The sequence below is a fragment of the Gymnoscopelus microlampas genome (assembly GCF_963454915.1).
Source record: "Gymnoscopelus microlampas genome assembly, chromosome: 9".
NCBI lineage: Eukaryota > Metazoa > Chordata > Actinopteri > Myctophiformes > Myctophidae > Gymnoscopelus > Gymnoscopelus microlampas.
This window is the reverse complement of record NC_139946.1, coordinates 19,395,387-19,467,475: the sequence shown is the minus strand read 5'-3', so window position 1 is coordinate 19,467,475 and position 72,089 is coordinate 19,395,387. Positions and strand designations below refer to the sequence as shown.

General features: G+C 41.3%; 4 protein-coding genes and 1 long non-coding RNA gene across 5 annotated transcripts in view; 2 read left to right on the top strand and 3 right to left on the bottom strand.

The window, feature by feature from the left end:
* Nucleotides 1-16,928: 16,928 nt before the first annotated feature.
* On the top strand, nucleotides 16,929-21,435 carry ifi44g (interferon induced protein 44g; the record flags this gene model as incomplete). Its single annotated transcript, XM_084066002.1, has 6 exons — nucleotides 16,929-17,242; nucleotides 17,832-18,027; nucleotides 18,555-18,707; nucleotides 19,496-19,667; nucleotides 20,456-20,556; nucleotides 21,206-21,435. The coding sequence occupies 6 exons, from the start codon at nucleotides 16,929-16,931 to the stop codon at nucleotides 21,407-21,409; spliced, it is 1,140 nt and encodes a 379-aa protein (XP_083922128.1). The 3' UTR covers nucleotides 21,410-21,435.
* A 2,167-nt stretch (nucleotides 21,436-23,602) lies between these two features.
* Nucleotides 23,603-25,363, bottom strand: LOC311051436 (negative elongation factor C/D-like; the record flags this gene model as incomplete). The annotated part of the gene is made up of 1 exon (XM_084066001.1): nucleotides 23,603-25,363. One exon carries the CDS (start codon nucleotides 25,361-25,363, stop codon nucleotides 23,603-23,605), a length of 1,761 nt encoding a protein of 586 aa, XP_083922127.1.
* A 15,921-nt stretch (nucleotides 25,364-41,284) lies between these two features.
* LOC311052675 lies at nucleotides 41,285-48,972 on the bottom strand. Its single transcript, XR_014601542.1, has 4 exons — nucleotides 48,847-48,972; nucleotides 47,789-47,921; nucleotides 46,907-47,045; nucleotides 41,285-43,000 (listed from the first exon to the last, which is right to left on the bottom strand). It is a non-coding gene; the product is annotated as an uncharacterized lncRNA (long non-coding RNA).
* A 7,428-nt stretch (nucleotides 48,973-56,400) lies between these two features.
* Nucleotides 56,401-62,637, top strand: LOC311052665 (uncharacterized protein). The gene is made up of 7 exons (XM_084067745.1): nucleotides 56,401-56,664; nucleotides 57,357-57,560; nucleotides 58,333-58,521; nucleotides 59,261-59,344; nucleotides 60,066-60,233; nucleotides 61,021-61,115; nucleotides 61,200-62,637. The coding sequence occupies exons 1-7, from the start codon at nucleotides 56,472-56,474 to the stop codon at nucleotides 62,289-62,291; spliced, it is 2,025 nt and encodes a 674-aa protein (XP_083923871.1). The 5' UTR covers nucleotides 56,401-56,471; the 3' UTR covers nucleotides 62,292-62,637.
* A 3,082-nt stretch (nucleotides 62,638-65,719) lies between these two features.
* Nucleotides 65,720-72,089, bottom strand: part of ifi30b (IFI30 lysosomal thiol reductase b) — a gene marked incomplete at both ends in the record, with an annotated part of 13,060 nt that continues 6,690 nt past the window's right edge. The window contains 6 exons of the mRNA XM_084066000.1: nucleotides 65,720-65,791; nucleotides 66,939-67,007; nucleotides 67,492-67,644; nucleotides 69,331-69,420; nucleotides 69,864-69,935; nucleotides 71,375-71,566. Of these exons, the coding sequence (XP_083922126.1) occupies nucleotides 65,720-65,791; nucleotides 66,939-67,007; nucleotides 67,492-67,644; nucleotides 69,331-69,420; nucleotides 69,864-69,935; nucleotides 71,375-71,566 (648 nt within the window). The remainder of the gene's footprint in view (nucleotides 65,792-66,938; nucleotides 67,008-67,491; nucleotides 67,645-69,330; nucleotides 69,421-69,863; nucleotides 69,936-71,374; nucleotides 71,567-72,089) is intronic.

The following is a 72,089-nucleotide window of genomic DNA, read 5'->3' as shown; positions in this document are numbered from 1 at the left end:
ATGGGTGAAAGTGAAACATATTATAAAGCACTTTAGAGAAAGGCACTATACATATACTGTATAAATGCACACTTTTCCAAATAATAACCTCTTCAATTCTTATTTTCCATCTCCAGAAAAGTAACGTTTTAGACACGGTTTCCACCCGACAGTGATGATATGCAGATTAAGGGAGAACTGGTTTAATTCACATTTAGTTTTTCTGTGTCAATTTGGGTTTAAGACCTTGGTTCATTACGTCCAAACATCACATCCGCAGCCAGAAACCTAGACTATCACTTTTGAGTCCGACCTCTCCCTGGAAGGTCATGTAAAGAAGGTTGCCCAGTCCTCTTTCTACCACCTTCGAAACATTGCCAAAATCAAACCCTTTCCTTCCCGCCCCAACAAAAGTTATTCACGCATTCATCTATTCACGTGTTGACTACTGCAATTCTCTTTACTCCCGTCTCCAAAAATATCCATCCATCGGCTACAATTGCTTCAAAATGTGCTTTTAGCTGGTTCCAGAAAGTTCGACCACATCACACCTACTTTGGCCTCCCTCCACTGGCTGCCTATCTCGTTTAGAATCGATTTTAAAATTCTAGGTCCGGCATTGCTCCTTACATTTCGGACCTACTTGAGCCCTATACGAGCCAACTCGCGAGCTTAGATCATCGGGCAAAGCACTGCTTACCATTCAAACAGGTCGCAAAACACTTTGGAATGCCTTGCCCCAGGAGATCAGACTTGCCGAGTCTGTGTCTCGATTTAAATCCTGAAAACCCACCTTTACAAAGCTGCTTTTAACCCCCAACCTTTGCAGTTTTGATGTATCTTTTTTTATATTTCTATTTCTTCTGTTAAGCACTTTGTGACTTTGCTCTTAAAAGGTGCAATAGAAATAAAGTGTATTATTATTATTATTAAGACTTAATAATACACTAATAAATAATGATACTTAACAGCAGTGTCGTGATTCTCAGCTGTGCATTTGATGCTCCACTAACGGGACATTTTACCCATAATTCATCTGACCCCTGGAGGGGGTCACCACCAATAACTCTGCCACTATGACTCTGCAATCCGATTTTATGTATTCATTTTTACTGATTTATGAATGCATATTCATCTTTATGACTGTCCATTATTCATTGTTTATATTCTTATGCTTGTTTTTCTCCAGCAAACCCAATTCCTACCCTAACTCTTAATGTCCGTAGTAGAAGACGGTTTGAAGTTCGGTGTGAGAGGTTTCTGCCCGACAGTGACGCTATGCAGAATAAAGCTGTGTTTGTGGGAGAAATACTTCTGTCGATGACGTACAGGAGTGAAAAACGTCCAACTATCAAACCTGTTAGAGCTTTGTGAGGCGAGTCAGAACCCGCTGTGTCTCCTTCAAACAGAGAAATAAAACCCCTCCACAACAACAACAAGACTTGGACACAGACAGACGCAACAAAATGACGTCAATCCCACCACTCACTGCTCATACAAATCAACAAACTTAAACATTAGTTTCCTAAGACTACCTGTCTTTCACACCTCATTATTAAATGTAATCCCAGCAGGTACATGTAAAGGCTGTAGCAGGAAAACCACAATGTCTGGGACAGGTAGTGTGTGTAGTGCAGCGTGCTGGACAAGTATAGAGCCATTGAGTAGAGATTGGGTGCGGATATGGAGTGTTTTTGAGGTTTTTCTGGTCATGGTGGTGGTGTGTGAAACATCTGTCTAAAGGCGTAGCAGCTCTCCCCACTGTCCCAGAGCCTTCATGCTGCCATTAAACATGAACAGGACTCGGTGGCAGAAGGGGAAGCTCACAAAAATTGACTGTACTCTTTGCGCTCTACTTATGATCAAAATTTCACTATTTTAAAATGTTTTTTCAAAATAGCAAAACAATGGCAAAAAGGTTAAGGCATAGGGGGTAAGGCAGCGAGCAAGATATGGCCCCATTTACCTTGTTGTTTGTTGACTAGGGTTCATGCTTAGTCTGCTGAATCTGATCTCACACTTGTAAGCAGGGCTGGACAGGGACAAGAATTCGGCCCTGGCCTTTTTGACCCGGACCGGTGCACCAAAACCAGCTGGCAGATACTCTTCTACCAATCTGCCCCGTCGAGGAACATACACAAACACTCAAGACCTTAGAAATACCACCACTTTACTGAACAATATCCCTTAATATTCTGGAGCCTTGAGTAAAATAAATGACTGAACAACCCATACACAAGTAGGCTTACACAACCCATAATATGAAAGGTACAGTACAAGGAGAGTGTGTTTACATTGTTGTCGGTTGACTGGGTTCATGCTCAGTCTGCTTACTCGAATCTCACACTAAATATTTAAATTGTTAATTGTAGATGATGTTTTGGTAAGTGACATGACGCGAGGACGTGTGTGGTAGCTGGTTTTTGTTGTTATTTAAACAGAGTAAAGCTGTGTCATTCAGAAGAATGACGTCAAAGTGACAGCAGCGTGCTTTAAGTCTGAGTGCTGCGTGTGAAACGGGTTTCAGTGCGACCACCCAAGGGTTGGGCTTCACTGTCTTGCTCAAAGGCACTTCAGCGGGGCACTTGAGCTGTGTGTTTAGACTGCAGGCATATCTGACTTGTTTTTCAAATACGATCTTTAGGGCTGACTGTCTACTGTTATTTGCACTTGTAAACAGAGTATTCCTACATTGTGGTACTGGTACTTTAAGTCATTGGTTCTCAAAGTGGGGTCCAGGACATCTGCTATTTAAAAAAAAAAAAACGAAAATGTTTGCAAACTTTGGAATAATTTGGATTTTTTTATATATAAATATTCTCTTCTGGGAGTCTCTGGCACAAAACATTTTCAGATGGGGGTCCGTGGCCAAATACATATCAATTTGGGGGTCCTCGGCACATAAGAAGTTAGAGAACCACTGTCCTACATTGTGGTATTAGTACTTTAAGTAAAACATTGGAGTACATCTGGTCCACTGGTCCTCAGTAGCAGGTATGTATGAGTTCAGCGACCACTTTTAGGAGCTGCAGAGTGACAGAGAACATATCTGTGTCCGCATCACATCCCAGCCGTGTCAGTCCTATCCACACAAATACCAGCAGACCAAATCCAGCACAGTAAACAAGGTCAGAGACCCAATTCTGCTGATGGAATCATACAGAGGGGCCGTCAGCAGGGGATGCATACTACTAAAACAATTACACAGATTATGATGAATGATATAAAATCCTTGATTATTTACATATGCTATATTACAATTGATCCTCAAAGTGGGGTCCATCCCCGGACCCCACTTTGAGGATCCCCAGTTGTTCTTGAGGGGGGTTCCAGGGGGGTCAGCAGCTACATTAGTTAATATAGCATTAAAATCAGTTTAATTAACCCTATTTTATATTTCAGCTATTTTTGAAAAAGTCTTGAATTATTATTATTTTTTTTTATTAAACACAAATCTTCTCTTCTGGGGTCCCTGGCAAGAGCCAGAGAGAGAGAGAGAGAGAGAGAGAGAGAGTAAGAGTGTCAGAGGTAACTGGGTGAGGGGGGGTGTTTGTCCAGTCGGCCTGTGTCTATTTATTGCTTTATACAAATGCTAAATATATCTGAGCGTATCTGTACAGTAGGCTATATCTACTCTGAACACCCTCCTGACCCTCTTCCCATAGATATCTGATGGCCGGACAGACGCTCAGTCATGTGTTTCTATGGAAAACAAACAGCTCATATTGAACCTTTACTTATACAGTGATGGTTACCTACATTAACCGGAGTCCCCCAGGGCTCTATACTGGGCCCCCTCCTGTTTTTGCTGGTTAATTCCCAGTACAACCATCTTCTTCAACTGTTGGCCACTGAGTAGTTGAGGGTTAGCTACACTCCTTGCTCAAATGTACCTTAACAATAGTTCCTGGGTGGGAGGGGGGCGAATTAATTAATTATTTTCTCGTTGACCAGTGTCCACCTGGGCTCTGTGCTAGTTCTGCTCCTTTTTTCAAATCTCTTTGCCCAAAAAATTCTGATCTAAAAGCTCTCGAGGTGTCGCATTGCGACGTGCTATTTTTCAAACGCCTTTTTTTTTATCTATCTAGGCTACAGTATGAAGTTAGCAATTTTTGCACATTAAAAAAACATTTCAATACAATATAATCGTCTCTGTCGGATGGAAACCTCATATTTCCACAACTGTTCCAATTCAAAAATAGCAAAAGTAAGTAGCACATCCACAAGCTCAAAACGCTTCGCACCGCGTTTCGAGCTCGTGGATCTTCTACTTTGGAGTGACGCTGTTGTATGATCAAGTAGGGCGTTAATTTACAAAAAAACACAAAAAGGTTAAAATATGTAGATAAGAGGTTTCTGCCCAACAGCAACAATATTATTGTTACAATATCGAAGTGATTGGTAAAACATATTGTGATATTTGACTTTGTCTATAATACTATCGCCCAGCCCTCGTCACGCTAGAACACTGTGTGATAAATCCAACCCCCGCCGCAGAACATTTCCCAGTAAACATGACTCCTCAGACCGGCCTGATCCAGTCGGGTCCGTGCCTGGCTGCCGTCATCTCCGGCGTTCTGTCCTCTCAGCGGAGGGTTCAGCCAGGCCCCTGTGGGCTGCATGGCTGCCTGGCAGACCTTCAGACATTCATAGTAGAAATACCAGCCATGCTGCAGCTCCCATCGGGGGAGAGAGCCAGAGGGGGAGTGAGAAAGGGAGGGAGCGAGGTGTGTAAGCACGGTGGTTCTCAAACTTGTTCACGTCTAAACCCTGAGGAAGACTATATTGTCGAAACGTTGGTTTCCTGTACCCTTTAATACATTTTTGCCTGCCGTGGTCAGCACCTCATGAACACAGGTATGCGCTCCCTCCCTGAAAATATTGTGTGCCAGGGTCAGGTGCCAGGGTCAGGACCCCCCCATACAACATCTATGTTGTTAATTACATTTTTAGCAGATTTTAGCAGATCACCCTGGGGTATACCCTCACAAAAACATGCAGTAGTCCTGGTCACTATACTGCCTCCCCCTGGCCAACCGGGCGCCTAATGGAGGGGAAAGGAACTGGTTAGAATAACGTGTTCCTTAAGGCTTATTAGCGCTCATGCATTGAAGGAGGCATGTGCTCGGCTCTGAGCTCTCCCTAGGCTGGCAGAGGGAGTGTAGTGCCCAGGATTACTTAGACAATTGGCGCTGGGTGAAAAAAATGGGGTTACAAAATTAGCAGATCTGTGAGCTTGTACATTGGCTCTTTTCAAATAGCCGATGTATATAGGGTTACAGTTGTTAAACTGATATATTAACTAATTTAGCTGGAGACCCCCTGGAACCTCCCCCCAAGGACCCCTGGGGGTCCCCGGACCACTGCTGTAGGAGATGTAGGTGTAAAAGTGTGCCGTTGGTATTACAAGGGCGTGGTGGGGGTACGCTCGTCGCAGTCACATGGTCACATGGTCACATAGTCCCAATAGCTCTGCTTATAGGGACACCAACGTAGAATGGGTGCTGGCTGCATCAGAATCACTGCCGGTAAGATGGTCCTTGTAACTTCCAGAGACACTGACATGGTCAAATGTAAAGTATTCTGTCATGTGATCCTGCTGTGGACTGAGTGAGTGAGGCTTCGTTTTGGGTCGAGGTGTGCAAACCTTGTATTTTTAAATTTCTGTTTGTTTGGGTGCGTGTGTGTGTGTGTGTGTGTGTGTGTGTGTGTGTGTGTGTGTGTGTGTGTGTGTGTGTGTGTGTGTGTGTGTGTGTGTGTGTGTGTGTGTGTGTGTGACTGTGTGTATGTGTACATATAGGTTTGTGTGTACATTGGGCTTTTTTGTCTCCAGTTGTGTCACTGTCTTAAAAAAAATACGAAAAAGCGAAATAAATGTTTTTTCATCAAACAATCAACAATATTTTACTTGAGTCAAAGTACAAAAGTATTGGTATCAATATGTACTTAAAGTACCAAAAGTAGAAAGTACTCATTATGCAGAATGTCCCATTTCACAAGTTTTCGAATGTATAAAATGTATGAAAAACTTCTTGAAAATAGCAGATCTACAAGCTCACAATGCGTCGCATCGCAAACAGACCAACAAGCTAACAGATCTGCCAGCTGAAAATGCGTCACATTGTGACGCATTGTGAGCTTGTAGATCGTCTATTTTCAAATGGCTGAAATGTACATACTGTAGGGCCGAAGTGGTTAAAGTACAGTAATCGAGTAAATATACTTACTTACTTTACACCACTGTTGACAGGCCCTTTGATTGCTATCCTAGTCTCCCTTGTGGGCTCCTAAGCTGTGGTTTGACCTCTGACCCCCTCCCCCTGCCCCCTCTGTCAGGACTGCAGACTGACTGACCTTGTTTGTCCAGTCTGAAAACTTTACCTCGACCCCAACACTCCTCATTCCTTGTTATCCGTCATGATGTGCAAACTAGCATGTCGGAAAGCAGACATAAACACTATGAGGCAAGTTAAAAGGGTTTTATTCACATAAGTGAAGTGTGTGGGGGGGGGGGGGGGGGATAGGTGGCATGGAAGCAAGCCAGCTCGTGAGGACAAGGTGAGCGGAGCAGGGTATGAGTTGAAGCAACAAACAAAAAAAGTATATTGCATAAATGGATTCTACAGGACAAATCACGTAACGATCAACTGAGAAAAGTTTGGTACACCCTTTTATCAAATTGTTATAGGATTTGCCCTGTCTTATACAAGACACCTCACCACAATTTTTTTTGCAAGACTCCTGCGGTCCGTTTTGCACTGTCACCATATTATTGTCTGCATGACAACGATTGGTCCGATGAGTCACCTCACAGGCCGCCGTACGGTTAAGCAACTATACATAGTGTCTTGGTGTCAGACTGTCAACAATTACTCTCAAACTTAATGACACCCAGTCATGGCCGACAGGCTGTGTAGTGTGATATTTTGGTATTTTAGTTTTGCTCAGCAGTAACTCAATGTTTACACAAAGTGACCCGTCAGAATCCCCTAATGTCAGCCGTGTCACTTCCTGTTTGGGAACATCAAGTACAGTGGGACCACACGTGACGAGCAAGCGATTTTTACTGCATCCTAACAGCGGTGGTGGAAGTACACAGATTAAAAATGTTCTTAAGTAAATGTATCAATATCACAAGGTAGATATACTCTGTTACAAGTTTAACATTCTGAATTTTACTTTAGAGTTAGAGTACAAAAGTATTGGCATCAAAATATACTTAAAGTACCAAAAGTAAAAGTGTATACTCATTATGCAGAATGTCCCATTTCACTATTTTCTTTCTCAACATTTTCACAATTTCTTTTTTTTTTTTTTACATAACATAGGGCTTAAGTGTTTAATGTATGTTTTGTAATCATAACCTAAATGTGCAAAGTACCTAAAGCTGTCAAATAATTGTGGTGGAATAAAAAGTACAAAATTCGCTTCCGAGATGTACTGGAGTATACTGAAGCACAAAAAAAGAAGGAGGAAATAGTCAAGTAAAGAAAAAGTGCCTCAAAGTTGTACTTAATTGCAGTACATGAGTAAATGTACTTAGTTACTTTACACCACCACTGCCACATGATGAGCGCTACGTCCTGCATGCTAACAGCGACTCAGCATTTCCTAGCCCTGGCCTGTACTCACGGCCACACTCCTCCAGCTCAAGGCCTGCAGGTTTAAATACTTTTGCTGACATAGCAAAAAAAAGAGTTTGGTGGAGCCGCAAGGACACCGAGATAGATTCAGACTGCTGTGTGAAGTGTTATTATGCCTGGTTTTGTCAGGAGAATATCCTGGCGTCATGAGTTCTAGTCAAAACAGGGCTCAGATAAATCCTGAGTAATGGAAGGTGCATCTAAACTTTCAAAACTATTCAACCAGTGATGTGTTTCGGTAAACATGCAGGGTTTTTATTTCACTGTACAACTGCCTCGCTTCACATTCTCCCATTCACTGTTTGCACTTAGTTGGTCAGGAGCTAAGATTCACTATTTAAATGCTTGGCACAATGGCACAGTATTGGGATAATTCTTTTAGAGAGGGCTCTTTCAGTTAATAAAACATCAACTGATGCACAAACTTGGATACGTCATCAGTGTTGTTTCCTTGAGTCACTGGGTGTTTCGGGTCTTGCAACAGACACCCTCCTCCAGGCGACCCGACTGAGGCTGATCAGACCCCGGCCTGTGTCCAAGTGGCATGCTACTGCCCCCACTGTCTCTTGGGGGTTAGAGACAGTGCTAATTAGGGTTAGGGTTAGCCTGGCACTAGCCAGACCGACAACGTGGATCCACTTACACTTGGAACGTATGTGAGTGAATCCAGGCTATCAGTCCGGCCAATGCCAGACCAGGTTAGGTGAGATGTTGCAGCAGGTGTTGGCAACACTAGGAGGCTCTTAGGCACTGTGAGGTTGCCACCAGGCCCGGCTCCTCCTTCGTCTGACCAGAAGTGAGCATTCTTCTGTGCGTTGCGTCGTAGTTGCTGCTGGGCACAAACATCTCATTCTGCCTTGATGGATTAAACCTTGCAGGTTTTACTGCAGTCTGTAACTTTTGTTTCTTCCTCACGGAAGAAGTGGTTTGGGCCGCCAATCCTCTCCACCCTGGGTCGCCGTCTCTCCGGCCGTCCTCTGTCTCTCCAGATGTCACCGCACTCTTCGTGGTCGTCACCCAGTCTGTTCCTGGTTGTCACTGGTACTCCCACTCCCAGGGTTTTCAGTTAATAAAACATCAACTGATGCACAAACTTGGACACATCATCAGTGTTGTTTCCTGGAGTGACTGGGTGTTTCGGATCTTGCAACAGGCACCCTCCTCCAGGCGACCCGACCTCCTTGAACTACTTAAAGGAGTAGTTCACCCAAAAAATTACTTATTTTCCACACCCCATCAATTACACACCCCATGAAGACTTAAATTCATGGAGATTTGTTTGTCCTAAACCAATAATTTGATGACCGGCATTAACCAAATTGGTTAATATAGCGTCACAATCAAAAACATATTTCACTTTAAACATATTCTATACTTTGGCTATTCAAAAATAGCAGATATACAAGCTCATTCCACGTCGACTGGTTAAACCAGTTACCTCTAGATTTAAGACTAATCTGCTGCTACGAAGCTGCATGTGAGTCGCTAAAAAGTAGTGGTTCTTAAACTGTTTCATGTCAAGCACCCCAAATTGATGTGTATTTGTCAAAAATATCCTGTACATGTATATCTGCTATTTTTGAACATTTTTGAAAAATATTGAAAATGTTTGGGATATTTTTGCACTGTGAGCTTGTATATCTGCTATTTTTGAATATCCAACATATAAATGGATAAAGTGGTTAAAATGATGCTATATGAACACATTTATCTGGGGGACTTCATGGAACGCCCCAAGGACCCCTGGGGGTCCCCAGACCCCACTTTGAGAACCACTGCTATAAAGCACATAGCCTTTGGTTTCACAGCAAAGCGTGCCAGGTCCAGGGAATATCAATCAGCAACATCAATTATACAACTGTTTGATTGAAAACACACTTATTAAAGGCTACTGACAGACAAAAACTCTACATTTTGTAATTGTTGACCCGAGGAAGTATATACAGTTCATTGTTCCTGTTCATTGTACAGGAGGAGAGCATGGCCCCAGTTTGAACCCAACCTTCACTCCTGATGCTCTGCCGTAAACAACCTCAAAAGAAGCCTTTGGTGCCCTCTACTGTCAATCACGGGTAGGAGCAGTGAAGCTGCCTAACTGCAAACAGGACACTGTAATGATTCAAAGAAACTAGGATACCAGTGGTAAACGTCAAAACCTATTATCTGTATAAACATCATGCTATCAAAACTAACAGTCTTAGCATTTGAGGTCAAGCAAAAACTAATCTAAATAACAAACAAAACGCGAACAAGTTATGGGGTGGAAGAGGTGAGTTTTCAGACAGCAGTGGAAAATTGAGAGTGAGTCTGTCGTGAGTCTAACTATTTCACAGGTTCAGGAGAGAGAAGAGTCTAGGTCTAGGATGCGTGAATTGTGTTGTCCAGGGTGTTTTAGGGACGGTTCAAACAGACTTACTGTGTTAGCTGATCTAAGTGAGTGGAAATGGGTGTGGGGTTAAAGCTCTGGTTCACAAAATAGGGTCTCGGGACCACCAGGGGTCCCTTACAGGTCTGTAACTATGAGAGTGTACACTCTCAGTTAAATGAACTCTGAGGATTGTACAGTGTAGATACGCCAGGCGTCAATTCAGCAAGAGCTAAGGTATGGTAAGGTCACATGACAGCATTAATATCAAAGGCCACCAAACACTCAGGGCCCACGCTATATACTATACCAAACAAAGGCTACATTGTAACATGTCAAGAGTGCTCAAATGACTTGAGAGCATCGACTATAAACCGCCTACACAATGTGCGAATCAACTGTCATTTTCTTTGACATGCACAATTCCGTTTTCAGAACGGCATTGGCTATAGAGAGCAGAACAGAGAAATAGCCTGCCGGTCTTGAGAAGCTATCGAATATTTGACTGATTCTATACATACTGTGCAACAACAAAACACCACAGTATCACATGAACAGACCAGTTACAGACCAGACCAGTTTAACTCCAAACGCAGCAAATACAAGTTGAAGAGAATAAGCCAGCCGTACCCTAAGCCTAAATGCCTTAAAAGTGAGCATATAAACATTTGATGGCACACAGACATACACAGCAAGGAAGCAAAATAATAAGAAAGTCAAGTGCTGTCTTACCTTAAGATGAACTTTTAATGAAAACAGGCATGATGATGATTAGTCCAGTGGATAGTATTATTTTACCATAACCACAAGTAAACTGTCTGCCACCGACTTGAAAAAACATCCACTTCTGCCAATTAATAGTAATGCATTATACCTGTGCTGTTTTTGTTTTGTTTATGCTGTATGATTTGATGGTTGACTGATTGATTCAACACTGAATGCCACCTGTGAATGGGCGTGTATTATTGAGCTGATGATTTGGGTGTGTTCAATAAAGAACCTTGCTGCTGAGTGAAGCCAGCTTGAGTAGCTGTGTGTGAAGCAAGGTCACGCAGAGATCGTTGCAGTTTTACCTCTGCTAACAGGTTATGGGCCCAAAAAGTCTCCCATAGTTCGTAATTCTTTTCAGCGGCCACTTGGCTCTGCTGCTCTCCTCATGGTGCTACCTCACCAAAACACAGGTCTAGTCTAGTGTTGACCCAGTCTCAATGACCCCCTCCCCATTGATTATCTCTTGTATAGTGATTCGCACTGAGCTGGCATCGAACTCCAGTCCCCCACTCAGCATACCGACGCACAACCTACCGTGCCAATAGAGCTGAGCCCGATTGGCAAAGTTGTTGTGGCCTTGTGGCATTGTAAATTTGTGCGGAATTGTGGAGTTTGTGCATGGATGTAAGTGTGTCTGTATTTGTTGTCTTATATGCAAGTGCACATAACATGTGAGAACTTAAGACCTGCACACTGTTACTGAAACACTTGCACATAGATTACTAGGCTGTACTTTGCAGAACTTTGACAGGTGCCTGTTAAGGATAACTTAAGTGCCGTCGACAACGGGTACAATAGGGATTGCATAACCAGAGGGGCATCATGACATGGCCACACAATGGCCCCCTGCCTGTGGCCATGGCCCCCGGGGGCCACAGGCCCACAGTTGCTCCAATCTGACTGTTGTCATGGTAGACCCCTGAAAAGTGTGCCAAGTTGGGTGCAGATTGGAGCAACAGTGTGCCTGTGGTCTTTGGGGGACCCTGACGGTGTGACTATTGTTATGACAGACCCCTGAACAGTGTTTGTGCCAGATGTGGTGCATATTGGAGCAACGGTGTGCCTGTGGCCCCCGGGGAAGCCCATGATGTGTTCCGTGGGGGCCACACACATGGCCCCTGGTGTGACTATTGTCATGGCAGACCCCTGAACAGTGTTTGTGCTAAGTTTGGTGCGAATTGACGCAACTGTGTACATGTGTGCCCTCACAGGGCTCCTGGGTGTCCACCCATTAGGCAATATTCTTTTTTTTAAAGATATGTTTTTGTCTTTTTCTACCTTTATTGATAGCATAAAGTAAATAGACAAGAAATGGGGAGAGAGAGACGGGGAGTGACAAGCAGCAAAAAGATCGGGACCCGAACCCGCGACACGCTGTCAGGCTGCAATGGAGCCTAGGTCCGTGGTCCGGGCACCCATTAGGCAATTTAAATGTAGGATAATTTGTAGTTTGAGCTAAACTTGTAGCGGCTATGTTGTCCTATATCTAAACTTTGATTACAGATCACATAATTAAAATCCCCATCCATTAAACAACTGCTATCAAACATATTCTCAATATGAGATGAATGAAAACAACAATAATAAACTACAACATTCTACATTCAATAATAATGTAAAAAAAAAATTGTAAAACAATGTATTGGGGTTTGATTATACTCACTGTTATCAATTGAAATGTACTTTTAGCAGACTAAAGACACTATTTGTGGGTGTATATTGCCCCCTAGTGGACATATCATGCTACTGTAGTCTATTTTATGTACATCAAATCGTATCAGTCATATTAGTGTATTTAATTAGTATAAACATTCCATGTGTATTCGTTTCACAGTGTGATCCTACTCACCAACAGCTAAATGTGCTATAATTACAATAATTAGACCTGATGGCAAAGCTTTCATTATTGAAATGAAATAGTAAAAATACACAACTGAACTGTAAATGAACTTATCAATTTGTTTGTTTTTGCTTTAAATGTTTTACTTGAGTAAAAGTACAACAGTATTCGCATCAAAATGTACTTGAAGTACCAAAGTAAAAGTACTCAAATGTTTAAAAACATCTACAAAAAGCAGATCTACAAGGTCACACAACACGTCGTAATGTGATTTGCCAAAGTTAAATTGACAAATATACAGAAATGGTGATGTGGGCAGCATCAAAACAGATTAATGGTGAGGATATTAATATCACAAAAAAAGAAGACTGAACTATAGTGAATCAAAGTCTTTTAAAGTTGAATCTTCATATATATATTTTAATTCTTCTTCAGTAATTGGTCCTCACTAATGCTCATTATTAATAGGCTACAAATAAAACTATTTTAATCTATTTACTTAATACACTGTTTGATTGTTGGTATATAACCTCCTGGAGAAAAATGTACTGGTCAGAGCCAAAAACCTCTAGCTTCAACTTTAAAGAAAATAGTAAACTCACTCATGGGCTAATTGAAGTGACCAACACTACACATACAGTTACAGTATTTTTAAATGCCACTCAGAATTATATTTAAGACCTATTTATCAATAACAAAAAAAAAACGCTAATAACTCAGGATTATTGTACATTTTGTGTGTCACAACTGAGTACTTTCAACAACCACAATACAATAGTCACTGTAGATTCGCATCAGCCTTCAATTCCAGAGCCAGAAACAATCACTGAAAATGTTGCCCCAGGACACTTTATGACCAGTCATTCAACACATTGCTGGCCAGGCCTAGAATCGAACCTGGGACACCTAGGGACTCTGGCTCCTCTTCACCATTCAACTATGCCACCCCCAACAGCAACAGCTTGAACATAGCAATAGAACACAAGCAGCAAGAAAGAAAGAAAGAAAGAAAGAAAGAAAGAAAGAAAGAAAGAAAGAAAGAAAAAGTAAGAAAGAAAGAAAGAAAAGAGAAATAATGGCCTTGAGGATATGCCTACATAGACAGATGTGTTGCCACCAAGCCAAATATGAACCAATACAGCCACCCTATCACAACTCACAACCTTCAACAGCAGCCGCAACAACACAACACAACACAACACAACACAACACAACACAACACAACACAACACAACACAACACATGAACATTTGAAAAGACCTCTAGCTTGAACTTTAACCCATTAAAATCGGGAAAGCATCTGTGTCATTTTAGATTTTAGGTATACAGTATAGTATACTGTAGTATAGTATATTTACCACCATTGGACCGTGGTGTCTTGGACGTTTTTCAGAAAACTCTTAAGATTTAGAACATTGGTTGAGAACAGTGGTTCTCAAAAATAGCAGATCACAGTGCTGCGAGCCTGCAAAGAAAAAAGAAGAAAAGATCATTAAAAAAGATTCCTACCCAGAGATGTCTTCTTCTTGGCTTCATCAGTTGTGTAAGAAGTGATGGCCAGGGTCAAACTTTGGAACTCATGGGCTAATACTAATTGTAGACCCCCTCTCTCCAGGTCATCCTCGGCCATCTCCAGTCATCTACATCCTCCATACATCTGGCTTGCCCGCCAGTACTTTCCGACTCTTTCTTTAGTATGTGTACTGTAGACTGTGGTGTAACTAAGTACATTTACTCAAGTACTGTACTTCAGTCAGACAACATTTGGATTGGATTAGAATCAGGGTTGAGCTCTAGGGGGTACGGGCGGGTACGGCGTACCCTTAGTTCTGAGACTGTGGGGTCTGGGGGCTCGCGCGTGCTCCACATGCACTCACCGTCAGCGGCGGTCGTTAACACCTTAAAGTTTAAACAATAGCCTCTGAAGGTTCGCGCCGTCAGTGGCGAGACATTCTCAATAGCGTCTACCTGGCTGCTTTGCATAACATTGGGCTACTGGAGAAAAGCCACGGACTTGAATTGAATGTGTTTACATTCCTCTCACAATGAGAGACAACAGTCTCTGCACTGCAGAGTGTGAATTAAGGGGATCGCTTAGCAGAGGACCCAGTTCTCTGAGACAAGACAAAGACAAGTTGTCTGATTATTTTAACTGCTTATGTGTGGGTGAGTCTATGTAAAGGGCTTTTATATAAAACTAAAAGGAAAATAAAATAATTGATTAATTGAAACAAAAATAAAAACAACAAATTAACAATGCAACAAAATGATATAAGAAATATAAATACATTAATAATCACATGTTGAATACAGTATTAGTAAGTGGCTATGTGCACATGCCTGTGCGCGCGCACGTGACGTCATAAAATACAGTACCCTTAGTTCAAAAATCCACAGCTCACCACTGATTAGAATATATATGTATTAGCCAGCTTGAGCATAGATATAGAAAGCATGAGGAAGCATAGTTTGGCGTCAGGCATCTGAATCCATTCATTCCCTGTAAGAATAACATTCTAATGAATGAATGTATGCCAAATAGCATTTACAGGGAATGAATTAAACCCCCATGGGGATCTAGAAACAGAGCCTACAGGTGAATGCCGGGGAGGCGGGTGGGATGACTTTCATGGACAGCTGCATGCAGGTAAGCAGCGAGCAACACGATCTCAGCAGCAGCAGCGGTAGCGAAGCACGTCAGCTCAGCTAGACAGGGAAGCCTGAGTGAGCAGGTAATAGCGCAGTACCTTTAACCACCCGACCACAGGAGAAAATGCATGTGACTTAGTCACCTGGTCGCATGGCCCAATCCCTGAGTTGCCTGGCCTGAACTAGCTCCGTAAACTGCGCCTCATTTAAATACAATTTTTAGGTATGTTTTACTGTATTGGAGTATTTCCAATTTTCTGTACTTTTACTTCTACTCCACTTTTTCAGAGGCAATATTATTACTTTTACTCCACTACAGTTATTTGAAAACTTTAGAACTAGTTACTTTGTAGATTTAGATTATTATTACAAAACATATAATATATTAACCGCTTCAGCCCAATACATTTCGGCCATTTTCAAAAGATTTTTTACACATTTTATACATTTGAAAACTTGTGAAATGGGACATTCTGCATAATGAGTAGGCTACTTTCTACTTTTGGTATTTTAAGTACATTTTGATACCAATACTTTTGTACTTTTACTCAAGTACATTTTGAATTCCGGACTTTTACTTTTACTTTACAATCAAAATCTACAAAGTAACTTGTAACTAAAGTTTTGAAATAATTGCAGTGGAGTGAAAATGTTCCTCAGAGATATAGTGGAATAGAAGTAATAGAAAATTGGAAATACTCCACTAAAGTAAAAAAAGGTACTGTACTTATAAGTACAGTACTTGAATACATGTACTCAGTTACTTTACACCACTGGCAGTAGGGCTATAGTAGCCTATCTATCCTGAGTTTCATTTAATCATTAAGCCAATCCTCCATTGTCCCGTTTCTAGTTTCACTTTCATGTTCGCTATAAGTTTCATTTATTCAAAAACATCCGCCTCCATTTCCCAGTCTGATTTTTTTTTTTTTTGAACACTTTGTTTTTATTTTTCATTTTTATACATAAGATACAGGTAAATAATCGTATATATGACAACTTGTTCCCCCAATCCCCAACCCTCCCCCCAAGGTCGTAAGACAAAAAAAAAAAAAAAAAAGACAGGACATTGCAAAAAATGAGAAAAAAATAAATAATAATAATAATAATAATAATAATAAAAAAATATATATCTTACCAAAAAGGAAAAAGACAAGACAGACAAACAAACGGACAGACAGACAGGTCAAACAGTTCAACTCTCGTCAAGATATGTTGTACTTTTTTGAGTCAAGGTAGATATTTCTGTTATTGAAATCGGTGAATAAAAAAATACATGAGAAAATAAATATTCTGTATCCAGCCGTCTCTGTTTTAAAGATAGATACATTAAAACCTGGACCCCTTTTGTAGAATTTGTTGAAAACATACCTTTCACTTAAATGCATACTCCCAGTCTGATTTAAAGCAGACCATACATACTGTGGACTTATATCTTCTCACTTGATTCCAGCATTTACATCTTTGGAGAAGTCAGGTATGAACATAGCAACACATTGCATTCAAATCAAAACAATAATGTAAAACGAGTTGATTTTAAGGTGACATTAGCAGCCTACCATGCTTGACATGTTTAGTTAACTGTCTGTTTAATAACCACTGATATAGGCTACTAACTCACCAACTGACTGAATGTGGCTGACTTGCTATTATACTTTTTATGTTTTCTTGTATCATCAGCATGGATGGAGCAGCTCCAAAATTTTCATTTGGAACTGCAGCAGCATCATCATTTGGTAGCAGTAAGGATAAGGATAAGCATAGTGCTGCCACTCCACCAGCTTTTGGTAGCGTCAGTGCTGCCACTCCACCAGCTTTTGGTAGCGTCAGTGCTGCCACTCCACCAGCTTTTGGTAGCGTCAGTGCTGCCACTCCACCAGCTTTTGGTAGTGCTGCCACAGCCAAGGGAGGTGAGGTCCCCAAAGAAACTGCCATGATGTTCCAGCAGCACACTAAGCTGGAGTCTCCATGGAGGGAAGTGCAGTGGACTGAGGAGTGAGTACTCTCACTAATAGAATGCATCTTTGAACATAGAGCTATATATATATATATATATATATATATATATATATATATATATATATATATATATATATATATATATATATATATATATATATATATATATATATATATATATATATATATATATATATATATATATATATAGGTGGCCTATATATAGTATTTTCTTTTGTGACCCAATTCCTTTTTCTTTTCTTTTTTGACATCAGAGCAACCCATTTTGTTCAGCAATTTGGCTTACAGTGTAAGGACATATACTTGCCTGCATGTGTGCAAAACATGTGCACATATACTGTACATCCACAATCACACACATACACGTCCCGACACTTATTTCCTTTTTGTTTTGTACACAGGGCTATATACCCTTAGCCTGGTAAAGCCCCTCCCTCCGGAAATCTCATTTCCATTTGATTAAATGGAAATGAGATTTCCGGAGTGAGGGGCTTTACCAGGCTAATATAGCCTCCCTTCACCACTAGGTTGAAAGTGGTCATTGCAGGTCATTATTATGAACCAGTACACTCCTTTAACTGAAAGTCTTCATTTGTCCCTCCAGCCACAGGGATGCCCTGCGCGAGTCCGTCAGCTCGTACCGACCCAGCAGCAAGGAGGCCAGCTCGGCCCGTGTTCTGCTGCTGGGGCCCGTGGGCTCTGGGAAGTCCAGCTTCATCGGCTCACTGCAGTCAGTCTTCAGTGGGAGAGTGATCAACCACGCCATGGTGGGAACAACCTCTGGCAGCTTCACCAAGAAGGTATGGATGAAGGGCAGAAAGCAGGAACAAGTGTTTTGTAATAATAATCTAAATCTACAAAGTAACTAGTAATTAACATTTTCAAATCATTGTACTGGAATAAAGGTACAATATTTGTCTCTGAGATGTAGTGGAGTAGAAGTTAAAGTATTGAAAATTGAAAATACTCCAGTAACGTAAAAATACATGGTATGTAAGTACAGTACTTGAGTAAATGTACTTATATTAGTTACTTTCCACCACTGTGTGTGTGTGTGTGTGTGTGTATGTGTGTGTGTGTGTGTGTGTGTGTGTGTGTGTGTGTGTGTGTGTGTGTGTGTGTGTGTGTGTGTGTGTGTGTGTGTGTGTGTGTGTGTGTGTGTGTGTGTGTGTGTGTGTGTGTGTGTGTGTGTGTGTGCAGTTAATCTTTCAAACTACTAGGCTAGTCAGCATCATATTTCTTGCGCACGCTGACAAGCAACCCAAAATCAACTGTTGAAAACGGGGGTATTGTCTTATAATCAGGATTGTCTTATATTTTGTGCCAGCTGCAGTCATTCCCCATTCGTGGTCAGGGAGGGGAGGAGTCTACAGGCCTGGTGCTGTGTGATGTCATGGGACTGGGAGAGGGTGAGACCAGTGGACTGACCCTCCCTGACGCCCTGTCGGTGGTTAAAGGACACGCCCCTGATGGCCACAAGGTGAGGAGGGGTGCGGTGGGATCATGATGTCAACATGGTTGGATGTGTTTTTTATCAGGCTGGATGTCGTTGATGTTAGTAGGTATTTCTGATGTTCTAATGGCAAAGATAAAATAACTTAGAAGATATTTAGGATATTTAGGATTGTGTCTTGAAGGCCTCTGTTTTGCATCCCTGTAATTGGCTGTGCCAGGAAAATCTTTTTCACGCCAATGTGTGCACGCTGCCAGTGTAGGCCAAGGAAGTCCATTTTCAATTATCATTATTTTATTATAATAATCTTTCTGTGTATGAATATTTTTCACATTTTGTGAATTCATGATCTCAGATCCAACAATCCCAATTTTGTGCATGTCATTTTAGATGAAAATAATAAATAAAAAAACTCAAACAATTAAAAAAATAGCAGATTAACAAGCTTGCATTGTAGATTGTTTTAAAATAATTTAGAATTATTTTGTGGTTAAACGGCCTGTTTATTGTTTATTATGGATCCCCATTAGTCCTCACACAGTGAAGGCTACTCTTCCTGGGGTCCAAACATTCACACTTCACAATCAAATTAAAACATAATACAATGGAATTCCACCATTATACAGTTAAAACAAAACAAAACAACAAAAATGACTAAAGGTTTCGGTCTTCACATAACTCCACTAAGATTCTATAAATGTTACGTACAGTAAGCATATTACTCTCTGGTGGACAAACCAAGAAATTATACTGTATGTATCCATGTACAAACCAAAAAAACATAAAAAATCCTTGTCCTTGTCGGTGTCATGCAGTTTATCCCGGAGCAGCCGGTGACGTCAGAGAGCGCGGGCTACGTGAAGAAACCCAGCGTTCAGGACAAGGTGCACTGTGTGGTGTTTGTGTTGGATGCCTCCAAGGTCCTCTGTCACTCCAAAGGTCTGGCCAGCACCTTCCAAAAGCTCCGAGAGCACATCGGTGACCTGGGTGAGCACTTGCGTTAATATCAGTGATGGAAGAAGTACTCATGTTTTACCTAAGTAAAATTATCAATACTGCAATGTAGATTATAGTCTGTTACAAGTAGAAGTCCCCTATTCAAAATGTACTTGAGTAAAGTAAAAGTAGTCATTGTGCAGAATGTCCCATTTCACAAGTTCAAAATGTATAAAAAATCTTTTGAAAATAGCCGAACTACAAGCTCGGATGCGACGCATTGTGAGCTTGTGGATCTGCTATTTTCAAACGGCCAAAATATATTTACGGCTGAAGTGGTTAGTGTGTTTTGTAATAATAATCCAAATCTACAAAGTAACTGTAATGAAAGTATTATATTTGAGATGTGGGTAGAAGTAAAAGTATTGACATTTTTAAATACTGAAGTAAGTAAAAAATACCTGAACATTTTACTTACACCACTGGTTAATGTCACTTTGTATGTCCAAAACCGTTACTTTTCAGGAACCACATGTGTTCTCACGGATCCAATGTACTGTAGTTATTATTTCACAAGCTCTGGTCAATACTGTTCATTGGTTAAATATTTATATTAAAAAACCTAGGTAGACGTTTACCACTTTCAACCTGGCTTCTCTATTTTGGGCATGTCATTATAGGTGAAACTTTGACACATTTCTCAAAAACGTTTCCCCTCTAAAATTGCAGTGCCTTGTGAGCTTGTAGATCGGCTATTCTTGCTACTTTTACTTGACACTGTCATACGTCTAACATAAAATAAAATAGGGCATACATTTATGGCTTATTTGTGCTATCAGGTGTCCACCAGGTGGCAGTGCTGACTCATGTGGACAAGGTGTGTCAGGACACAGCCAAAGACGTCAGCCAGGTTTACAACAGCCAAGTCATTCAGCAAACGGTGAGTTTGTTTTTACTAAAAATTATGCTGGTATGGGCACTCGGGTTGCACAGTGATAAAGTATCTGCCCACCACCGCAGAGGTTGTGGGTTCGAATCTACCGCGCATCCGGCTTTGTCGAGCGTCTATACGTACACGCTTGGCACCGTGTTGTGGGGAGGGAAGCCAGGCGGGAGGGGGTCTCTGTATTCCTACCAGCTGGGGCGGCACCTGTCAGCAGGGAGTGTGAGTAGGACGAAGGAAGGCCCTACGACTACGTCCTCACGGTGGGGGCTCCTCACTGGCAGGCGAGTCAGTAGGCTACAACAGCAGTGACAACACATGTGTGTGGGGAGGAATCAATGGCACAACGACTAAATTAGGGAGAAAAGGGGGTTTAAAAAAAGATAATGCTGGTATATATGGCACTTATCAGTATCTCTATTATGTATCTACCAGTATACTGTATATGTTATAGAAACATGCTGTTGATGTCATGTTTGTGTGTGTGTGTGTGTGTGTGTGTGTGTGTGTGTGTGTGTGTGTGTGTGTGTGTGTGTGTGTGTGTGTGTGTGTGTGTGTGTGTGTGTGTGTGCGTGCGCGCGCGCGTGTGTGTGTGTGCGTGCGTGCGTGCGTATGTGTATGTATGTGTGCATGTGTGTACATCTAGATGTCCAAGGCCGGCGCGGTGCTGGGTATGTGCACCTCCTACATAGTTCCAGTGAAGAACTACTCCAGTGAGCTGGAAGTGGACATCAACACAGACATTCTGCTGCTCAGGGCTGCTGACCACATACTGCAGTACGCCAACCTCCACTTCCAGGACCATACTGTCACACAGCCAAAAACGACATATATAGATGATATTGCCTAAGTGTTAGGCTATTGATGTATTGATGTATTGATGTATTGATGTATTGATGTATTGATATTGATTGATTGATTGATTGACTGATCAAAATACATATACATAAACATAAACATATTTGTACAAAACACAATAAAGCGAGAGGGATTATTTCCATTGCAGAGATTTCAACTCAGTTAGGAAAAGTTTGACATTGATTTCTGACACAAGGAACATCATTTTATTTAAAAAATGTATGGTTAGATGGTACAAAACTTGTAGGACTGAGTGAGAGTTTAACCTCAACTTTAGCTCCCAGCAACAATGCGAGCACCAAACCTAAATAAAAACAAATAACTTATTCAGGTTTCTGAACTCTCGACAGTCCACCAATGAGATGCAGAGTGAGTAGACTGAAATAGTGCCATCTTATCATAATGATAATTATTGAGGAGTCGGACCAATTATATGCATGATTGACAATGGGTGAAGTGCTCCTTACTTGCAGGCACAGATTACAGACAGTGACATTATGTCACACATGAGGTGGTGAGTGTGCTGCTGTCTGCTACCTGGGAGACTGACCAAAGTCTTCAAGATCACTGGTTCTCAAAGTGGGGTCCGCAGCCCCCCAGGGGGCATTGATGGGGGTTTCAGGGTGTCCCCAGCTAAATGATTAGGGGTCCTTTCAGACGGGAATTACATAGGCGGCTGACGCGCCTATGTAATTAATCAAATCATCCGGACTCTCCTAGAGCATATAGCCTACTTTATCGTCAATTTTAAAATAAATGGGACCATAATTTAGCAAAACGCATATCATGATGATTGAAAGGAGACTTTAAACTAGCGACCGGAAGCATATAGTATTTATGACAATTTTTATCAAGGTAAGAAAATCTAGTCTAAATTTTGTCAAAAACCCATCCGCTTGCGTTAAGATAAATTCTTTCTGACACCAACAGAGGTAAAACAGCGAAACTACAGGCCATTCATATGAACTGTCTCTTCCGTATTCGGTTCTTAAGTCTGACGTAATTTTGTAGTCCGACGTCACGTCCGGGTCCAAAAGGCACCAGCGCCGTCCACTCTTCATTGTAAACAACATGTTGGAACCCGTAAATCTTTTTACAATAACCTCCTTTTTCAGAAATGAACCATTGAGGGTTAATAAGGGTCTTAATGCTAATATCATAGAAGTACTAAGTATTTATTTATTATTATGATTTAACATTATTATTATTAACATTAAAACACTTGGACCCGGAAGTTATTCTAGCGGGGCGCAACGTCACGTCTTAACAATCGAATTGGAGTCAATGTAAAAATCTCAAGCTGGCCCCTTGGTCCAACCACCCGGTGTACAGTATGTGTTGTCACAATGCACTCCATATTTGGGCGTAGCTTTATTGGGAATCCCTTATATGGTTATGGCGGAGTCATAGTGACATGATCGTGACGGCGTGATCCGCCTTCAAAGAAAAATATTGTACTCCACTACATTTCTAGCAAGGGAAACATGAATTAACGACTTTAGCCCTATTTCAAATCTATAATGAAGTATATTACAGAGCAATGCTGTAATGCAGTGGTTCCCAACCTTTTCGTGCATTTTTAGAGCATGTTTATTCTAATCAATCGATTGTGTTCCGGCTTGGATCCCTCAGGGCTCTATACTAGAATATTTTCTGGTTTCGCCCTACATTAAATATCTTCGCTGAAAATAGCCGATCGACAAGCTCACAACGTGAGGCAGTGCAACACGTGGAAGGCGTGTTGATCTGCTATTTTCAGCAAAAGCTTTCCCCACAATACATATGCTGGGGTTTAAGTGGTGAAATATTTCAAAAAATACATAAAACATACAGTATGATATCCTTTTTAATATATATCTTGTGGGCGGTACTCGCCTTCGCGATGTGTGTTATCCTTTTAGCCTAAATGTCTTAACGTGCCTCCGACTCCGTGCTGTTTACATTTCTTACTAATAAAGTATTCATTTATTCAATGTTAACGGGTGCAAATTGTCCCAAAACGTGACATCTTCACCCTCCATCGGCAGATTTCTGTTACATCACAGACTTAATATGCCCATACATGGAGTTTGCAAGATTATCTTCAACGACACAGACACACACACAGCACATGCTGTATCTACTGTAAGAGTTATTCCATGTCCAGCAGAAGATAGAAGAGTATTGCTCACGTGTCTTTCCCAAATCAATTAATCATCATTGATTGATTATGATCCTTGCAATGAGCTATGAATTCAGCAACAGGGTCGTGCAGGCCTCCTTCTGTGGGAATTGTGCCTGCGATGCTGTCATTCTCCAGGATAGGTAGGAAGACACCCACAAAATCCCACGTGTATGGAGGAGCAATGACATCCAACACCTCGGTGACAAAGTATCGAATGAGAGAGAAGTCTGTGATTAGTTTCTGCAGACACTTGCGGATGTAGCGAACGACAGGCAGAACGTAGCCGCGGCTCAGCAGGTGAACCATGCGATCCAGCAGCGTTTTCTTCAGCTCCAGCTGCTCGATGTCGTCCAGCTGGGAATGTTGAGCCTCGAACAGCTTGATGAGCAGCTGGAGGACCTGTGGATGCAGCAGCTGGTGGCATGTGCATATCTCGTCCAGCAGTGCCAAGTGAACTGGAGTGTGGTCTGTTTGGAGGTGAAAGTAGGACGGCTCGGACACAGTCCAATCCACCCACCTCAAAACCCCCACGGCAACTACTGGAAACAGGATGCGCTCGTACAGGTGGCTGAGTTCAGCCACCAGTTCTGTAGTGCCTTTGTTCTCGTTACAACATAGGTTATGGACCTTTTTTATGGCTTCAGAAGTGGACTCCAGCTCATCTTTATTGATCTTGACTCTCTTGTTGTTTTTCCATGTCTCAACCACAGTGGCAGCATAGGCCAAGATGTAAATGTACTTGTGCTTATGGTCCTGGTTGATCTTTGAGCTTGGCTTAAAGAGGGACTGCATAAAGAGGTCCAAGAAGGCAGGGACTCGTATCAGTTCCACTGGAGGCGGCGGATCATCCTCGCTGCTGAACATCTTGAAAAGGACAGTGATGTCTGCGGGATTGAGGGCTCCTCTCGACAGCATGGCCCCCATGGCTTGGCACGCTCTGGGGTACGCGGCCGCTGTACCCAACGCAAGGGTTATCTGACTGGCATCATGCCCCATCTGATGTGCTGATCTCTGCAACTCCTGGCTAATCCTACGCATGGTCGATCCACCCCGTTCCTCCTGTGAGAGGACCGACATCATGGCCTGGGCAAAAAGGTATGTGTGCTCGCCATGGCACACCATTTTCGCGAATCCCGGAAGATTCTTCTCCAACTTGTCTTCTCCTTCGTCGAGCAGCGTGGCCAGAGAGGTCCTCAGAACTCCAAAGAAGACCTCTAGCTGCTGACACGCCGTCGACACGCTGGTGATCTCGCCCTGGTACCCTGCGTCTGAAATAAGTTTAACTGTGAGGTTGAGCATCAGGCAGTCGGGGTGAGCCTCGGCCAGCTTGCAGAATAGGTTTCTCCAGGTAGGGTGGGCTATCATTTGTTCAAGCCACGCAGGTATCTCTCCGCTTGGATGGTCTTTGAAGATTGAGTCTGCTTTCTGAGGGTCAAAGTGCTTTATCAGAAGACTCTTGACATGATTCCCCACACGCTCCTCTACCTCGGTTGGGTCCACGCCCATCTGGATGAGCCACTCTGCCAGCAGGTTGACAGACCGGGCCACCGCGGTGTAGTTCTCAGACAGGAGCTGGGCGACGTGTTCCTGAGAACCTCCTGCTTTGAAATATGTTTTGAGGGTGTTGAAGACAGCAGGCTCCATTATGTAATCTCTACTAGAGAACTTCTGAAGACAATCTTGGATTTTCACATCATTTTCTCCTTCAACATACCTATCATCATCCTCCATAATACTTTCTGAACCATCCCAGTGCTCTGCATCATAATATTCCTTGTCCATCTTGACAGGAAATTAAAAAAATGTACCTAGTGATTTTAGTAGAGATAATAAACTATGTTCTCAGAGGCTTCCTGTATTTATGCAATGGGTGAAACAATCAGTGATGTCATGTGCTAGAGTAAGTATAGGGTGGGTGTGTAATTAGTTTAATTATATAAAGCCAGGTGAACTTGTAGGTGAACTTGTAGATTTGGTGTTGAGGGGTAAAATAATCAAATCAATGTGGATACTTGCATCCACATGGGAACAGCATGGCTCTGAAGTGGATCTGGGACTTCATGTGACCAACCTGAGATGTCAGGCATCTGTGACGTCAGTCGTCTATGACATATATCTATGACATATTTTGACTCTTTTACCGCCTGGGATTATCGTGATGAAAGGGCCATTAATAGCTATATTATTATAGATATGTCTAGTCAAAGAGCACTAACATTATTAACAGTACTAGGACACATTCATGTCGGGAACGATGCAAGTCGTTCCATTTGCAGTATACCGCTATGGTAGAAAAACAACAACCATTAGGCGCATATTTACTGTATGCTGCAGATATGCACTGGCATCCTTTTCTGGTGCCCATTTCAGAAAACAGTTGGTACACAATGCACTCCTTTGATACAAACATGTACCCTTACCTATAATCACATAATGTATATACTGTAGAGATACAGTACTATAGACTACCCCTGTGAACCCTTAAGCACCACGGACAGCAACACTTTCACAATACACATCATCCAAGTTTTAGCCCTTTAATAGTGTACATATACAGTACGCTTGCATTTCTAGTCATTGTAGACTTTGATTGGCTGATGATACAAACATAATTGGCACAAGGAATTAAGACTTTGAAGAAATCAGACTTTCCAGATTACAGACACAAAAATAAAACTTGCACCTTAATCCTATATACAATGCACTTTTTGTGTGTTTTTCTAGCACCTTAACTAACCTCCATAAGTATATCATGCACAGTATACATCTGCTGCTATGCTCACGCAACTTTTGTTTTTGTTCTCTTGTTTGATCTCCTGTCCCCCTTACACCCCCCCCCCCCCTCTTCTTCTTCCCTTTCTATTTTCTATGGAAATAACGATACGATGGGAATATGCACGAAAACTAATTTCACCAACTTTTTTACTTCTGTAAACCTGTGACAATAAAGCTGATTCTGATTCTGATACTAATTCACAACGCCTGAGTATAGGTATCAGATGTTTATTGTGCATCCCCTAGTCCAGTCGTGGAAGAAGCACTCCGATTTGTTTTACTGAAGTAAAAGTAGCGATACCACAATGCAGAAATACTCTGCTGCAAGTAAAAAGGTCTGTATTCAAAATGTTCCTTGCTTAAAAGTATAAAAGTATTGACATCAAAGTTTAAAAGCTTTATGAGTCTGTCTGTCTGTCTGTCTGTCTGTCTTCTGTAGGCTATGTACTGTATGTCTGAGAGACAGCAGAGAGAGAGAGAGGAGAGAAAGGGGAGAGAGAGAGAGAGGGGAGAGACTCTGGTTTTGTGCTAAAAACACCCCCATCGTGATGCCAGTTCTGGTTCTTGGAATATAGGCCCCACTCTGACATATCGCTGTTGTCGGGCAGAAACCTCTTATCTCCATATAAACATGAATGCCCTAGTTGATCATACTACAGCGTCACACCAAAGCATAACAAATGCGTTTTGAGCTTGTCTATCTGCTATTTCTGCTATTTTTGAAAATGAATCCTGAAAAGTAACAGTTTACACCCGACAGAGACGATATATAAAACCATCTGACACCGTATGCTGCTCTCCAGAGGGAAGAGTTGTCCCACAGCCTGACTCATTTTTTGTTCCTTCTCTCAACACAGAGAGCACACTAACAAACCCTCTGAGATGAAGAGGGTTGCATGGATGGTTTAAAGGTGCAGTAGTGATATTTTCTTGGGTTCAGATTAGTGTTAAATAGCTCTATAATCAGATAGTAATAATTGCTGTAGAGTATTTATTCAGTAACAGGGGTGTCCCTGTCTCTCAAGATCTTAAATAAACAGAAAATACATTTTCAGATTGGGACACTAATCTTATCCAACCAGTAGAGAGAACTCATACAGGCTACATGATAAACAAGTGAAATTGGAAGTGACGACACAAAGAAATAAGCAAACAACATGGGAACTAGAACACTATAAAATGTAACCTAATAAATGGGTTCTCTGAAGAATGTGTAAAATTGGCAATCCACCTGAAAATGTATTTTCTGTTTACTAAAGAGCTGGAGAGTCCCCTGTTACTGAACAGCAATGATTAGTGATTAATACTAACAGAATGTAGAGCTTTCAGGAAGGATACACATCCTATTATAATTCTAGTAAGCTCACGGTGGTTGGTGGTAGGGTGGACTCTTGATCAAACTGCGCATGCGTCGTTGTGTGCCAGGTTTCGCGAGAGAAACAAGCAGCGAGGTCTATGAAAACGAGGCCAAACCAAACGAACCCTATAACACCAACATTGGCCCTAAAGCGCTTACAATCGGCGGACATGGCAACACCGACTCTACACCATAGACCCCGCCCACTCTCTGCTGTGGAAAGTAAACACTCCAGATTTGTTTCCCCACACACGATGCACATTAGCTTCATAAAGAACGGTTCTATGTCGTTCTCTTCCAGGATCGGGCGAACGTCCGCCAAGGCTCCGCTGTTTACCCTTTTGTATACATCGTATCCCAAAACTAATGGTAGATTATAAACCGCACGGATGTTTAAGGTTTGGTCGGCTGCATAATATTTTAGGTCGCCAGCGAAACTACCCGTTTAAATCGCTTATTTAGTCAGCCTGTGGCCATGTTTCCCATTGTAGCCAAACCGGGAGCAGTAGTGGCAGCGGACGTAGGGTTTTTTTCCGGGTTCAATGGGAAACATGGCCACAGGTTTCGCGAGAGAAACAAGCAACGAGGTCTATGAAAACAAGGCCAAACCAAACGAACCCCATACCACCAACATGCAACCTGATAATAATGTCCAAAGCATGTCTGTGTATGTTTACATCCATTACTGTGTTGGCGTTAGTTGGGATTAATGTTTATTAGCCAAACCAAGTTACTATGAGCCGTTAGCGTGATGCTAAGCTAACGGACGTTTGGCGCTAGCATGCGGCTAACGCTAATGCTAACGTCGTCATCGTGACTTAATCAACAATGTAAACGTTTCATCAACACACTTTATGAACCTTACTGTGGTTAATATTATCAGTGCTACCCAAGTAGTCCATTGAAAAGTATTATTTTGGTGTATTTTGTGTATTGTAACTTGGACACTGTAACTTAATGGTAGCTGGGGCGACGCGTTGTTGGCTCATGGTTCAGAATGCCTCATGGGTATTGTAGTCATTTTCTGCTATTTCGGTTCTACTGTGATAGACTGTGCTACATTACCTGCTGTTTAATTGTGAATCATATATGCTATGAATATATGGTAATACAATGTTTATTTTCCTGTATTTCCAGGTTTATGACCTGAGTCATCTATGACCTGTGTGTCATCTGTGTGTCCAGTACTTTGTACTGTGTTGGTTAAAAAAGACAAAACACGAGTTGTGACAAAGACGTGTGATTCTCTGATTAATGTTGTTAGTGGTGTAAAATGCCATCAAAAATATACTCAAGCCTGCTGCAGGGCAACAGAAAATAGCAAGCCTATTTTGCTCTTTTATATAGCAATTTTTTATATATATACGAGGGGACGCGCGCCCTTCACCGGGTATGGTGAAGGGCGCCCTTCACCGGGTATGGTCTAGTTTTTATCTAATCAGGAGAGAACCGAGGCTGCGTCTCTCAGTACTTGGGGGAGAGCATTCCACAGTTTGGGGGCTACAGCTTGAAAGGCCTTGTCACCCTTGGTTCTTAGATTTGTGTTTGGGGTCTGTAACAGACCCTGTTCAGCAGACCTTAGGGCCGTTTCCGGGACATATCGTGGGACCAGATCGGTCAAATAACTTGGACCTGACCATGTAGAGCTCTATAAGTGAGCACCAGGACTTTGAACTGGACTCTGAAATTGATAGGGAGCCAATGCAAGGAGGCTAAGACTGGAGTGATGTGGGACCCTCTGTTTGTTCTGGTTAGCAATCTGGCGGCAGCATTTTGAATTATTTGGAGGCGGTCCATGGTGGTTTTGCTGAGGCAGGTGAAAAGTGAATTGCAGTAGTCCAAGCGTGATGAGACAAATGCGTGAATGATCATTTCTAATTCGGGGGAAGACAATGGATCTGAGCTTTGCAATGTAAACCTTGTCCGGGTTAAAGAGTTGATGTGTGTATAAAGGTGCATTTATTGGTTGAAATTTACGCAGAGGTTTCGGAGATTAGGGCGGATGTTATGTTTAAGGGGCCCCATACATTCAACCACTTTGGGCACAATGCTGTCGGGGCAACAATAAGCACCTCAGTTTTGGCCTCATTCAATTGTAAAAAATACAATTGTGCAAAACATTGAAATGAAAATCAGCAGGGCTCTTAAGAGTTAAAAGAATAATACAACTGGATATCGTCTGCATAAAAGTGATAAGACATACCCTTAAAAGTGCTGAGGTGACCAAGTGGTAGCATATAAAGTGCAAAAAGAGTTGGCCCGAGGACCGAGCCCTGGGGGAATCCGTAGGAGAGGGGGGCAGAGCTTGACACATGTGTGCCCACAGCAACTGTGAAGTTCCTACATGTGAGTGATCTAAAGTGTCAAATGCAGCACTCATATCGAGTAACACTAAAATTGAGGATTTCCCTATATCGAATGCCATTAAAAGATCATTGGATACTCTTAAAAGCGCTGTCTCAGTAGAATGCATCTGTCTAAAACCTGACTGGAACTTATCTAAAATGTTGTGGATATTTAAAACTGTTAAAAGTTGCCTGGCAACGATTTTTTCTAAGATTTTGGAAATAAAATGGAGCTTAGAAATAGGCCGATAGTTACTGGGTGATTCCAGTCCTGGCTTTTTTTAAAAGCGGGTGTACAGTGGCAGTTTTAAAATATGAGGGGACAATGCCCGAGGTCAGAGAGAGATTGATGATGTTGAGCAGAGATGGGCCTATGGAGCTAAAAACATCTTTAACTAGAAAATGTGCTCCTCGGAGCACAGGTCTCCGCCAGGCGATGTGCTAAAAGTCAATCTTAACCAATCAGGGTGACATAAACAGGACAATGTGAAGTTTCAAGGCCATCGGACGCTGTGTTCATGATAGTATCACATTAGAAAGTACTGTTCCTGATTAATTCTGTCTTACCTATTTATATTACATATTGTGATGTCATGTGAAGCTTGACCAATGTTGGGTGTTCACAGACGGACGGACACACACACGGACGGACGGAGGGTAAAACATACTCTCCTTCGGCCTGGCGGAGACAAAAATGGTGGTTGGGATGACATCTAAAGGACTGGAGGAGGATTTCATGGTGCTCACTAGCTCAATTAACTGAAGGAGGGAAATAGGCGCAAAGGAGTCCAAGATAGACCGGTGGTTGGGGCCTAACTGGGGGATGGGCCTACAGTAGGCCTACATTGGCTATTTGAAAGAAGCAGATCTGAAAGCTCCCAACACGTCGCAACACGTTGTGAGCTTGTAGATCTGCTATTTTCAAAAGATGTATTTTTAATAGGAATATTATATATGCTTATATGGAATATTTGGAACATTTTAACTACACAAATCTTGCATGGGTGGTCCTTGACATGAAAAAGTTTGAGAAACAGTTTAAACATGAGGAAGCAAGTCAAAATAAGCCCTTTAGAAACAAGCCCAAAATAATCACAACTACCAATATTTACAAGAGTTGATTGGTTGCGAGACCGTTTCAGACTGAAACTTATTTCACTGCGACTTTAAAGCTACCTCAAAATGGTTCGTTAAGGAACCATTTCTGATTCTCAAAGAATTTGAGTTCTTTAGAACCATATGAGAAACATGGCGAACCATTAACAAGATAAAATGGTTCTTTTGTGGGTTATGTTTCTTTGTGGAACCATATAGCCATTTAAAGAAGCATTATTTTTCTGTGTAACACATGAAAAGAAAAAAACATTAAATGAATTTGATTTCCATCTTTATTGACATATGGGATACAAAACTAAACAAAAACATGCAGCAGCACACCACTGTCAAGTAAGAGCTTATTTCCACTGGGGTCCTTAAGTGTGTGTGTGTGTGTGTGTGTGTGTGTGTGTGTGTGTGTGTGTGTGTGTGTGTGTGTGAGAGATATAAAAGGTGGTGGGGGGAGCAGAGGGAGCTTCACTAGAATGAAATACATTAAAATAAAAGCAATATACATTTTAATATAATAAAATGATGTACTGTACAAAACACCACAGCAAATCCAGCTAAAACCATAACAAGGTCAGATCAATATGGACCCCATTTCAACTGCAATTACGTACAGCATGGAGAGTGTGTGAATTTATTTAAATACATTGTACTATAAAAACAAAACTACTTACAATAATGAAAAGTAAACAGAAAATATGTTAATTTAATTGGTCATGTTGAGATATCTTGTCAACTCAGATGTCTAAGAAAAACTTTTATTAATTGTTTAATTCAGTTGAACTATCCCTGTTATGAATCAGCATGTGTGTCTTCAGACTTCCTTTGCGATTGAAGCGTTTTTCACAAACTGTACAAGTAAAGGACTCTCCCCCTGTATGAACCATCATGTGTGCGTTCAGATACCTCGCCTGACTAAAGTTTTTACCACAAACTGTACAACTACAGAGTTCATCCTTTGTATGAATCTTCATGTGTGTCTTCAAATTAGACTTTTCTGAAAACCTTTTTTCACAAACTGTACAACCAAAGCGAGGGGGAGGACGCCGACGATCCCCTGAATGATGCTTCATGTGTCTTTTCATGTGCACCTTCAAATTAAACTTTTCTGTAAAGTTTTTGCCACAAACTGTACAAGTAAATGAACGCTGACGCTTTGTGTGAATCTTCATGTGTCTTTTCAGATAACCCATTAGCCTAAAGACTTTTCCACACTCTGTGCAATTATAGATTCCTGCCTCTGAATGTAGCCTCATGTGTACCGTCAGAGTTCCACGTTGCATAAATATTTTGCCACAAACTTCACATATACAGGTCGTTTTCCCTGTAGTCATACTACTTTCCCCTGTATGCTTCATCATGTGTGTCTTAAGACTTCCACTGTTATTAAAACTTACATCACACAATGTGCAACTAAAGGGTTTTTCTCCTGTATGAGTCCTCATGTGAATCTTCATATGACTTTTTAATTGAAAGCTTTTGCCACAAACACTACATATAAAGGGTTTCTCTCCTGTATGTATTCTCATGTGATTTTTCAGATCTCCATGCTGAATAAATCCTTTGTCACAAAATGTACAAATAAAAGGTTTCTCCCCTGTATGAATCATCATATGAGTCCTCAGACTTCCCAAAGTAGCAAACCTTTTGTCACAACCTGCACAACACAGTTTATCCTGTTCATTCCTGGTATGGATTCTCTTGTGTCTTATCAAATGTGCATTACAAGCAAAGCTTTTGCTACAAACTGTACAGCTAAAGGGCTTTTCACCTGTGTGAGACCTCATGTGTATTTTCAGATCACTCATTTGATGAAAGCCTCTACCACACTCTGTACAACTAAAGCTCCCTTTCTCCCCAGTATGGATTCTCTTGTGCACTGTCAAGGTTTCAGTACGAGCAAAGCTTTTGCTACAAACTGTACAACTAAAGGGCCTTTCTCCTGTATGCCTCCTCATGTGTATTTTCAGAGAATGCATTTGATGAAAGCCTTTGCCACACTCTGCACAACTAAATCTCCTTTTATCCCCAGTATGGGTTCTCTTGTGCACTGTCAAAGTTTCAGTACGAGCAAAGCTTTTGCTACAAACTGTACAACTAAAGGGCCTTTCTCCTGTATGCCTCCTCATGTGTATTTTCAGAGAATGCATTTGATGAAAGCCTTTGCCACACTCTGCACAACTAAATCTCCTTTTATCCCCAGTATGGGTTCTCTTGTGCATTGTCAAAGTTTCAGTACGAGCAAAGGTTTTGCTACAAACTGTACAACTAAAGGGCTTTTCCCCTGTATGACGCCCCATATGTATTTTCAGATCACTCATTTGATGAAAGCCTATACCACACTCTGTACAACTAAAGCTCCCTGTATGAGTCCCTTCCTTATTTTGTGTCTTGTGTGACTTCCTTCTATTTAAAGCCAACTGATCTTCCCACTCAGCATCACTTTCTTCAGTGTCAGATTCATCATCATCTGCCTCCATTGACCTTTGTGGATCATCTGGTTCCTCCTTGACCAGATTGTGGCTCTTCTTCTGCTGTTCAGGGGAAATCTCTTTACACACAGAGGCAAAAGATAAAATGAGAGAAATCATTACAATGATATTTCCCAAGCAGTTTCCTCTGTTTTCGTGATGTGGTACAGTAGTTGGAAGAATTTCTGCTTTTGGTAGCATATCTGTGCCTGTTTTTATTCAAGTGTGAGATGCCATACTAGTTATTCCAATTTGATTAGGGTGTTCCACTAGTCTACACAATGTCCAGATCTCCAATAAACACAAAAATAAGGTTCAGGTGGGTTGCAAAAATTCAACCAATCAGGAGAGAGTACCCATTTAATTTCAATAGTGTTCCCCAAAATTGTCTCAAATTGTATTTGTGTCATCACTTCCAATTCCACTTGTTTAATCTGTATCTGTATCCTGTCTGAGTTTTCTATTCTGATTGGATAAAATTGGTATTCCAACCTGAAAATGCATTTTCTGTTTAATAAAGAGCTGGAGAGACATGGAGACTCCTTACTGAACAAGCACTCTATAGTAATAGATACTATCAGAATATAGAGCTATTTAACACTTATTTTAACCAAAGAAAATCACATCCATGAAAGTGACCAACACATTTGTTCTTAAAGAAATAAGACTTGGCTTGGTGCCATTTTCCTTGTCTTTGACATATTCTGTAATAGGCTAGGCCTAATGTGCCTATTCATCCATTATTCTGTTGTAATGAATATTATCTGTATTGCATAACCTATTACTCCCCATGAAATCTTCTATATTTTCACCACACGAAGAAGCACGGTTTATACTTTGTCGCGTGGCTAACATAGGCATTATACAAGACCACAACGCAGCATGGATGCGTCGTGTTGTGACCTTGTAGATCAGCTCTGTTAGCCGCACTACACCGTGGTACAACAAAGCATTATCAGGCAACATTCAATGCAAGGCGTTAGCTTGTAGCTGCTTCTTTAAGCGAGGCAGAACAGAGCACCATCATGCATGGAGTATAAACGCAGCTTCGTTCAAACCACACTGCCTTGGATCAGGACGCCATGCAAAATAACAAGACATGATGTCTTGAAATATACATGTATACTTGTTTAATTGCAGATCAATCATGGCAAATGTTGAATAATAGTGGATAATTGTGGTATTGTGACACCCCTGACACTGCATCGCGGTATTAATTTGTCTGTTGCAACACGTCAAGTTTATAGGTTAAATTAAGTTTGCTCCACACAGCTGTAGCCTATTAAACTCGGATCGGACGATCGGCATACAATTAGCAAATACTCTCGAATTACCCAGCTTTGGAGTAAGAAAACTAACTGAACAACTTAAACACTGCTGGTCTGGAACCGGCATCCAATCCAAACCAAGTGATGTCCAATGTGTTGGATGTCCAGAACCAATGTTATTTATGTTTAGGGGGTACTTTTTATTTTTTTACCTACATTTTTATCCCACGATTTTGCAACCCCATTTTTTTCACCCAGTGCCAATTGTCTAAGTAATCCTGGGTGCAACACTCCCTCTGCCAGCCTAGGGAGAGCCCAGAGCCGAGCTCATGCCTCCTTCAATGCATGAGAGCTAACAAGACTTCTTATCGCCCGACAGGGGGGAGTTTCCTCGGTTGGACGTAGCGCGTGGAAAGAACACGTTATTCCAACCAGTTCCTTTCCCCTCCATCAGGCACCCCGGCTGACATGGGGAAGGCAGTATAGACACCAGGATTACTGCATGTTTTTGTGAGGGTACCTACCCCCTACCCTAGGGGACACGGGGAGAACATGCAAACTCCACACAGAAAGGCATTGAATCCTACTTAGCTTTTGTACAACTATCACAATAGATGATCAGCACTTTATTCACGCTTTACTACTAAGTGTATGGAGGAGCTTAGTGTCGAAGTGTCCTTGAGCAAGACGCTGAACCCCTAATTGCTCCCTATGAGCAGGTTGGTGCCTTGCATGGTTTCCTCCGCCATCGGTGTATGAAAATGTGTGTGTGAATGGGTTAATGTAACAATCTATGTAAAGCGCTTTGGATAAAAGCGCTACATAAATGCACCATTTACCATTTATTATATATGGATATCCAGTTGTCCAGCACTGTTGATGCACTGATATCCCCATATTTGGGTATTCCCATATATGGGCATATACTGATGACATCAAAGATCTCCATATGGGCATAAAAAGGTAGCCTGGTAAACCCTCCCTCCGGAAATCTCATTTCCATTGAATCAAATGGAAATGAGATTTCCGGAGGGAGGGTATACCAGGCTAATAAAAAGGGACACAGGTCGACAGACAGATACAGAAATCTCCATATATGGGCACAAATGGGACACAGACAGTTATATGTGTTGTTTTTCATTCATCCAACAAATGCAGCTTAAGATGATGAAAACAACACTAACTTGCCCATGTCTCCAGGGTGCCTCTGATACGCCCATATATAGGCAGTAGGCACATCGGTCAGATCGGCGGTGTGACTTAGTTGTCCGAACTCTAGACAAGTATCGAATAAGTCTTAAGTAGTTAATCATACTATTTGATGAAATCGATAGCTGCAGCCCTACATCAAAGCCACAGCCTTCACACCCAGGACAAGGCCAACCAACATAGCAGGTACACAAAAGGGGTAGCCAAAACTGGAAAACATGTACAATGCTACAACCAAGGATAACTAAACCGAAGGGTAAACGTTACTGAAAGGCCATCAATTTAATACTTTTTCCATATATTAAAGCTGTAAGGCAGCAAACTGATAAAATGATTAGTGAATGAACAACTTCAGCTCTATTTCAAAAATAGAGAAAATAGCCAATCCACAAACTCACAACTCGTCGCATCATGATACTTGTGAGCTTGTTTTTACTTTTACTTTGGCTTATGTTCTGTGGTATCTTGTTTTTATTGTTAAGTGTCAGAGACTACAGATGAAAATTAGGACGGCATTCTTGCTAACTCCTTTATATTTACACTGCTTTCATAACTGTACTTTACTGTCCTGTATTTGAATGCCTAGTTCATTAATACATACTGACCCTCTCAAATAAACAAATAAAGTCAAAGACTCAAGTATCGAGGTTGAGTACTTTGTCCACCACTCTGCCAACCAATAATTACACTGCAAATGTATTTGATAAAATCAATGACCATATGAGAGTGTCTCTTAACAGAGATCACTCTCTGCAGTAGTAAGTGGAAACCAACAGTTTAAAAAACAAAACAAAACTGTACCTACCTATCCTGTACAACTTAACTACAGGGTTCATCATTGCATCAAACAGTCCTTCTCTCACTGTTCCTCTGACAAGAAGTTATCTCTCTTGATACTGTAGACCTCTCCCTGCGGTGGTCTGTGGAAATCACTAGTAGAAGAAAGAAAAAACATTAAGTTAAATCAATGAATCAACCTTACATACCACCAGGGAAGAGCTTGAACAATGAACTGGTAGTTGTCCAGGATAGCATCCATTTTGGGTGCAATAAATGCACCCAAAAATCTCTCAAGTGAAACTAACATCGTCAGTGGTCACACCAGTGACCCAGTGTGGGTGCACCTAAATTATATGCAGGTGCACGTGCACCTATATGAAAACATTAGGCACACCAGTGCAACCAACTAAAAGGTTAGTCTGGAGCCTTATTGTTGTTGTTTAAGTTAAGGTAGGGTAAGTGACTTTCTTTGGTTAAAATAAGTGTTAAATAGCTCTACTGTATATTCTTACAGTACTCATTGTTATAGTGTTTGGTCTCTCCAGCTCTTTTTAAATACATTTTCAGGTGTTTATTTTTCAGGTCGGGATACCAATTTTATCCAATCAGCTAGAGAACTCAGACAGGATAGAGATTAAACAAGTAAAATTGGAAGTGATGACAAAGAAATGAGCAGACCAAAATTGGAACTGGAACACTATAACGTTTTAACAAATAACGTTTTCAAAAAATAACACTTACCCTACCTTTGAAGCTCTATATTTTGATTTATATTTTGATAGTTATCATTGTTATAGAGTATATTTGTTCAGTAACAGGGGTCTCTCCAGCTCTTTAGTAAACAGAAAAGGCGGTCTCCAGCTAAATGATAGATAATTAGGAACCAAATGGACCCTTTAGGGATCTGTAACTCTGAGTGTACGAATATGAAAGCTCTCAGAGTAACTCTCTGTGTTATGGGGGTCCGTACGTGGCCTCACGCATACAAAATTGTGGGTTCTTGAAATTAAAAACTTTGAGAACCACTACATTAGTAAGTGTCCCAAATGGGCCAACCCACAGTCAACAACGTGTGGTCCCCCGATGGGGGTTTAAGTTGCGCCTATCTCGTTGTCAAGTGATCGTAACGCCGCGGGAATTTGTGGTTAAAAGTTGCACACACAACACATGACAGGACCTTGAGTTAAAGGTTGTTTTTGTTAAAAGGTTAAAGTACCATATTCTGATAGTAATCATTGCTACAGAGCGTTTGTTCTGTCACAGGAGTCTCTCAAACTCTTTAGTAAACAGAATAGAGTACATTTATGTAGGTGAAAAAATGTAAGCCAATCAGGATAGAGTAGCTGTAGTATACAACCCTCGTAAACGTATTTATGATTCTGATGTTTTCAATCTACGAGAGTTGTAGGGTTCACGCCCCATGGAGACATGGACTTTCTGCACTATGCCCCTCAGATACTCCAAACATGTACACATTGAAAATAAAGGTGCTTACCCCAAAGCCCCAAATGTTAACTACTTCTACGCGGTAGTAGTTTAATGTAATAATCCATATCTTTCAATAAAGAAGTGTTTTAATGCCGTCTGTGGCCGATTCTGTCGGAAGTTCCCAATGGGCGGTAGTGACGGGTAGTGAGGGGGCGCATCCGGTGAAACCCGGAATTACACTAAATGTAAACACGAAGTAAACGAGGGTGAAAACATGGCGTTCGGCCACAGACGGCATTAACTTCTTTATTGAAAGATATGGATTATTACATTAAACTACTACCACATAGAAGTAGTTAACATTTGGGGCTTTGGGGTAAGCACCTTTATTTTCAATTTGTACACGTTTGGAGTATCTGAGGGGCATAGTGCAGAAAGTCCATGTCTCCATGGGGCGTGAACCCTACAACTCTCGTAGATTGAAAATGTCATAATCATACGTCTACGAAGGTTGTATACTACAACTATAGAGCACTGAAAATGCATTTTCTGTTTAATAAAGAACTGGAGAGACATGGGAGACTCCGTTTACTGAACAAACACTCTAGCAATGAGTAGCCTACTATCAGAATATAGAGCTATTTAACACTTATTTTAACCAAAGTTAATCACTTACCCTACCTTTAACAAAAACAAGCGCCCCTCTTCGCCAGACACGGTGCAGGCCTTTTAAAAGATATGAAACATAGACTGTATGAAAACATCAAGCATCAAGCTAACACGTCTTTAGCACAGGCCTACACAAGTAAATCATGATCCGTTAAACCTCCACATCTTCTCACGGTGTCTTTTAAATCAACTAAGAATGTGTTTTAATAAAACAAACCTGTAGTGTTCAATTATGTCTAAAATTATCTTCTGCTATCTGGACTCAGGAGGCATTCAGCTGATCTGATCTCCTAGTATCAGGATGGTATTCGCAGCCTCTGTGTTGAGGAGAAAAGTCCTCCTCGTTCGGGAGGTTCAACATCCAGTGCGACAGCAGTGTTCCGTGCATAGAGGTGGGTTCCGTGAGCAAAAATAAATTATCAGAAATAAGACTTCCGGTCAACGATCTCTTCAGAATAAGAGTACCCTCTACAGTAAAAAGAAGCCATTGAAAACCATTGAAAAACGGTTCATTTGCACATTAAAACTATAAATTAAGAATTTCAACGAAGCTATACAACACATATTATGTTTCTGTGTAACAAAAACGTTTTTTAAAACATTGCTAATTTATCTAAATGGATAAATGCTGTTCAAAGGAGTGCAAGGAGTGCATAGCCTATACAAAACAGAAGTGTTGGCATCGTCAGCCAGCGCCTGTCCAGTGTCCACTGTTGTCTTAAAACGGCACTTTTCTGACCTCTGACCTCACTGGACGGTCCGCCACACTTTTTTTTTTACACCTCTCGGGCTTATCTGAGAGTGTGGCGTTGTAGGGGAGGTGTCCCCGCACGTGTGCGTATGTCAGAAGTGTTGGCATCGTCAGCCGGCACCTGTCCAGTGTCCACTGTTGTCTGAAAACGGCACTTTTCTGACCTCTGACCTCACTGGACAGTCCGCCACACTTTTTTTTACAACTCTCGGGCTTATCTGAGAGTGTGGCGTTGTAGGGGAGGTGTCCCCGCACGCGTGCGTATGTCAGAAGTGTTGGCATCGTCAGCCGTCTCCTGTCCAGTGTCCACTATTGTCTGAAAACGGCACTTTTCTTACCTCCGGCAATTATCTCTCAATGTTCACCAACATTCTGTACTGCTGGTCTGTATCAATTTTCTATCAAGTTCAGGGGCACTCAGTTAAGGAACAATTCTCACAAACACACGCACACGCACGCACACACACATTTTGTATTTTGTCACGGAGACACCAGCAGTTCCGTTAGTAAAACTTCAAATAAAAGAAATTTGTGAAGATATTTTCATTTAACAATTTCACAATTTCAACAAACCAAACCATAGGTTAAACATGTTTTCAGAACATGTATTGACAAAATCATGACTGATGGTAGAACTATCTATCTATTTTACGTAACCTTATGGACAGGTTTATAGGTGATGGGCATCTGAGTCAATATAATTACATCATTGCTGTCATAACGGACCCCAGTTCTGTCAGGTTCTCCTCTAGAATGTGGAACCATCGGCGCACATGTTTGTCAGAAACTATATGCTATATTGCATTTTATCATTTTATTTTCTCCCTAGGTCTGAACTAAAGATTGATATACATCTATCTAAACAAATACAGATACAGATGAATAAGCAACTACTATAGAAACAAGCCCAAATCGTCTATATATTGACGTCTATATTATAGACATCATTTCAACGGCTATAATATAGACAGTCTATGAATAGATGCTTAAAAAAACTTTCACTGTTAGACCAATTATAACCCGGTTTTAGCCTAGCCCTTAGACGTATTTTAGACGTCTAATAGCCCGAAAAATGTTCAGTGGGAAGCGTCTTTAAGAAAAACAAACCCAAAGTCGCTTAGAGTATGCAGACATGGCAACACTGCTAGCCCTCTGGTCCACACAGCTGCAGTGAGTGAGATTCCACAATCCCATCGCCTGAAGGGATGGGACCTTCTCTTTGGTTGCGAGGCCATTCAAAATAGAATGATCGAGAATGTCATTTCACTGCGACTTTAAAACGACATAAAATGGTTCTTTAAAAGGAACCATATCTGATTCCTCAAAGAACTTAAGTTCTCTAGAACCATATGAGAAACATGGCACCATTCACTAAATAAAATGGTTCTTTAGTGGGTTATGTTTCTTTGTGGAACCATATAGCCATTTAAAGAACCATTATTTTTCTGTGTAACAAATGAAAGGCAAAAAACAGAACAAGCATTTAGACACATTTGATTCCCATCTTTATTGACATATGGGATACAAAACGTAACAAAAACATGCAGCAGCTCACCACTGTCAAAAGGATACATGCAAGTAAGAGCGTGTGTGTGTGTGTGTGTGTGTGTGTGTGTGTGTGTGTGTGTGTGTGTGTGTGTGTGTGTCACATAAAGGGGTGGGGGCCAGAGGGAGCTTCACTGGATGAAATACAATAAAAGCAATGCACATACAATGTAATAAAATGAAATGATGTACTATACAAAACATCACAGCAAATCCAGCTAAAACCATAACAATGTCAGATCAATATGGACACCGTTTCAACTGCAATTAGGTACAGCATGGAGAATGTGTGATCAAGTAATTAAATATATTGTGCTATAAAAACAAAAATACATAAAATAATGAAAAGTAAACAGAAATTTAGTCATGTTGAGATATCCTGTCAACTCAGATGTCTGAGAAAATTCTCATTAATTGTTTAATTATGTTGAACTATCCCCGTTATGAATCAGCATGTGTGTCTTCAGACTTCCTTTGCGATTGAAGCTTTTTTCACAAACTGTACAAGTAAAGGATTGTCCCCCTGTATGAACCATCATGTGTGCGTTCAGATACCTTGTCTGACTAAAGTTTTTACCGCAAACTGTACAACTGCAGAGTTCATCCTTTGTATGAATCTTCATGTGTGTCTTCAAATTAGACTTTTCTGAAAACCTTTTTTCACAAACTGTACAACCAAAGCGAGAGGGATGGCGTGGAGGATCTCCTGAATGACGCTTCATGTGGCTTTTCATGTGCACCTTCAAATTAAACTTTTCTAGATAATTCTTACCACAAACTGTACAACTAAATGCACGTGGACGCTTCGTGTGACGCTTCATGTGTCTTTTCAAATAAGTCATTTGAGTAAAGACTTTCCCACACACTGTACAATTATAGTTTCCTCCTGAATGTACCTTCATGTGTAACATAAAACGTCCATGCTTCATAAATATTTTGCCACAAACTTCACAAATACATTTCCCTGTAGTCTTACTACTTTCCCATGTATGCGTCATCATGTGCGTCTCAAGACTTCCACTCATATTAAAACTTACATCACCCAATGTGCAACTAAAGGGTTTTTCTCCTGTATGAGTCCCCATGTGTATTTTCAAATTACGTTTTAATTGAAAGTCTTTGCCACAAACACTACAAATAAAGGGTTTCTCTCCTGTATGTATTCTCAGGTGCTTCTTCAGATCTCCATGCTGAATAAATCTTTTGTCACAAAATTTACACATAAGGGGTTTTTCCCCTGTATGAATCATCGTGTGATTCCTCAAACTTCCCAAAGTAGTAAACCTTTTGTGACAATCTGCACAACTAAACGGTTTATCCCCAGTATGGGTTCTCTTGTGCAATGTCAAATGTGAATTGCGAGCAAAGTTTTTGCTACAAACTGTACAACTAAAGGGCTTTTCCCCTGTATGACACCTCATGTGTATTTTCAGATCACTCATCCAAGGAAAGCCTTTACTACACTCTGTACAACTAAATCTCCTTGTACGAGTCCCTTCCGCATTTTGTGTCTTGTGTGACTTCCTTCCTTTTAAAGCTGACTGATTTCCCCTGGTCTCATCCCTAGTCTCATCCCACTCACTGTCACTGTCACTGTCTTCAGTGTCAGATTCATCATCATCTTCACTTTTCACTGCCTCCGTTGACCTTTGAAGTGGATCATCTGGTTTCTCCTTGACCAGACTGCGGCTCCTCTCCTGCTGTTCAGGGGAAATCTCTTTACACACAGAGGCAAAAGATAAAATGAGAGAAATCATTACAATGACATTCCCCAAGCAGTTTCCTCTGTTTTGGTGATGTGGTAGTTGAAATAATTTCTGCTGTTGGTAGCATATCTGTGCCTGTTTTTATTCAAGTGTGAGATGCCATACTAGTTATTCCAATTTGATCAGGATGTTCCACTTGTCTACACAATGTCCACCTGGGTCAAAAAAGTAGCCAGCCAGGTGCACCCACGTGTAAGGTAGGGCGGTTTAAAAAAATGTAAACCACAGTTTATGCCCCCCCCAAAACGGGGTACTCTGTTTAACCATCTAATGGATTTTAACATGGCCAGCGGCCGCATTAAATGGTCTGAGATGACAGCTGCTAAACGAATACAATCAGAGACTGCTATTACAGTCTTTCACCAGCAGATGGCTCCTTTCCCCAATACACACTCGAGTCTAAAATGAACACATAAACAACAGCCCTTTATTGACTGGGGCATACTATGTCCCCGCACTTAATTCTATCTTCACTGATTGATGTCAAGTGTGGATATTAAAACTTGGGTCAGTTGTTTATGTCACAAGTCTATCAATGCGATTTGAAATGTCAGTTCGCTGCCCTACGTTGGCACTTAAGTTCCGGGGGGGGGGGGGCCACTTATTATTTTGTCCATCAAAAAGCCATCTCTAAAAAAGGAAACTTGGGTGTTTGTGTTTTGACACATCGTTGCAGTGAATGGTGTAAACCGCGGTAGGCTACTCTCCTAAATTGTGATCTAGCTTGGTCCTGAAAAGAATATCCTATGGAGTGGATATGTTTTACAATTCTTCATTGTATAAACACGTTTGTCAGTGAGACAAGTGCATGGCAGCAGAAAGACAGTCATCTCGTCTCTGTTCATTTTATGAAAACGTAACCCGACACTGGCACTAAACGTGTAACAGCCGAATGTATACTTTGTTGTGGAACGGGGCTGTGCACCGAAAATAACAGACCTACAAGCTTACAACGCGTCACAGGCGCACCGAAGTACAACTTCAGCTGGAAGCTCTATGCTGGGGAGCGGTGCTGTTCTCACATTATTTCATTATTGATTTTTGGGCTGACGGCGGGCGATAGGAATATTTTGGCATATCACCCAACCTTAGTAGAAATCCAAAGTGTTCCCATATTGGAGGTGTCACATTACTTTTTGAGACCAGGTCTCCAGCTGTTACTTGATGTGCTACCATTCTCTATGCTGCTTCCGTAGACAATAATCACTATGGTGCGCGCAACGCACATGTCACACGGTTTGGCTGACCAGACCGTCAACATTTCATAAAACCGTATTAAACCGTGAAACAGGGACACCGCATAACCTTACGCACGTGCCGTGCATGCAGGTTTCTTATGGCTCTACTTAAAACGTAGGGTTAGTGATAAAAAAAAAAAAAACAACGCCACGCAAAATAACAAGACATGATGTCTTGAAATATACATGTATTCTTGTTTAATTGCCGATCAATCATGGCAAATGCTGAATAATAGTGGATAATAGTGCTGACACTGCATCTGTTGCAACTGCAAGGGGTATCTTTATAAAGCAAAGGGGGCATCGTGTCAACTTTATAGGTTAAATTAAGTTTGCTCCACACAACTGTAGCCTATTAAACTCGGATCGGACGGTCGGCATACTATTAGCAAATACTCTCGAATTACCCGGCTTTGCAGTAAGGAAAACTAACTGAACAACTTAAACACTGCTGGTCTGGAACCAGCATCCAACCAAGTGATGTCCAGTGTGTTGGATGTCCAGAACCAGTCAATGTTATTTATTTAGGGGGTACTTGAGAGATCAGTGTCATCACTTTCACAAGTTAATTTGCTGGTGCTGACTCTAACCACTTTTGACCAGGTGTCCCTATTTTGCGCATGTCATTATACAGTAGGTGAAAATCACATTTTCTGAATATTAAAAGAAAGAAGTCAAAAATAGATCTATTTTTTTGTGGTACTTTTGCATGACACTGTCATACAACAAAGTATAAAGCAGGGAATTCATGGGAAAATAATTATATGGAGATACAAGGTTTCTGCCAGTGACGATATATTGTATTGCACAAGTACACTTTGAATGGTGGTACTTAATGAACACTGTCCAAGTTACTGTATTTGTAGTTGTATAGTAGTTGTATAGAAGTACCATATGTATTGCATTACATAACATTATGCATTGATTCCTACTTAACCTTTGTACAACTATCACAATACATGATCAGCACTTTATTTGCACTTCACTACTAAGGGAATGGAGGATGTTGTTCCCAAAAATGGCTATGATGTGAGCTTGTAGATCAGCTATCTTAAGAGAGCGAGTCACAAGACACCGTCATATGACAGTGTATTATAGAATTAGTCCTGATGATGAAACGGAAACATACAGTCAACATGGATGACAATGTGCCTCAAGAAAGTCAAACCTCCATTCACAAGTCAAAGTTCACCCACTAGCAGCTAATGATTAGCTACTGCAAAAGTGAAGCCATCAAACTAATCGATTTAATTGTCACTATGACTCAGCCGTCACGTCGTTCGGATAGACGATGCAACCAATATGTCCATATATAGGCATATATGGATATCCAGTTGTCCAGAACTGTTGATGCAACTGATATACCCATATATGGGCATATACTGATGACATCAAATATTTCCATATATGGGCATAAAAGGGACACAGACAGACAGATACAGAGATCATTTATGGGCACAAAGGGGACAGACAGTTAAATGTGTTGTTTTTGATTCATCCAACAAATGCAGCTCATGATGATGAACAACACTGATTTGCACATGTGTCTCCAGGGTGCCTCTGATACACCCATGTACTGTATAAGCACATCGGTCAGATAGGCGGTGCGGCGTAGGTGTCCAAACTCTAGACAAGTATCAAATAAGCCTTAAGTGGTTAATCATACTATTTGAAATAATCGATAGTTGCAGCCCTACATCAAAGCCACAGCCTTCATATCCAGGACAAGGCCAACCAACCATAGCAGGTACACAAAATGGGTAGCCAAAACTGGAAAACATGTACAATGCTACAACCAAGGGTAAATAAACCGAAGGGTAAACTTTACCAAAAGGCCATCAATTTAATACTTTTTCCATAAATTAAAGCTGTAAGGCAGCCAACGCGATAAAATGATTAGTGAATTAACTACTTCAGTTCCATTTAAAAAATAGAGAAAATAGCCATAGCAAACTCACAACTCGTCGCAACACGATACTTGTGAGCTTTCTTTTACTTAGTTTAAGCTTAATTTGTATAGTGTTCCAGTTCCAATTTTGTCTGCTCATTTCTTAGTGTCATCACTTCCAATTTCACTTGTTTAATCTGCATCCTGATTGAGTTCTCTGTCCTGGTTGGATAAAATTGGAAATGAAACGAAAATGCATTTTCTGTTTTATAAAGAGCTGGAGAGACAAGGAGACTCCTAATACTGAACAAACACTCTATAGCAATGAGTACTATCAGAATATAGAGCTATTTAACACTTATTTTAACCAAAGCAAATCACTTACCCTACCTTTAAGTTCTGTGATATCTTGTTTTTAATGTTAAATGTCAGATACTACAGATGAAAATTAGGACTTTATATTCCTTTATATTTACACTGCTTTCATAGCTGTATTTTAATTGAATGCCTAGTTCATTAACACATACTAACCCTCTCAAATAAACAAATAAAGTCAAAGTCTCAAGTATCGGGGTTGAGTACTTCGTCCACCACTCTGCCAACAAATAATTATACTGCAAGTGTATTTGATCAAATCAATGACCATATGAGAGTGTCTGTTAACACAGATCACTCTCTGCAGTAGTAAGTGAAAACAAACAGATTAAAAAACTAAACAAAACTGTACATACCTATCCTGTACAACTTTACTACCGGGTTCATCATTGCATCAAACAGTCCACGTCCCTGCTCCTCTCACTCTTCCTCTGACGAGAAGTTATCTCTCTTGATACTGTAGAGACCTCTCCCTGTGGTGGTCTGTGGAAATCCCTAGAAGGAAAAAACAACAACATTAAGTTATCTCCTGTAAGATTGCATTGGGAAAAACATGCCACAGGCTGACTAAAAAAAACGATTTAAACGCTTGTTTCAATCTGTCGGTTAGATTTTCTTGAGTGCTCAAATTTAAAACATCTGAGAGCAGGGGGGTCGACCTTTACTTTTTAGATACGATGTGCGGAAAAGGGTAAGAATCATGCATAGTGGAAAATATTCGCCGAAAATATTAGACAGCCACCTAGTAATGTGGGACCTCATCTCGGAGCTATACAGCGGAGGGAGAGGTTCCAAATGGGGCTATATATTTTGATAGTAATCATTGTTATAGAGTATTTGTTCAGTAACAGGGGTCTCTCCAGCTCTTTAGTAAACAGAAAATATATTTTCAGGTGGGTTGCCAATTTCATCCAAACATGCGAGAGTACCCATTTATAAGCTTTCATTTGTGAGTGTTCCAGTGCTTTGGCCGAACAAGGTTAAACTGCAAACTAGAGAGCTCCACCCCCCCCTCTCTGCCCAATGTCGACAGCGACTGAGCTGGTTCAGTCGGGAGAGAGATGGTAAGCAAGCCCTCGCCACCATCAACAGCCGCTACACAACACAAATACTACAAAAGCTTTTTGGCCACAGACGCTTATCGACGCCGGAATTGGGACTGTGTGTGAGGGCGAAATCAGGAAGTTGAACATGGAAAAATGGTTCATCGAGTTGTCAAGGTTCTAGAAAAGACTCACCTTCAACGTGTCTTTGTCCACAATTATTCCTGCATATAAGGGAAGATGCAACGTGTCTCCCAGTAAGCCTAGTACAAGACCCCACATCAGCTGATGGTGTAAGTCCTCCACTAGTAGTCAGATAAGGATCTTGCTGTAGAAACACAATGCAATGTGTCTGGTTTGTTACACATGTCAGACATGTAGTTATATTATGAGATAGGATACTTTGTTACGTTGACAATGTGGGTTTTCATACCAAAACACCTTATCTTACATAGATAGCAATTAGCAATATTAATGTTTATAAAACCAGAACAAAAGGTTTTAAGCTCAGGTAGCCTACTTATGTACGACTCAGGCATATATGTTGTGCAATGCAGTTATGGTAAGTTATGGTACTTGATATGGAGAGTTGCCGGTGTTGATGTGTGGCCCAGTGGCCAATGAGGCACCATTCATTAGTCCAGTGGTTCTCAAAGTGGGGTCAGGGGACCCAGAGGGATCCTAGAGGGGGTTCCAGTCGGTCCCCAGCTAATTAATAGATAATTAGGAACCAAATGGACCCGTAGAGATCTGTAACTCTGAGTGTACGAATATGAAACCTCTCAGAGCAACTCTCTGTGTTATGGTGGTCCATGGCCTAATGTATACGAAATTGTGGGTTCTTGAAATTAAAAAGTTTGAGAACCATATACACTTGTGTCCCAATTTGGGCCAACCCACAGTCATCAAAGCGTGGTCCCCCACACTGACCGACCGATAGGGGTTTTAAGTTGCGCCTATCTCGTTGTCAAGTGATTTTAAAAGTCGTGCATTTCATTTGTGGTTATATAAGTTGCACACACGCACGAGGGACATTGAGTGAACAAAAAGCGCCCCTCTTCGCCAGACACGGTACAGCCAGCTTTTTAAGAGCTTGTATGAAAACATCAAACGTCAAGCTAACATTAGCGTCTGGCGTCTGCAACGTATTTAGCACAGGCCTACACAAATAAATCACGATCGGCTAAAACGCCACGTCTTCTCACGGTGACTTTTAAATCAACTAAGTAAGAATGTGTTTTAATAAAACAAACCTGTAGTGTTCAATCATGTCTGATGTGATCTCCTCGATTCAGGTCAGGTCCGGATGGTATTCGCAGCCTCTGTGCTGAAGGAGAAAAGTCCTCCTCGTTCTTTGTTCAACATCCAGTGCAACAGACCGCTGTATTCCGTGAGCAACGATAGCGGAGCAACGATAAGACTTCCGGTGGATGATCTCTTCAGAATATGAGTATCCTCTAAAAATAAAAAATAAAGTAGAAAAACGGTTAATTTGCACATTAAAACTACAAATAAGCATTTAAACGAAACTATACAACACATATTATGTTTCTGTGTAACAAAAACGTTTTTTTAAACATTAATGATTTATCTAAATGGATAAATGGTCAGAAAAGGTCAGAAAAGTGCCGTTCTCAGACAAAAGTGGACATTGGACAGGCGCCGGCGGACACTGCCGACACTTCTGACATGCGCACGCGTGCGGGGACACCTCCCCTACAACGCCACACTCTCGGATAACTTAAGCCCGAGAGGTGTAAAAAAAAGTGTGGCGGACCGTCCAGTGAGGTCAGAGGTCAGAAAAGTGCCGTTCTCAGACAAAAGTTGACACTGTGTGTGTGTGTGTGTGTGTGTGTGTGTGTGTGTGTGTGTGTGTGTGTGTGTGTGTGTGTGTGTGCATGCGTGCGTGCGTGCGTGCGTGCGTGCGTGCGTGCGTGCGTGCGTGTGTGTGTGTGCGCGCACACGTGTGCGTGCGTTTGTGTCAGAGTATAGTTATAATATATTATATTGGCCTGCATATGCGTCATTAATGTCCTTAATTTCATTTCTATAGCATGTTGAAATTGATAATTTCCAAAACGTGTAATAGATTTTATTTTTGAAGTTTACTAAACGGAACTGTTTGTTTCTGACTGCTGCTGTCTTGACGCTGCTGTCGCACTGCTGGTTTCTGGGAGGGGGAAACGTCTCGAGTCCAAATCCTGAACGTTCTTTAACGTCTGGACTGTGTGCTGATGTTGAACACGTGTTGATGATGTTTGAAAGAACCAGGAGGTCCTACCATCCCGATACCAGGAGGAGATCACATTATTGAACACCACAGGTTTGTTTTTTATTAAAACCCCATTCTCACTCACTAGGTGACGGTTTTATAGATCTTGATTAAAAGTCACTGTGAGAACATGTGGGGATTTATCGATCGTGATTTATTTGTCCTAGCGTAGGATATTGTATTAAAGACGCTGAAGAAGCTAATCTTAGCTTGACATTTGATGTTTTCAATAGATGCTAAGGCAATGAAAGCGTCATAAACGGCACTTGGGCAATGTTGCCAGATTTTGTGAGAAAAAACAAGGGGACAAATCTACGAAAACAAGCCCCAAAATAGCGACTAGGACACACAGGGGACGGGGTCCCCAGCAAAATTAGTTAATATAGCCTCAAAATATTTTTAAAACATCAGCTATTTCAAATCAGACAAGCTCACGGTCACAACTCCCTGCAATGTGATTCGTTGTGAGCTTGTAGATCTGCTATTTAAAAAAAATATATATTGTAGAAATGCGGGATATTTTGGAAACATTTTAACAACATAAATCTTGTATGGGGGTCCCTGGAACAAATTATTTTCCGATGGGTGTCCGTGGCCAAATACAGATTAATTTGGGGGTCCTTGACATTAAAATGTTTGAAAAAACTAGCCTGGGATTGCCAGACTGATCACGAGGGATTCACTCAAGTTCCTCCATACAGTGGGGGAACTTGTGAGTGAATCCCACGTGATCAGTCTGGCAATGCCAGGCTACAATTAAGCAACTACACTTTAGAAACAAGCCCAAAAACGGCAACCCGTAACTACCTACCAATATTTACAAGCCACAGAAAATCAAGCTCAAAGTCACTTATAATAATCAGAATTGGCAACACTGCACTTGGGAGAACTGCACTTTTGGAAACACTGTTTGTAGGTAGTAAACCCACATAGAGTTATTGTACATTTGAAAGATGGAGCAAAAATACAAGAAGACAGCTAAATTCTGTTGTTGACCTTCGCTGCAATGAAGGTCATGCTTGCACTTTATTACAAGATAGATAGACAGACAGACAGACAGACAGACAGACAGACAGACAGACAGACAGACAGACAGACAGACAGACAGACCCATTAGTCATTATTTTGTCAATACATGTATACTATTTTGTTTTCCTTAATTTCATATTTAGCCTACACTTATTCAGATTGTTGAAATTGTGATTACGATTAATTTACATACAAAACAAGAAAGAATAATAAAAAGTTGAAGTGTGGAGATACCAGGTCCCTGACAGAGACAATATAGAGAATATGTAGTAAATAGTATAAATAGAAATAGAAAAGAGTATACTTGTGACTTCTACATACACCCAAAAAAATGTGCTGATCATGTATTGTGATAGTTGTACTAAAGCTTAGTATGATTAATATGACAGAACAGTAACTCACAGTAAGTGGAACAGCTAAGTACCACTTCAGTCAAAGTGTATTGGTGAATTAGAATTGTTGCTGCCAATAACAAATGTCCTTTCAATAATGTGAATAAGCTTATGGTTTAGAAATGTATAATTTAGCTTGTTTGTTTATTTATTCTTGTTTGTATCATTTCAAATTGGAATAACATTGGTATGGCATCTCACACTAGAATCAAAAAGTTGACCATAACAAGGACAGTAGAAAGTCCTTCCAGTTACAAAACAGGAAATAGCTTGAATAATGTAAATGTCAAACATGTTTTCTCTCATTTCATTTCTTGTCTAGACTTCCTATACCTCCTTGTGTGCAAAGAGGTTTTACCCTGAACAGCATGAGAGGAGCTGCAGGCTGGTCAAGGGCCTCCACAGATTAAAGAGGACAGACAGAGCTCCTTCAAAGACCAATGGAGTCTGATAGGTCAACGTTGACATTACTGGCAGTGAAAAGTGATGATGATGAAAACACAGAGACAGAGCCTCCAGCCAGTACCTCATCTGAACACATGAAAACACAAGCTGATGTAGAGAGTTGTGGAGACTCACAACCAACTAGTGATGACCAGCTCCTCTCTTCACACGGTTCTGAATCTGACACTGAAGACAGTGATGAGTGTGAGGAGACCAGGGGAAATCAGTCAGCTTTAAACACACTGAAATCACACAAGACACATGTGGAAGGACACAAATGGACTTTGAGCAGCAATCTGTCCCAGGACCTGAAATCATCAAAACAAACTTCATCCATGAGTAGTCACACAGCGAAGAAAAACTTTAGTTGTACAGAGTGTGGCAAAGTCTTTGGTCATTTGAGTAATCTGAAAAAACACATGAGGTGCCATACAGGGGAAAAACCCTTTAGTTGTGCAGTTTGCGACAAAAGCTTTACTCGTAATGAAAGTCTGCAAACACACATGAGGACTCATACAGGGGAGAAACCTTTTAGCTGTGCATATTGTTGCAAAACATTTAATGAAATTGGAAAACTGAACAGACACATAATGGTCCATACAGGGGAAAAACCCTTTACTTGTACAGATTGTGGCAAAGGTTTTAATCTGATGACAAATCTGAAGATACACATGAGGACTCATACAGGAGAAAAACCCTTTAGTTGTGCAATTTGTGACAAAAGTTTTAATCAGAGCGGCAGTCTGAAGAGGCACATGAGAACTCATACAGGGGAAAAGCCCTTTATTTGTACAGTTTGTGGTAAAAGCTTTAATCAGCGTGAAATTCTGAAGACACATACAATGATACATACAGGGGAGAAATTTTGTATTTGTATAGTTTGTGGCAAAGATTTTGGTCAAATGAATAACCTTAAAAAACACATGATGACACATACTGGGGAAAGACCCTATATTTGTACAGTATGTGGTAAAAGCTTTAATCAACGTGGAATTCTTAAGACACACATGCTAATACATACAGGGGAGAGAAACTGTAGTTGTAGAGTTTGTGGTAAAGATTTTGGTCGATTGAGTAATCTCAAAAGACACATGAAGAGTCATACAGGGGAGCGTCCATTTATTTGTACAGTTTGTGCCAAAAGTTTTACAGAAAGTGGAAGTCTGAAGACGCACATGATAATCCATACAAGGGATAAACTTTGTAGTTGTATGGTTTGTGGCAAACACTTTGGTCAAATAAGGTATCTGAAAACACACATGATGATTCATACAGAGGGGAAAGTCTTTACTTGTACAGTGTGTGAAAAAGGTTTCAATCACAATGGAGGTTTGAAGAAACACATGTTGATTCATTCAAAGGAGATAGTTCAACATTGAACAATAACAAAAGTTTTTCTCACTGACATCTGTGTTAACATGATATCTCAACATGACCAAACAAAATCAACTCTTTTCTTTTGTATTTATTTGCTGCTCAAATGCTCTAGAAGCATTTGATGTTAACTATGAAATTAAATGTATATTGATGACTAGAGTTTCGGGGGGCTACGCCCCCCTCAACCCCAGCCGCGCACGGGGCCCAGCGTGGCCGTGTGTATATTGGGGGACCCAAATCGCCGGAGTGAAACTGTGGAAAAGTTTTTTTGAAAAAGGAAAAAATTTGAAGAAATAATATTTGTTATGTTTCAGGGGGTCCACAGGGGGTCCGCGGACCCCCTGATGGTCCACTGACCCCCTGTGGAGTGTTGGGACGCGCGGGGACACCCCTGGAACATTGCGGACCATTTCGGTGTTTTTTTTTTTTTCATGAAGGTGGTTGCTTGTTTCTGGCGCAGGCTGTGCAAACCTGGCAAGCCAGCGCATGCTGCCGCACGTTTAAGTGGCGTAGCGTCATGAGGGTGAGTGGGGCCGTGGCTCGGTCAGTGAAGACCCTGTAGTGCGGATGATATGTGGCATAGAGGGGCAGATTGTAAATCCACAGAGGAAACATCCGTGGGCTACCATTGGTTCAGCGATGTGTGCGGTCGCCCTGCGGCCCCTCCTCCGCCAGCAATGTGCAGTATTGAGAGCCCTGACGTCACAACAATTGGAGCGATGGGCACTGCACTGTGGTTGGTTAGGGTACACCTAGGGCCCAGGTAGAACCCAGTTAAAGCCTGCATGGGCAAACCCAGTTAGGACCTGCCTTGGTCCCACATAAACATGGCTAGTTGGGGCCCACCTAAGGGCCAGGTAGAAGCTACTTATAGCCTGCATGGGCATGGCAGTTGGGACTGAAGTGGATGCCGCTGACATTGCTGACATGGGGTCCATATGGTTTAGCCCACCTTGAAACCATATGGGAACTACGCTGGCATGCTGGCTGTAATGCAAACGCTGCGTCATACCTGCAGTGTGTAGTTTGATGTTGTGTGTGTAGCAGATATACCTGCAGTGTGTAGATCAATGTCCATAGGAAAGTCAATGCCCAGCAGTGTTTTTTTTCCCCAGCAGAGTTTCTAGTGTCTCTGTGTCTCTGTGGAAGAGGTTGCACATGAACTCTGCAGCCGCACTGAGGCGCTCCAACAGAAACACTCTGACATTAAGCTGCTTCACACAACAAACATCAGCACCACGCTGCTGTTTGTCCAAAAGACACAATATCTCCTCTGCCACCGACGTCATGTGTTCATTTATCGACAGCCGTACAGACTCCTTTTGACACATTTTACGTCGTTTATCCAGCTCTCACTGACTCTCCACATCGGGCTGTTATTTTGCTGCGATGAAGTCAACGATGTGAGAGATTAGCTATCACAGACGGACGGACAGGGGGTGAAACATAGTCTTGCGCCATGCCTTTCGGCCTGGCGGAGACAATAAAAAACCGAAAGTAAAGGAAATGGCCATTTCTGCAACAGAAGTAGTGAATAAACTATGCTATGAAAACATGGGCCACATTGGCAAAGAATGTAAGAAAGAGGCAATCATGTAGAAAATAGCCGATCTCCAAGCTTACAAAGCCTCTCAACGTGAGGCGTTTCGAGCTTGTAGATCGGCTATTTTCACAATATTTACTTGTGGAACGGAGTCAAACAGAATGGGGGGGTCCCAGATCAAGTACGTGTATTTGGGGGGGGGGGGGGGGGGGGCGGCGTGAAAGGGTTGATAAACACTGCTGTAATCGGAGCGAAATTATCTGAAATTACTACATGACCATAATGCAGGCTAACATGCGTTGCACGGGGCGGTCCTGCCATTACGTTAGTTACTGTAGTTGCTGTGGAGCTACATAGTTCTCCAGAAGACACACACAAACATACACCATCTACAATGGACGAACTGAGCAGCAATATAGACATTCACCACACGAACGTGCATTGTTGACAAAGTGATTGCACAGCCGCTGCAGGCATGACAACCAGGTTAGCGTTAGCGACATGGCAGCTATCACAGCGCCCTGTCCGTCGTGCTGCAACTGCCTGTGATGGCTACAGCAGTAACAGCAAGCTGTCTGCGATGCCATTGTCTGGAGACTGCTCTTAGCGTGACAGGACCAATGAGAGTGAGCGCTGTAGTTGTTGCTAAGATACGGTGGCGTCTCTGCCCCATAGCTTGTAGATCTCTCACACATGATTGGCGTAGGCTGCGTTGCCAGGTCTGACTTTGTGTCTAAGCAATGGTCGGCTTATTTTTGCGCGCCTTTGGGCTCGTTTGCATTGTGCGCACGGCAGCGCTTGTTTAGCGTACGTCAGCGCGACGTGGCAACGGACGTGGCAACGTGAAAGGTGATTGGCTGGTGAAAAGAAACAGCTGACGTTACACCAGAAATGGTGCCTGGAGAAAATGGTGACCAAAAAAAAAAGTTTTGAAAAAAAGGAAAAAACCCCCGCAGCGGCTGGCAGCTGTTGTGGTGATGAGGTCGTGCGCACGGTAAACGGTACGAAGCTGCCTCCCCTTCCGTTTTGTCCGACATTTGGTGAGTAGAATTAATTATGTTGCGCGGTGGAGAAGCTGTAGTGAGCAGTGAGATGTCCCCTACGCGAGGCGTAAATTCAGCGCGGCCGCCGTGGCGAGTCAGTTGCCGACATGTGGTCTGGCGGTGCGTTGTTTATTCGATAACAGAGCTGTGGGGTGTCGCACCCAGGGTGCGGAAGTTGCTCGCCATTTATATAGTTAGATATATATATATATATTGATAGGGTTCCAAATGGCCCCTTACGGGTGTGTAACTCTGACTTACGGGTCCATTTGGTTTGGTTCCATTTGTACACTCTCAGAGTTCTGGGGGTCCTTGAAATTAAAAAGTTTGAGAACCACTGTGCTACACGAAATGGAACAGAGCTTTCTTTAGTGTCATTGGTAACGCCTGTGAAGGAAGTAAGGAAGGGGCCCAATTTCTTTGCTGCTGTGCATAGAGCCTATTGCTGTATTTTACCCTGGCCTGTTAAGGAAATGAATAAAATCATCACTTGTATATTTTGTGTTTAGAAACGAATGTACATTGAGAAAAAAAAATACATTCAGGAATGTTGTTGAAAAACCGTTGAAAAATGGTTGAACCCTTTTTATACAGATATTCAACAGCAGATGGCAGTAATCGTCAAATCAACCAAATCAATCTGGTCAACCCGGAAGTGTTTTCGTATTTCTACAGTTTTTTTTCCAAACCCACCACATACAGCGAGAGCTTACCTTTTTATTTCCTAACGTTTGTTTGTTTTTTTGTTCCATTTATTTATGGGATTAATTATTCTAATATGATTTCAATACAAACACTTAGGTCCTTTGTCAACGAGCGCCTCTCTGCGGCTGCTGAAGAGATATGTATGGTTGTTCAAAGAATTATAACAGACTATGAGAATGAGGCTTTATGTTCCAAACAACACATTGAGAAGCAGGGAAGAATCCTGTATAAGGGTTCAAAAGCACGCATCAAATTACACCGAGCAGGTTCGTACAGTATAACTACACTGCTGTGTGTTTTCTTTGTTTTCGTTTTTCATAAGTCTGATTTTGGAACCCACTCAAAGAACCCTGGACCCTACTTTGCGAACCACACTGTAGCTTATTGCAGTGGTTCTCAAACTTTTTCATTAAGGACCCCCAAATTGTATTGTATGGCCGCGGACCCCCTTTTTTTAAAGGTTTTTGTAAGAGATTTTTTTTTTTAAACAAATTTGGCAAAAAGTTTAAAAAAATAGTCGATCTACAAGCTCACAATGCGTTGCACTGTGAGGCTTTGTAAGCTTGTAGATTGCCCATTTTTTAACAGCTGTAAGTATAATTAGGGTTAATGTGGAAACAGATTTTGATGCTATATATTATATATTTTTCCTGGGAACCCCCTCCATGGACCCCTGGGGGTTGTGTAGCTTATTGGATAAAATTGCTTTGATCAGATAAAATTGGTATCCTGATCTGAAAATGTATTTTCTGTTTATTAAGAGCTAGACTGATGGGGTGACCCCAGTTGTTGACAGCAGAACACAGTATAGCCCTAGAATGGCTGTGATATTACATACATTTCATGTAGACTATTCCAGATACACAGCCATAGATTTAAAAAAAATCATATTCAATTAAATCAGTTTGTTTGATTAACTGTTGCAGCCCTACTTATTTTTAACTTCTGATGCCTGCAGACATCCCAGAACAGCAACAACGGATCGTCAAAATGTTTGAAGAGGAAAGTAATGATGATGATGATGATGGTGGTGGTGGTGGAGATGATGATGATGATGATGATGATGATGATGAAGATGATGTCCCAGGATTGTTTGACGAGGAAAGTGACGATGATGGTGATGATCATGACGATGAAGATTCCCCAGGATTCCCTGTCTCAGGTGTGGAGGAGGATAGAATTATTAAATGAAAACAGAAATGTAGAAAACTTCATATTTAACCACTTAAACCCCAGCATCCGTATTCTGGGGAAACTAGCAGATCGACATGTGAGCTTGTTGATCGGCTATTTTCAGTGAAGATATTTAATGTAGAGTGAAAACATAACTTACTAGCATAGAGCCCTGAGGGACTAAACCACATATAAGGGTTTAAGTGGTTTAAAAAGGCCTTTGTGGGGGCGTGTCCGCAGAAAGCGTTTTATTTTTATTTTAGCTGGCAGTGCCTGTCTGCCATCCATTTCTATGGAAAAGATGGGCTGGAGCGCTCCTCTAACCAACGCCCAATCATTGCGCTTCAGTGCTCTAGAGTCTAGGCGCCCTGCGTTTTTTTGGGCAGCAGAATACAGTTCATTTAGAGAGGAGCGCTGGATGACTGGATCTGTAGGCAGCGTAACTTTTCAATTTTCCAACTGAAAAAATTAGACCATATTAAAAAAAGAAATAATAAATAATTAGCAAACAAATCAAACAAAAAAAGTAGGAAACCAGGAAGTACTTAGACATGCTCTCTGAGTCAGAGATTATGTCTAAGTACTTAATGATTGGATAATCACTTAGTTATAATGTTTTGTTTTCCAACAATATTCCAATATACATGCCATAAACATGAGTATACAGCCTGGAAATGATGTTGTTAAAAACAATAAGTAGGAAAATGCAATCAGAAAGTACTTACTCTCTGCTGATGTTACCTTTTCTCTCCTCCTCCTAGATTCCTCACTTCCTCCTGTGTTTAAAGAGGAGTCACCTGAAGAGCACGAGTGGAGCTCCAGTCTGGTCCACGAGGAACCAGAGTCACCACAGATTAAAGAAGATCAGGAGAAGTTCAAACCAGTGGCTCACTGGTCAACGTTGTCGTTGACATCTCTAGATAGGAAGGCGAGGGGCGACATTCTGTTGGGTAAAAACAATCTCTAGTACAAATCTCTAATGCTAATCTAAAAATATTGGTGATGTTTTTGTCTGTTGACCTTCATCAGATAACACAGGAAATGTATGATTATTTAGTCAGTGTGTCTGTCTGTGAACACCTAATCTCCAGCACTGTTGGACCGATCGACGTTTACACACACACACACACACACACATCCCAATTGTTAAAAATGTCCTCATGGTGGTGCTATAACAGGCCACTTCACGTTTTGCCCCTATAACTCTTGAACTGTTGGTTGTTTAATAAAATAAATCCCTTGATTTCTTATCTCATGATGCAACTCTCCATATAGAAGACCATTTCTGCCTGACAAGATTTTCCATCCATTTTGCATTTTCTTCAAAACACACTTTTTGCCACTACTCCTACTCTTCACTCAAATCTGTTATAAAACACATTATCTCTAAGGACTTATCTGTCAGATTTGTCATATTGGCTACGATTGCCTTTCAAGGTTTGTGGGAGGGGCCATTTTTGCACAAAGTACCACCAAACATGAACGCAGCGTCCCATCTGCTCCAGATCGGAATCACACATTTAGAGGCCTCTTTAAACAACATATTGACTATAATGACATGCCCAAAATCGGGATCGATTATTAAGCGATGATTTTATTCAATTATTGATTATCGATTGTTTTTTTTATAATCGATTAGTTCAATTAACTATTGCAGCCCTAGTTATAGTTAACTTCTGATACCTGCAGGCATCTCGGAGCAGCGACAATTGATCATCAAAATCTTTGAAGAGGAAAGTGATGATGATGATTTCCCAGGATTCCCTGCCTCAGGTATAGTATCCTACTATCCTACTATAATTCTAGTAACCTCTGTAGTGGTGGTGAAGCTACCCGGTTCTCCTCACTGGCTGGACCAATTGCTCTGATTTTGCACACAGCCATTGACCATTACCATCTGAACTTAACTGTGAAGCCCGTTTTTCAATTTCATCAAATCTCAGCTTCTTATTAGCGTTTATGTGTCAAACAATGTCGCCTCCCGGGTTGCCAGATCATGTGCGCATATCCCCCCACGGATGCGCTGCGCCGACCGGGTATGGTCTAGTTATAATAAAGGCCTTAAGGTATTGTTACATGTCAATCTAGCCATGGTCCATAGCGTTAGGAGTTCTACTTAACGCCATGCGTGTATTTTCCTCATTAAACAGGGACCCGATGTCTACACTACAGTGATATGCTTTCACTACTCACTGAGATAAAGACAGTCTTCCATTGTTGAAAGCCTATTCGTTGTGGTGGGAAGACACTCAGATAAACAGAAAAATAAGATCCGCACAGGCCCGCCTTAATGCACAGGTTTGCAAAATGGCCAGCAACGTGCTGGCCATTTTGCAGCACTGCAAACACATTTAGCATCACCAGTGAGGTGAGCAGTGCTACAAAACAAGGACAATCGATTTTATCCAATGTGAAATCACTTTGAGTTGCTCTGCGCTGACTTGACTTCCTCTCTCCTTGTACATATCCTGCTCCTTCCTTCCTGTGTAAAAAGAGGTTTCCTCAGAACAGGAGGAGAGGAGCCCCAGTCTGGTCCAGGAAGAACCAGAGTCTCCACGTGTTAAGGAGGAACCGGAGGAGCTCGTTCTAACACCAGAGATGGCTGATGTGTCAACATTGACTACATTAGTAGATAGGAAGCCTCACCAGGACACTCGCTCAGGTAAAAATGTGTACTAAACTAACAAGACAGGGTCTAATGACGGTGTGGCTTCCATATTCATAAACCTAATATTCAACGTATTGCATCACATCATTTAAGAGCCTCTTAAGGCAGGATAAATGTGGACACTTCATACAACATTAGAGGCTTTTATCCTTAATAGAGAATAGTAAATGAACTATCACTAGTACTTATATGTCTCCACATAACCCAAAGTTTAAAATGTATGTTGTGCAGCTCAGGAAACTGGATGCATACAAACTGGTCACCATCTTGTCAGAGCAAATGGGTAGCTTGTTATGTCAAACAAAATAAACAAAATAAACACTCATAATGAGATGAGAGAACCAGGAAGTGTAACATGCAAACTCATTTTGGGGTTTTATAACTACAAACTTTGCCACTCTATAACATGTGTAAGTTCTTCTTTCGGTTCTTTCTCATTTGTCTGTTTCTATCTGCTTCTGCGTCTTCCTCAGTCACTCCAGCCATCTGCATATCTAACTGTAGGTCACTCATGTAAATTAATCATCAATTAGCTTTGGGTGGTAACAAGGTGTATAGCTTGTATTTGAGTGTGAACTGTGAATGGGTGAAAGTAACACACATTCATGTGCTTTGGATGAAGGCACAAGAAATGCAGACCTGACAAGATCACCCGCACCACAGGGTTTGCCCACAGAAGTGTTGGCATCTGCACTGTCCTGATGTCAGAGCCATGCCCCCTGGGCCATGAAGCAAATTTCCCATTAAAAAATATTATTGAATTGTTACTCTGGGCCTACAGCTGTCACTAACCTCCCAGACGCTGTCTCCAGCGCCACAACTTCTGGTCCCTGTTGGCCAACTGACATGACTCCGGCAGAAACTGAGCAACAGCTGGTAAGTATTTACAGGTTACACTGTGACAGATGTGACAGATTTCTCTGCTTGTGATATTGTGTTACATTGTGTATATTTTTCCAGGATGTGTGCAGTGTCTCAGCGATAGACCGTATGCACAGCCTGGCAGACTGCTTGGTGGGGCTGAGGACACTCCCAACACTGAACACCCAGCAGGCCAATGCCATCATAGCCCTGTGGCAGAAACTCCTACCAATGCCATACGAGAGTAAATACCAGAGGCAAGTAGCATACCCGCCTCTGGCATGCACCGCACAGCACCAGTGTCTGTCGATGCACTTCAGGCCTATTAAACCTAAAGGCCTAGTTATACCAGATATGGGAACAGGATCCCATGCCCAGTGGCCAGACTGTTGTCATCTGGTAGAGTCTATACTTGTCAAACTCAGTGACATCCATAAGAACCCCAACTACCACGCCTGTTACACTCTAAGATGGACACCGGTTCTCAGGGAATACGATAAGATCAGGCAGCTGGTCCTTGGTAACCGTACAGTCATGCAGAGCACTAATCTTCAGTTGTTTGGGGTCGATCAAGCAACATTCATTGATTGGCATGTAAAGCGGATGCAGGGGCAGGACTGTAATATTCTACTGCAAGGGGTCAAATTGCCTGCCTCTGAATGTAGCATTCTGGTTCAAGGGGTCAACTTAGCCGCCTCTGTTCCCGTTGCCCCTGCACCTCTCCCACCCGTACAGGTACACCCCACTGCTGCACCCCCACAGCCTGGCCTTCAAAATCGATACCACTCACCTCAAAATACAGCAGAACAGGCAATGGACACGAGCGAGTCTGCAACTCTGGTCGAACACCCCCATCCTTCACAGTCTGACTCCCCAACGCTGACAGCTGAGATGCAGTTGTCCCCTCAGCAGTCACCTCCATCTACCTCTGGCCCCTGGCCTGTGTTTATGATCCCACAAATCTCTGCGGCCAAAGCCATTTCTCCTGCTGCTCCCCGGAGGCCCAACAGCGATCGGACGGAAGGGCAGTATACATGCAGAAAGTGCTCCCAGCCCTGCAAGAAGGAAACTGGCCACAGACAGTATCTTGGGTCTGTATACTGCCCCCAAAAGGCTGGTGTGCCACTTGACCAGTGGAAAGAGGAGGTTTGCTGGAGGAAGTTAAAACTAAAATTAAAAAAGAAAAAATAGATTTTAGGGGTGGGGTTGAGAGTAGTTGATTACTCGTTTTTGAGGATTATAAAAAATCAATTTATATTATTTTTATACATTTTTTTGCTTACCACAGTAACTACTGTACATTTTAGGGTATGCCAATGGGTGTAATTGTTGTTTTCTGTTCTACATTTACTGTTGTTATGTTAGCCTAACGTACAGTGCTCGAATGTAATAAACATTTTTAATCTGACCTACACTTTTAGCTACATTTTGTTCTCCAACTAGCCTGCCCCCAGGGTTACAAACAACTCACGCCTTCAGTGAGCTTCACAACGTATTTTGTGAGTGGCATCCTCCACCACCTTTTTAAGTTATCCTGTTATCTTGTTTAATTTTTGTATCGTTGTTCATTGTACTGTTTGCCTAGATGTCTGAAATCTTATGGACCACAATGGAAACATTTCTCTGGAAAAATAGGCTCAAATCTCACCAGTGCCCAGTTCTCTGGTTACCCTCACCCTGGTGCATTGCTTTCATTTCCAGTGGTGGAAAGTATATAAGTACATGTACTCAAGTACTGTACTTAGGTACAATTGTTAGGATACATTTTTTACTTTTACTGGAGTATTTCTAACTGGCAATACTTTTACTTCTACTCCACTAGATTTCAGAGGCAAATATTGTAGGCCTACTTTTACTCCATTATAATTATTTGAAAACTTTAGTTACTAATTACTTTGTAGATTTTGATTATTATTACAAAACATGCATTACCCACTTCAGCCCTATATACTGTATACTTTGGCTATTTTAAAATAGCCGATCTACAAGCTCACGTGTCATGATGTTATGCATTGTGAACTTGTAGATCTGCATTTTTCTAAAGATTTTATAATGTACACTATAACATTGGTTCTCCACGTGGGGTCCGGGGGCCCACAGCGGTACTTGAGGGGGTTCCGGATCACTGCTAAATGATTGATAGTGAATCATCACCATTACTACATGTAGGCCTGCAAGTAAATACAACTAGAGAAAGTACAAGAACTGTTATCTTTATACCTACAATACAGACAGTAAAGGCATTCTGGACCATATCAGACCAAATCATGTCTAACATTAAAACAATTATAAGTATGGTATAGTGCACCTCCTATGTGATGTGCACAGGCCACGGACCCCCATTTCATAAGATTTGTTTAAATATATTGGACCTCAATCTATGCAATTTTGTACTGTTAGACATGATTTTGTCCTGTATCGTCTGTACTGTAGATGCAGTATAGAGATAAAAGTGAAAATCTGATCAAAATAGCAATTCTGTTCTCTAGTTGTATTTTCTAATACTATAGGTCAAGAATCAAGAGGTATTTATGTGTCACTCACTCACTCATACAGGTACAAGCAGCAAAATGTTGGTGTAACATGTCCCACTAAGACTTTGCTAACACAACTATACAATATAACAAGATAATAATAAAATAATACTACTGGATGTAATACATTTATGAAAAAAATAAGCATTGTTAGCAGCAATGGGGAATGTACAAGAAGGCAGAATGTTCATCAATTCCACTTGTCTATGTATATTGTGCAATTGGTATTTTGAGCATCTGCTCTGGATTTGTACAATTTGCAATTAGTATTATTACTCTCCGCCAGGAGAGTATTGTTATCACTGCGTTTTCACTTTCTAAACATGACACACCGATTGGTCAAGCCTCACGTGACACGTGAAATACTGTGATCTGATTGGCTAGTGACGCCACCGGGCCTATATATACATGGCATCACTCTGACAGTGTCTCCGCCACTGTCAGAGTGAGGTAAGACGCGCCTGTGGAACAATTGTTCCAATTGTTCCTATCTGTCTTATTGGACAGATAGGACAGATAGGACAGATAGGACACTTATATAGACAGGAGGGATATGACACTTACATAGACAGGACGGATAGGACAGGAGGGATAGGACACTTACACAGACAGGACGGAAGAGGACACTTACCCAGACAGGATGGATAGGACACTTACATATACAAGAGGGATAGCGACCTTCGCGACCTTCGAACCAACACAAGTCTTCTGGCGGAGAGTTGTGCTCCGAGGAGCACTTTTTCTAGTTATTATTACTATTAATATTATTTCTATTTATGTATTACCATATCCTCATTTAGGTCTCTGGCAGCTGCAGAGGAAAACTCTTTCTGAGCCTTTCTGTACCAGAATTCAGACCACTAGACCTCACTACTGACACCATCCAATTCCACCATGAAACCAAAGCTAAGCAAGGCCCAGCAGAGGGAGATCTGCTCCCAGCTGGGAAACAAGAATCTCCACCTCCTTTACATGGTCCATGGTTTCACTGCAAATGCCTTTCACCAATATTGTGCCAATCAGGGGACCACTGTCACCATAGGCTACTGCTCCTCAGGCCAAATCTATGGAGCATATGCCAGCAAAACCTTTAGCCAACCTAACAACTGTTATGCATCAACTGTTACGTACCATCAACATGATGACATGGCTTTTATTTTTACTTTGACTAATCTGGTGCGCTGTGACGTCAAGTTAAATTATGCCTTCTATGCCCTGCAGAACAAACATAACCATGGCCCTTACTTTGGAGAGGATTTGATTTTTTTACCCAATGGCCAACCTTATGTTCAGTGGCACCCAGGAACGTATTACAACAATAACACTCGTGTTCCTTCAGGTCTTCAAAATCAACCTCTGAGTGAATGTGAGGTGTATCAAGTCCAAGGTAAGCTTTTCAAGAACACTATACCCTGTGGTGGAAAGTAAATACTGTAAGTACATTTACTCAAGTATGGTACTACATTTCCATTTCTTGATACTCTATATTTCTACTACTACATTTCAGAGGCAAATTGCCCTTACATTATTTTAAAACATGAGTTACAAGTTACTTACTTAATTACAAAACATACATTAAACAATTTAGCCTTTGTCTATTCGAAAATAACTGATCTACAAGCTCACAATGGGTCACAGTGCAACGTGTTGTGAGCTTGTAGATCAGCTATTTTCGGAAAGGCTTGAAAGAATAAAAAAAAAGTGAAATCACATTTGTATTTGATATTTTACATGTTTTTTATATAAACATGTATAAAAACAATAGCTCAATCTTTATTATTTTGACACATACAACTGCTAGATTAAAACTGTGTTATTAGGTAGTTTAACACATTACTCAGTTTTGTTTTAGAACAGGAAATGAACATCTTGATGTATGCAATGGGTGTGTCACTAGATATTTTGTTTACTTACTACTGCATTACAAATTAATTATATTAAACATCGCAACCCATTTAAACAGAATATATTATAATATGTAACTTTTTAAATGTTTATTTGCCATTCAGTCAATAAACTAAAACACTAATACTCCTGGGATATAACTTATAAGCAGTTCAGATGCATTGATAAGGCATTTACAGCCTATAAATCTTTCAAGCAGAGACTCCGGTCCAACTTCACCTGGGCTCCAGTGCAAGCTGAGGGCGTTCCCCCCTGAGAAAAAGAACTGTCTTAATACATGGCATGTGATAATGTGTTTTAAAATGAAATATCAAAAGTTATATTTTAGCAGACAGGCACAATAAGAATGGAGGCACAGGAGAAACGTCAGAAAACTTTTTTAGAAGGCGTTTTTAGAATCGGCCTCAGGTCTAAAACTTTTTTGAATTTTAAGAGCCTCAACATTTCTTGTCAGCGTTTTATGTTTATTCTGAACTGTAATGCTGGCCTCTCACACCAGGCTCTATATTTTGTAAGCCTTGAGTGCAAAGTTTTATATTTGTATCTGCAACTAACAGTGACATTTGTAGCCTTAGTATGGGTTTAAGTGAAATTGCCTTTGACTCTGCATTGGTTAGCGGCCCCTCAATGTGTCATTCACATTTGGGGTAGAATGGACGATGTGTTCATTTTTGGCATCTTTTGTCAAATAGGCCCCACACGCAATGGAACGCAGATTTAGCCAGAGATTATGTGTAGCAATTTTTGCTAGTTTTGGACAAAAACTGTAGGTGTAGTATCAGAAAGTGGATGAAGTCTGGGGAGAGGAGAGGAGCTGCTGCACACAGATAATGAGATGAGAACTAGGTCTATGTGAAGTTTTTTTTTATTATTAGTGTCCCATAGGCCAGCAATTCTCAACCTATGGGCCCCCCAAGTAATTGGCAAGACCCTAAAATTTTAATAATATACAATTAATATATGTTTTAAAAAATGTAAGAGCTGTCATGGTATTTTGTAATTAAAACCTGACTTTTCATTGTGATAAGGATAAATATGAAATTATACTATGGCAGTTCCACTGATCCATGCCGGAAAAATGATCGATTGATCGATCATTAAAATGAACTAGGCCCACCTATCCGACCACTTAACACGGCAAGTGGTCAGATGGGTGGGCCATGAACACTTTCGAGATTTTCAAGTTGGCCCTGTAGTAGAGTTTGGGAATCACTGACTTAGGCCACTTCATGGGTCAGCAGGTGGACAGGGTCACAAGCAAGAGACTTAGAACAAGAGATTTGTATGCGGGCAGAGTTTGCACCCCCAGGTGCTTTCATTCTCAAGTATGAGAGTGTACTGTATGAGGGATGGCAATGGCCGGTGCAAATGAAAAAAATAAAATAAAAACATTTCTCACCTTGTAAAGCTGGCAGACCAGATGGAAGAGTGACGACATCGCCTCACCCTCAAACTCTTCTTTGTATTCCTGCAACCACACAGAGTCCAGAATTATATATTATATAACAGTTAATCAAACTAATGATTGATGATGAATGATGATTATTTAAAAAATATGATAAAAAAAACAATTACCGGTAGAAATATATAAAAACGACGCGCATCTCAATGAATCTAAAATGTGATCGACAGAATAATCGCTAATAAGACAAGCGATAGTTGCAGCCCTAAAGAGAAAGGCAGACCACCCACAGTGTGTGTGTGTGTGTGTGTGTGTGTGTGTGTGTGTGTGTGTGTGTGTGTGTGTGTGTGTGTGTGTGTGTGTGTGTGTGTGTGTGTGTGTGTGTGTGTGTGTGTGTGTGTGTGTGTGTGTACCCCAGTTTCTCAAAGTGGGGTCTAGGGACCCTCAGGGTTCCTTGTGGGGCTTCCAAATGGACCCTTACAGGTTTGTAACTCTCGGAGTTAAGAGGGTCCTTGAAATTAAAATTAAAGTTTGAGAATCACTGACTTACCCCATTGAAGGTGACCCAGGGTACATGTGTGTGAGCTGGGCTCAAGGCTCTGGTCATGGCAGCGTTGGTGTGCATGATTTTGAGTCCCTCTCCTCCCTTCACACAGGAGTCTATGATGGCCCAGGATGAGGATGGAGCATATAGCTGCAGACACTGGGTCAGGAGGACACAACGCATGTTACCAACAACACAGGATATGATGCTTTGTCCCGTATAGCAGTGGTTCTCAACCTGTGGGTCGAAAATGGTTGTGGAATGGTTGTGAAAATAGCTGATCAACTATTTTCACAATATTTATCTGTGGAAACGAGTCAGACTAAATGCAATCTGTGTAGCGGACCCAGCTGGACAGTAAGAGGTTTGGAGTCTTGACTGATGAGTTTAATAATTTTATTCGGAACCCAACGTAGAAACTAAAGAAGAAAAACATAAAATACATAACATCAATCAATAATTCCATAAAGCAAATTGTACCATGACATTTCACATTAAACCCATAACTAGATCAATACATAATCACCTTATTATAAGACATTAACCATAACATCCAACAATAAGATCACTAATAACAATAAAACAAATATCCCTCAACAGTGACAGTACAAGATGACAAGCAATAAAATGATCACCTTTTTCCCCTTCCAGCTAGGTGCTATTAAAGTGGCAAGTACCTCGCATCATTTTGGTCCAAGGTTTGGCTTGACCAGCCATCAGTCCTTCCTTTTGTCTGTCCTTCTTTCCTTGACCATCCTGGCAAACATGTCCTGTGCAGTCCTTTCTGCTCTTCTACCACAAGCCCATTTTATATGTTTGCTGCCAAGCACCTTCAGCCCTAGACTGAGAATCAGCACCAGGTGAACTCCATTACCTTAATCATGGCACAATCGAGGCTGACAAGTTCCTGTAGGCAGGAAGCCCTTCAAAATATGTCTCAAGGGACCTGACAATTGGGCAGGAAACTTCCAAAATAAAAGCCTAGAAAAAAATACCACTACGGGTCCGTTACAATCTGGGAACCCATCGCCAAATAAAAAGGAAAAACAGCGCCCTCTGCTGTTTTTTACTCTTTCACTTGGCTCTGGGACGAGCTGAATGGAGCACCCGTGCGCAAGGAAACCGGGGTTTTGGTCTGCCCTCAGCGCTCCACTTCCGGTGGTGCGCTTATGTTTTCATTCCCACTAACAATATTTCTACACGGAACACTAACACCACTTCTCCCAGAGAACATGGATTGTTTTGGTTATAAGCCCACTTGTTTCTATGATGAAAGAGCAAGTTAAAATGTGAATATCTTTCTGTGGTTTTGTCTGCTCAAAGGACGCTATTGTTAAATGAGTTTCGGTTTGTTTTCAGTGGGAAGGGAGCGCACAGACAGTAAATCCCAGCCACTACATTTGATTGGGTAAAGCGCGGCCTGCTTCCTGATCTGAAGGCACGCCCACTTGTAAGCTAACGCGCACACGTTCTGAACGGGGCTCTCGACAGATTCAGTAGCGTAGCTCTGAATCTGTTCTTGAGAGATTAGACTAAATGTAATGCCTCAACTCCTACAATTCCAATCGCTGGTCAGGGTGGGGAGTCCCCAGTTCAAATTTGATTCTTTTTGGGGGGTCGCGGCCTGAAAAGGTTGTGTGCAGAAGTCAGAGTCTGCCTTGGGACCACACATTGTTTTAATATACAACCAACCATACAAAAAGAAATATCAGGACTCATGATAAATCTGTGTGACTTTATTTCAATTTGAAAACCATGCAGGCGCCACAAATGTTGCTTCGCCACAGTAGGTGTTGAAAAGTGAAGTTTGTCAAAAGCCAGTGGGAAGTTTCCCTTAGTACTTACAGGTTGAGCTGCAAGAAGAACGTCACCTGCTGATTCCATGCAGTAGATGACCTGAAGGGCTGCATGGGCCACATTATGTATGATGCAAGCCTGTGGAAAACACATTATGAAGCACCATCATTTAGTTTTGTGCAAAAGAAACGGTGAACCATTCACCATAGGGATAGGACGATAATCGTTATCATTTATCGCTCACAATAATCGCATCACTGAGATTTAAATTTAGCGAAAGTGAAATTGTCCTCAGCCATACACTAGGATGAATTAGCTTTTGTTGAGCTGCAAATTCAGTACCACTTTAACCATAAAACTGCCCTGTAAAGAGCGCATTTGGTACGCTCTTATTTCATTCTACACAAATCGATTCACCAAAAATAGATCTACAAGCTGCACAAGTGTTGCTCGACAAAAATGTCATTTTTGTTGAGCAAAAACAAAAAAAGTGTTGAAAAGGTTGTACAACAAAGTATAAATGACACTGACAGATTCAGTGTGATGCTGTTGAGAGGGAATCAAGCAGACAGCATACAGACCTGGATTATGTTCCCATGACATTCCGGCTGCCCGTGTTGACAGCTGAAGGGAGAATTTGCTGATGAAAGTTCCTAGAAGAAAAGCAGGAATGACTCTTAGCCACTTAAACCCTCTATGCTTAACGGACCTGAGTTGCAACTGTACTTGGCACGCTCTTTTTTCACTCAACACCAAATCTCTTCACCAAAAATAGACAATATACACGCTCACAACACATCGCATTGTGAAATTGTAGATCTGCCATTTACGGTGAAGGTTCGCCCCAGAAAAGGGACGCTAGGGAACAATTGCTTAACGTTCAAAAAGGTTTTCCCCTTTAGTGATCTTAGTTTTCAGACCCATCCTTCACTGTCCCCAGAAAACAGGGTTAATCTACCATAGCATCAGCATCATAAATCATGGTTTAACAATTTTGGTTAAAATGAATGGGTTTGATAAAGAAAAGAATATATATATTCTGATATTAATTATTGCTACAGGGTCGGCAACCTTTTTGACATGAAGTGCCATGTTTTTAATTTTAATTATCAACAAGTTATGACACATCATCAAAATAAAATATTTCCAACAGCTTTTGATTTGCCCATATACATAACCTTGTAATGACAAGCAATAACTCCACCTATCTCCCAGACACCCTCCCCAGTCAGAGTTCAGAGTTTGAATTAATGTAGAATTATGTGCAGGATGTAACATACAGATATGAGGGGACTTAATTTAATTGACTACTTAAAAAAAAAAGATATATATATATATTGAAGGAAAATGTATTTCTCTCACACTTGCCAGTGTGCCAGGTGTCACCCTCCCCTGTGCCAATGTTGGCACCCGTGCCTAAGGTTGCCTATACCCCTGAGTTGTGTTTGTTCAATAACAGGGGTCTCCCCGTCTTTCCAGCTCTTTAGTAAACATTAAATAGATTTTCAGGTGGGTTACAATTGTTATACTATCAGGAGAGAGATCCCCACAAAGATAATTTATAAGCTTATGTTCCAGTTCCATTTCTGGCATTCGGTGTAGAGGGAAAAAGAGCACACCAATTCAGTCAAGTCAAGTTACTAAGTATATAATGTTTCACATACTTCTGTTAAATTAGATTTTCCATTAAAATGTTTGTCTAAACCATTCTAGTCCTGGTGGCTTTTTGAAGCTAAGGCAACTCGATCTGTTTTTGTACAGAACCCTCCTGCCATCTAGTGACTTTTTTGTATAACTGCAGAGTGCAGTCTTCACATCAAGAAGCAGATGCCATTCACATTCTTGATAGCAAATTGACTTTTGATTTTAAGGCCACATGTTTGATTTCTGATCATTTTAATTTATTTCAATTGATTTTCATGACACCCCTACTCTTACCTGTGCCTCAACCTGGCTGCTGTTGCTGCTATGACTTCCCTACAGGGATCAATAAAGGTTTATCTCATCTTATCTCCAAGAAGAGCCAATGTTAAGTGAGCCAGTGCAATAGCTGAGCATTAGACCAGCATAGGGAACAAGTGCAAGGATATACCTCAGCATTCCCGTAGGGAACCAGGTTGACAGTCATGATGTCCTTCAGCAAGGTCCAGGTAGGAAAGAGCTGCTGGGTGATGAAGTACCTGCACCCTGGACACAGGCTCTCATAGTACAGGGTGACCTCCACTGGAGGCACAGCAGCCACGTTGCGCTTTGTAGCGTTCAGCTCCATACACTGCTTCTGAACCTGAAACACAGAGAAACCATGTATGTCGCTGTCGGGCAGAAACCTTGTGAATTAAGGCCCTACTTCATCGTACTAGAGTGTCGCACAAAAGTAGTGAACTACAAGATTTGCTATCTTGTAGATTTGCAAGATTTGCTATTGTAGATCGGCTATTTTCACCATTTAAAAATATTTTTGAAATCATAATACAAAAAAAGTAACAGCTTTGGACGTACGAGGCAGTCATATACTGCTTCTGAACCTAAACAGGAGAAACCATACAGTGCTTCTGAACCTAAACAAGAGAAACCATACAGTGCTTCTGAACCTAAACAAGAGAAACCATACAGTGCTTCTACATATCTCTATATCTGGCAGCTATAAGCTCAAGATGCCAAATCATATTGCTGCTTAAACTAGTGTAAAAAAAATAAATAAACAATATTTGCTACAAAACATTACAATCAAATATGCGCTTATACAATACCTGGCAGTGGCAATAACATGCAAGTTAAACATAAGTAACAATTGTGTTAACTTAGAC

Excerpts from the sequence above, each read along its gene's own strand:
- LOC311052665 (XM_084067745.1), top strand. The coding sequence starts at position 56,472 with ATGATTTCAATACAAACACTTAGGTCCTTTGTCAACGAGCGCCTCTCT. Across the intron at positions 58,522-59,260 it reads GAGGGGCGACATTCTGTTGG|GCATCTCGGAGCAGCGACAA; the intron begins GTAAAAACAATC and ends TGATACCTGCAG. Across the intron at positions 61,116-61,199 it reads CAGAAACTGAGCAACAGCTG|GATGTGTGCAGTGTCTCAGC; the intron begins GTAAGTATTTAC and ends ATATTTTTCCAG.